Below are 72,089 nucleotides of genomic sequence, written 5' to 3'. Positions count from 1 at the left end.
AAGTGTCTTTGAGAAATATGTGAACCGTAACCCTAACTAGCAAAACCCGAAGCTAGGGTTAGGGTTTTATTCCCATACAATGTAGACAGTTTTTGATGGCATGGCTGTGTTTTAGGGCTGAAAGGATGCTTGGGAATATAGTTTTTTCAGTGTTTTCTAAACATTTTTTTCTGACCTATATGGCTGTATACAGTGCTTTGCCCCACAAAGGAATGCTGTCTGAATTGCCCGACAAGCAACAATTCGAAAGAACCTGATTTAACTTTCAAACTCTTGCCATGGGCTTTGCAATCACAGGCAGATTAACAAATAAAGCCAAACAGCATTAGTTCTTTTGCACTTTTAGGCGATTTAAGCCTTAACGTACATTCATTTAGCACCCCATTCAACTCAAACTTTCCAATGAAAGAATACCTTTCAAAAATGAATTTGACCATTCCTGACACACTCTTTTGGTTTTGGCAGTGCTGTATTGTCTTTTCAGACTGATATCTTGATTCAGAGAAGCCAATCTTCCAGTCAAATGAGTGGAATATTGAGAAAAGTGTCTTTGAGAAATATGTGAACCGTAACCCTAACTAGCAAAACCTGAAGCTAGGGTTAGGGTTTTATTCCCATACAATGTAGACAGTTTTTGATGGCATGGCTGTGTTTTAGGGCTGAAAGGATACTTGGGAATATAGTTTTTTCAGTGTTTTCTAAACATTTTTTTCTGACCTATATGGCTGTATACAGTGCTTTGCCCCACAAAGGAATGCTGTCTGAATTGCCCGACAAGCAACAGTTCGAAAGAACCTCAATTGACTTTCAAACTCTTGCCATGGGCTTTATAATCACAGGCAGATTAACAAATAAAGCCAAACTGCATTAGTTCTTTTGCACTTTTAGGCGATTTAAGCCTTAACGTACATTCATTTAGCACCCCATTCAACTCAAACTTTCCAATGAAAGAATACCTTTCAAAAATGAATTTGACCATTCCTGACACACTCTTTTGGTTTTGGCACTGTTGTATTGTCTTTTCAGACTGATATCTTGATTCAGAGAAGCAAATCTTCCAGTCAAATGAGTGGAATATTGAGAAAATTGACTTCTAGAAATATGTGAACCGTAACCCTAACTAGCAAAACCCGAAGCTAGGGTTAGGGTTTTATTCCCATACAATGTAGACAGTTTTTGATGGCATGGCTGTGTTTTAGGGCTGAAAGGATACTTGGGAATATAGTTCTTTCAATGTTTTCTAAACATTTTTTTCTGACCTATATGGCTGTATACAGTGCTTTGCCCCACAAAGGAATGCTGTCTGAATTGCCCGACAAGCAACAGTTCGAAAGAACCTGATTTAACTTTCAAACTCTTGCCATGGGCTTTATAATCACAGGCAGATTAACAAATAAAGCCAAACTGCATTAGTTCTTTTGCACTTTTAGGCGATTTAAGCCTTAACTTACATTCATTTAGCACCCCATTCAACCTAAACTTTCCAATGAAAGAATACCTTTCAAAAATGAATTTGACCATTCCTGACACACTCTTTTGGTTTTGGCAGTGCTGTAATGTCTTTTCAGACTGATATCTTGATTCAGAGAAGCCAAACTTCCAGTCAAATGAGTGGAATATTGAGAAAAGTGTCTTTGAGAAATATGTGAACCGTAACCCTAACTAGCAAAACCCGAAGCTAGGGTTAGGGTTTTATTCCCATACAATGTAGACAGTTTTTGATGGCATGGCTGTGTTTTAGGGCTGAAAGGATACTTGGGAATATAGTTTTTTCAGTGTTTTCTAAACATTTTTTTCTGACCTATATGGCTGTATACAGTGCTTTGCCCGACAAAGGAATGGTGTCTGAATTGCCCGACAAGCAACAATTCGAAAGAACCTGATTTAACTTTCAAACTCTTGCCATGGGCTTTGCAATCACAGGCAGATTAACAAATAAAGCCAAACAGCATTAGTTCTTTTGCACTTTTAGGCGATTTAAGCCTTAACGTACATTCATTTAGCACCCCATTCAACTCAAACTTTCCAATGAAAGAATACCTTTCAAAAATGAATTAGACCATTCCTGACACACTCTTTTGGTTTTGGCAGTGCTGTATTGTCTTTTCAGACTGATATCTTGATTCAGAGAAGCCAATCTTCCAGTCAAATGAGTGGAATATTGAGAAAAGTGTCTTTGAGAAATATGTGAACCGTAACCCTAACTAGCGAAACCTGAAGCTAGGGTTAGGGTTTTATTCCCATACAATGTAGACAGTTTTTGATGGCATGGCTGTGTTTTAGGGCTGAAAGGATGCTTGGGAATATAGTTTTTTCAGTGTTTTCTAAACATTTTTTTCTGACCTATATGGCTGTATACAGTGCTTTGCCCCACAAAGGAATGCTGTCTGAATTGCCCGACAAGCAACAATTCGAAAGAACCTGATTTAACTTTCAAACTCTTGCCATGGGCTTTGCAATCACAGGCAGATTAACAAATAAAGCCAAACAGCATTAGTTCTTTTGCACTTTTAGGCGATTTAAGCCTTAACGTACATTCATTTAGCACCCCATTCAACTCAAACTTTCCAATGAAAGAATACCTTTCAAAAATGAATTTGACCATTCCTGACACACTCTTTTGGTTTTGGCAGTGCTGTATTGTCTTTTCAGACTGATATCTTGATTCAGAGAAGCCAATCTTCCAGTCAAATGAGTGGAATATTGAGAAAAGTGTCTTTGAGAAATATGTGAACCGTAACCCTAACTAGCAAAACCTGAAGCTAGGGTTAGGGTTTTATTCCCATACAATGTAGACAGTTTTTGATGGCATGGCTGTGTTTTAGGGCTGAAAGGATACTTGGGAATATAGTTTTTTCAGTGTTTTCTAAACATTTTTTTCTGACCTATATGGCTGTATACAGTGCTTTGCCCCACAAAGGAATGCTGTCTGAATTGCCCGACAAGCAACAGTTCGAAAGAACCTCAATTGACTTTCAAACTCTTGCCATGGGCTTTATAATCACAGGCAGATTAACAAATAAAGCTAAACTGCATTAGTTCTTTTGCACTTTTAGGCGATTTAAGCCTTAACGTACATTCATTTAGCACCCCATTCAACTCAAACTTTCCAATGAAAGAATACCTTTCAAAAATTAATTTGACCATTCCTGACACACTCTTTTGGTTTTGGCACTGTTGTATTGTCTTTTCAGACTGATATCTTGATTCAGAGAAGCAAATCTTCCAGTCAAATGAGTGGAATATTGAGAAAATTGACTTCTAGAAATATGTGAACCGTAACCCTAACTAGCAAAACCCGAAGCTAGGGTTAGGGTTTTATTCCCATACAATGTAGACAGTTTTTGATGGCATGGCTGTGTTTTAGGGCTGAAAGGATACTTGGGAATATAGTTCTTTCAATGTTTTCTAAACATTTTTTTCTGACCTATATGGCTGTATACAGTGCTTTGCCCCACAAAGGAATGCTGTCTGAATTGCCCGACAAGCAACAGTTCGAAAGAACCTGATTTAACTTTCAAACTCTTGCCATGGGCTTTGCAATCACAGGCAGATTAACAAATAAAGCCAAACAGCATTAGTTCTTTTGCACTTTTAGGCGATTTAAGCCTTAACGTACATTCATATAGCACCCCATTCAACCTAAACTTTCCAATGAAAGAATACCTTTCAAAAATGAATTTGACCATTCCTGACACACTCTTTTGGTTTTGGCAGTGCTGTATTGTCTTTTCAGACTGATATCTTGATTCAGAGAAGCCAATCTTCCAGTCAAATGAGTGGAATATTGAGAAAAGTGTCTTTGAGAAATATGTGAACCGTAACCCTAACTAGCAAAACCCGAAGCTAGGGTTAGGGTTTTATTCCCATACAATGTAGACAGTTTTTGATGGCATGGCTGTGTTTTAGGGCTGAAAGGATACTTGGGAATATAGTTCTTTCAATGTTTTCTAAACATTTTTTTCTAACCTATATGGCTGTATACAGTGCTTTGCCCCACAAAGGAATGCTGTCTGAATTGCCCGACAAGCAACAGTTCGAAAGAACCTGATTTAACTTTCAAACTCTTGCCATGGGCTTTATAATCACAGGCAGATTAACAAATAAAGCCAAACTGCATTAGTTCTTTTGCACTTTTAGGCGATTTAAGCCTTAACGTACATTCATTTAGCACCCCATTCAACCTAAACTTTCCAATGAAAGAATACCTTTAAAAAATGAATTTGACCATTCCTGACACACTCTTTTGGTTTTGGCAGTGCTGTATTGTCTTTTCAGACTGATATCTTGATTCAGAGAAGCCAATCTTCCAGTCAAATGAGTGGAATATTGAGAAAAGTGTCTTTGAGAAATATGTGAGCCGTAACCCTAACTAGCAAAACCTGAAGCTAGGGTTAGGGTTTTATTCCCTTACAATGTAGACAGTTTTTGATGGCATGGCTGTGTTTTAGGGCTGAAAGGATACTTGGGAATATAGTTTTTTCAGTGTTTTCTAAACATTTTTTTCTGACCTATATGGCTGTATACAGTGCTTTGCCCCACAAAGGAATGGTGTCTGAATTGCCCGACAAGCAACAATTCGAAAGAACCTGATTTAACTTTCAAACTCTTGCCATGGGCTTTGCAATCACAGGCAGATTAACAAATAAAGCCAAACAGCATTAGTTCTTTTGCACTTTTAGGCGATTTAAGCCTTAACGTACATTCATTTAGCACCCCATTCAACTCAAACTTTCCAATGAAAGAATACCTTTCAAAAATGAATTTGACCATTCCTGACACACTCTTTTGGTTTTGGCAGTGCTGTATTGTCTTTTCAGACTGATATCTTGATTCAGAGAAGCCAATCTTCCAGTCAAATGAGTGGAATATTGAGAAAATTGACTTCTAGAAATATGTGAACCGTAACCCTAAGTAGCAAAACCCGAAGCTAGGGTTAGGGTTTTATTCCCATACAATGTAGACAGTTTTTGATGGCATGGCTGTGTTTTAGGGCTGAAAGGATACTTGGGAATATAGTTTTTTCAGTGTTTTCTAAACATTTTTTTCTGACCTATATGGCTGTATACAGTGCTTTGCCCCACAAAGGAATGCTGTCTGAATTGCCCGACAAGCAACAGTTCGAAAGAACCTCAATTGACTTTCAAACTCTTGCCATGGGCTTTACAAACACAGGCAGATTAACAAATAAAGCCAAACAGCATTAGTTCTTTTGCACTTTTAGGCGATTTAAGCCTTAACGTACATTCATTTAGCACCCCATTCAACTCAAACTTTCCAATGAAAGAATACCTTTCAAAAATGAATTTGACCATTCCTGACACACTCTTTTGGTTTTGGCAGTGTTGTATTGTCTTTTCAGACTGATATCTTGATTCAGAGCAGCCAATCTTCCAGTCAAATGAGTGGAATATTGAGAAAAGTGTCTTTGAGAAATATGTGAACCGTAACCCTAACTAGCGAAACCTGAAGCTAGGGTTAGGGTTTTATTCCCATACAATGTAGACAGTTTTTGATGGCATGGCTGTGTTTTAGGGCTGAAAGGATACTTGGGAATATAGTTCTTTCAATGTTTTCTAAACATTTTTTTCTAACCTATATGGCTGTATACAGTGCTTTGCCCCACAAAGGAATGCTGTCTGAATTGCCCGACAAGCAACAGTTCGAAAGAACCTCAATTGACTTTCAAACTCTTGCCATGGGCTTTACAAACACAGGCAGATTAACAAATAAAGCCAAACAGCATTAGTTCTTTTGCACTTTTAGGCGATTTAAGCCTTAACGTACATTCATTTAGCACCCCATTCAACTCAAACTTTCCAATGAAAGAATACCTTTCAAAAATGAATTAGACCATTCCTGACACACTCTTTTGGTTTTGGCAGTGCTGTATTGTCTTTTCAGACTGATATCTTGATTCAGAGAAGCCAATCTTCCAGTCAAATGAGTGGAATATTGAGAAAAGTCACTTTGAGAAATATGTGAACCGTAACCCTAACTAGCGAAACCTGAAGCTAGGGTTAGGGTTTTATTCCCATACAATGTAGACAGTTTTTGATGGCATGGCTGTGTTTTAGGGCTGAAAGGATACTTGGGAATATAGTTTTTTCAGTGTTTTCTAAACATTTTTTTCTGACCTATATGGCTGTATACAGTGCTTTGCCCCACAAAGGAATGCTGTCTGAATTGCCCGACAAGCAACAATTCGAAAGAACCTGATTTAACTTTCAAACTCTTGCCATGGGCTTTGCAATCACAGGCAGATTAACAAATAAAGCCAAACAGCATTAGTTCTTTTGCACTTTTAGGCGATTTAAGCCTTAACGTACATTCATTTAGCACCCCATTCAACTCAAACTTTCCAATGAAAGAATACCTTTCAAAAATTAATTTGACCATTCCTGACACACTCTTTTGGTTTTGGCAGTGCTGTATTGTCTTTTCAGACTGATATCTTGATTCAGAGAAGCCAATCTTCCAGTCAAATGAGTGGAATATTGAGAAAATTGACTTCTAGAAATATGTGAACCGTAACCCTAAGTAGCAAAACCCGAAGCTAGGGTTAGGGTTTTATTCCCATACAATGTAGACAGTTTTTGATGGCATGGCTGTGTTTTAGGGCTGAAAGGATACTTGGGAATATAGTTCTTTCAATGTTTTCTAAACATTTTTTTCTGACCTATATGGCTGTATACAGTGCTTTGCCCCACAAAGGAATGCTGTCTGAATTGCCCGACAAGCAACAGTTCGAAAGAACCTGATTTAACTTTCAAACTCTTGCCATGGGCTTTATAATCACAGACAGATTAACAAATAAAGCCAAACTGCATTAGTTCTTTTGCACTTTTAGGCGATTTAAGCCTTAACGTACATTCATTTAGCACCCCATTCAACTCAAACTTTCCAATGAAAGAATACCTTTCAAAAATGAATTTGACCATTCCTGACACACTCTTTAGGTTTTGGCACTGTTGTATTGTCTTTTCAGACTGATATCTTGATTCAGAGAAGCAAATCTTCCAGTCAAATGAGTGGAATATTGAGAAAATTGACTTCTAGAAATATGTGAAACGTAACCCTAACTAGCAAAACCCGAAGCTAGGGTTAGGGTTTTATTACCATACAATGTAGACAGTTTTTGATGGCATGGCTTTGTTTTAGGGCTGAAAGGATACTTGGGAATATAGTTCTTTCAATGTTTTCTAAACATTTTTTTCTAACCTATATGGCTGTATACAGTGCTTTGCCCCACAAAGGAATGCTGTCTGAATTGCCCGACAAGCAACAGTTCGAAAGAACCTGATTTAACTTTCAAACTCTTGCCATAGGCTTTACAAACACAGGCAGATTAACAAATAAAGCCAAACAGCATTAGTTCTTTTGCACTTTTAGGCGATTTAAGCCTTAACGTACATTCATTTAGCACCCCATTCAACTCAATCTTTCCAATGAAAGAATACCTTTCAAAAATGAATTAGACCATTCCTGACACACTCTTTTGGTTTTGGCAGTGCTGTATTGTCTTTTCAGACTGATATCTTGATTCAGAGAAGCCAATCTTCCAGTCAAATGAGTGGAATATTGAGAAAAGTCACTTTGAGAAATATGTGAACCGTAACCCTAACTAGCGAAACCTGAAGCTAGGGTTAGGGTTTTATTCCCATACAATGTAGACAGTTTTTGATGGCATGGCTGTGTTTTAGGGCTGAAAGGATATTTGGGAATATAGTTTTTTCAGTGTTTTCTAAACATTTTTTTCTGACCTATATGGCTGTATACAGTGCTTTGCCCCTCAAAGGAATGCTGTCTGAATTGCCCGACAAGCAACAATTCGAAAGAACCTGATTTAACTTTCAAACTCTTACCATGGGCTTTGCAATCACAGGCAGATTAACAAATAAAGCCAAACAGCATTAGTTCTTTTGCACTTTTAGGCGATTTAAGCCTTAACGTACATTCATTTAGCACCCCATTCAACTCAAACTTTCCAATGAAAGAATACCTTTCAAAAATTAATTTGACCATTCCTGACACACTCTTTTGGTTTTGGCAGTGCTGTATTGTCTTTTCAGACTGATATCTTGATTCAGAGAAGCCAATCTTCCAGTCAAATGAGTGGAATATTGAGAAAATTGACTTCTAGAAATATGTGAACCGTAACCCTAAGTAGCAAAACCCGAAGCTAGGGTTAGGGTTTTATTCCCATACAATGTAGACAGTTTTTGATGGCATGGCTGTGTTTTAGGGCTGAAAGGATACTTGGGAATATAGTTTTTTCAGTGTTTTCTAAACATTTTTTTCTGACCTATATGGCTGTATACAGTGCTTTGCCCCACAAAGGAATGCTGTCTGAATTGCCCGACAAGCAACAGTTCGAAAGAACCTCAATTGACTTTCAAACTCTTGCCATGGGCTTTACAAACACAGGCAGATTAACAAATAAAGCCAAACAGCATTAGTTCTTTTGCACTTTTAGGAGATTTAAGCCTTAACGTACATTCATTTAGCACCCCATTCAACTCAAACTTTCCAATGAAAGAATACCTTTCAAAAATGAATTTGACCATTCCTGACACACTCTTTTGGTTTTGGCAGTGCTGTATTGTCTTTTCAGACTGATATCTTGATTCAGAGAAGCCAATCTTCCAGTCAAATGAGTGGAATATTGAGAAAATTGACTTCTAGAAATATGTGAACCGTAACCCTAAGTAGCAAAACCCGAAGCTAGGGTTAGGGTTTTATTCCCATACAATGTAGACAGTTTTTGATGGCATGGCTGTGTTTTAGGGCTGAAAGGATACTTGGGAATATAGTTCTTTCAATGTTTTCTAAACATTTTTTTCTGACCTATATGGCTGTATACAGTGCTTTGCCCCACAAAGGAATGCTGTCTGAATTGCCCGACAAGCAACAGTTCGAAAGAACCTGATTTAACTTTCAAACTCTTGCCATGGGCTTTATAATCACAGACAGATTAACAAATAAAGCCAAACTGCATTAGTTCTTTTGCACTTTTAGGCGATTTAAGCCTTAACGTACATTCATTTAGCACCCCATTCAACTCAAACTTTCCAATGAAAGAATACCTTTCAAAAATGAATTTGACCATTCCTGACACACTCTTTAGGTTTTGGCACTGTTGTATTGTCTTTTCAGACTGATATCTTGATTCAGAGAAGCAAATCTTCCAGTCAAATGAGTGGAATATTGAGAAAATTGACTTCTAGAAATATGTGAAACGTAACCCTAACTAGCAAAACCCGAAGCTAGGGTTAGGGTTTTATTACCATACAATGTAGACAGTTTTTGATGGCATGGCTTTGTTTTAGGGCTGAAAGGATACTTGGGAATATAGTTCTTTCAATGTTTTCTAAACATTTTTTTCTAACCTATATGGCTGTATACAGTGCTTTGCCCCACAAAGGAATGCTGTCTGAATTGCCCGACAAGCAACAGTTCGAAAGAACCTGATTTAACTTTCAAACTCTTGCCATAGGCTTTACAAACACAGGCAGATTAACAAATAAAGCCAAACAGCATTAGTTCTTTTGCACTTTTAGGCGATTTAAGCCTTAACGTACATTCATTTAGCACCCCATTCAACTCAATCTTTCCAATGAAAGAATACCTTTCAAAAATGAATTAGACCATTCCTGACACACTCTTTTGGTTTTGGCAGTGCTGTATTGTCTTTTCAGACTGATATCTTGATTCAGAGAAGCCAATCTTCCAGTCAAATGAGTGGAATATTGAGAAAAGTCACTTTGAGAAATATGTGAACCGTAACCCTAACTAGCGAAACCTGAAGCTAGGGTTAGGGTTTTATTCCCATACAATGTAGACAGTTTTTGATGGCATGGCTGTGTTTTAGGGCTGAAAGGATATTTGGGAATATAGTTTTTTCAGTGTTTTCTAAACATTTTTTTCTGACCTATATGGCTGTATACAGTGCTTTGCCCCTCAAAGGAATGCTGTCTGAATTGCCCGACAAGCAACAATTCGAAAGAACCTGATTTAACTTTCAAACTCTTACCATGGGCTTTGCAATCACAGGCAGATTAACAAATAAAGCCAAACAGCATTAGTTCTTTTGCACTTTTAGGCGATTTAAGCCTTAACGTACATTCATTTAGCACCCCATTCAACTCCAACTTTCCAATGAAAGAATACCTTTCAAAAATTAATTTGACCATTCCTGACACACTCTTTTGGTTTTGGCAGTGCTGTATTGTCTTTTCAGACTGATATCTTGATTCAGAGAAGCCAATCTTCCAGTCAAATGAGTGGAATATTGAGAAAATTGACTTCTAGAAATATGTGAACCGTAACCCTAAGTAGCAAAACCCGAAGCTAGGGTTAGGGTTTTATTCCCATACAATGTAGACAGTTTTTGATGGCATGGCTGTGTTTTAGGGCTGAAAGGATACTTGGGAATATAGTTTTTTCAGTGTTTTCTAAACATTTTTTTCTGACCTATATGGCTGTATACAGTGCTTTGCCCCACAAAGGAATGCTGTCTGAATTGCCCGACAAGCAACAGTTCGAAAGAACCTCAATTGACTTTCAAACTCTTGCCATGGGCTTTACAAACACAGGCAGATTAACAAATAAAGCCAAACAGCATTAGTTCTTTTGCACTTTTAGGAGATTTAAGCCTTAACGTACATTCATTTAGCACCCCATTCAACTCAAACTTTCCAATGAAAGAATACCTTTCAAAAATGAATTTGACCATTCCTGACACACTCTTTTGGTTTTGGCAGTGTTGTATTGTCTTTTCAGACTGATATCTTGATTCAGAGAAGCCAATCTTCCAGTCAAATGAGTGGAATATTGAGAAAAGTGTCTTTGAGAAATATGTGAACCGTAACCCTAACTAGCGAAACCTGAAGCTAGGGTTAGGGTTTTATTCCCATACAATGTAGACAGTTTTTGATGGCATGGCTGTGTTTTAGGGCTGAAAGGATACTTGGGAATATAGTTCTTTCAATGTTTTCTAAACATTTTTTTCTAACCTATATGGCTGTATACAGTGCTTTGCCCCACAAAGGAATGCTGTCTGAATTGCCCGACAAGCAACAGTTCGAAAGAACCTGATTTAACTTTCAAACTCTTGCCATGGGCTTTATAATCACAGACAGATTAACAAATAAAGCCAAACTGCATTAGTTCTTTTGCACTTTTAGGCGATTTAAGCCTTAACGTACATTCATTTAGCACCCCATTCAACTCAAACTTTCCAATGAAAGAATACCTTTCAAAAATGAATTTGACCATTCCTGACACACTCTTTTGGTTTTGGCACTGTTGTATTGTCTTTTCAGACTGATATCTTGATTCAGAGAAGCAAATCTTCCAGTCAAATGAGTGGAATATTGAGAAAATTGACTTCTAGAAATATGTGAACCGTAACCCTAACTAGCAAAACCCGAAGCTAGGGTTAGGGTTTTATTCCTATACAATGTAGACAGTTTTTGATGGCATGGCTGTGTTTTAGGGCTGAAAGGATACTTGGGAATATAGTTCTTTCAATGTTGTCTAAACATTTTTTTCTGACCTATATGGCTGTATACAGTGCTTTGCCCCACAAAGGAATGGTGTCTGAATTGCCCGACAAGCAACAATTCGAAAGAACCTGATTTAACTTTCAAACTCTTGCCATGGGTTTTGCAATCACAGGCAGATTAACAAATAAAGCCAAACAGCATTAGTTCTTTTGCACTTTTAGGCGATTTAAGCCTTAACGTACATTCATTTAGCACCCCATTCAACTCAAACTTTCCAATGAAAGAATACCTTTCAAAAATGAATTTGACCATTCCTGACACACTCTTTTGGTTTTGGCAGTGCTGTATTGTCTTTTCAGACTGATATCTTGATTCAGAGAAGCCAAACTTCCAGTCAAATGAGTGGAATATTGAGAAAAGTGTCTTTGAGAAATATGTGAACCGTAACCCTAACTAGCAAAACCCGAAGCTAGGGTTAGGGTTTTATTCCCATACAATGTAGACAGTTTTTGATGGCATGGCTGTGTTTTAGGGCTGAAAGGATACTTGGGAATATAGTTCTTTCAATGTTTTCTAAACATTTTTTTCTGACCTATATGGCTGTATACAGTGCTTTGCCCCACAAAGGAATGCTGTCTGAATTGCCCGACAAGCAACAGTTCGAAAGAACCTGATTTAACTTTCAAACTCTTGCCATGGGCTTTATAATCACAGGCAGATTAACAAATAAAGCCAAACTGCAGTAGTTCTTTTGCACTTGTAGGCGATTTAAGCCTTAACGTACATTCATTTAGCACCCCATTCAACTCAAACTTTCCAATGAAAGAATACCTTTCAAAAATGAATTAGACCATTCCTGACACACTCTTTTGGTTTTGGCAGTGCTGTATTGTCTTCTCAGACTGATATCTTGATTCAGAGAAGCCAATCTTCCAGTCAAATGAGTGGAATATTGAGAAAAGTGTCTTTGAGAAATATGTGAACCGTAACCCTAACTAGCAAAACCTGAAGCTAGGGTTAGGGTTTTATTCCCATACAATGTAGACAGTTTTTGATGGCATGGCTGTGTTTTAGGGCTGAAAGGATACTTGGGAATATAGTTTTTTCAGTGTTTTCTAAACATTTTTTTCTGACCTATATGGCTGTATACAGTGCTTTGCCCCACAAAGGAATGCTGTCTGAATTGCCCGACAAGCAACAATTCGAAAGAACCTGATTTAACTTTCAAACTCTTGCCATGGGCTTTGCAATCACAGGCAGATTAACAAATAAAGCCAAACAGCATTAGTTCTTTTGCACTTTTAGGCGATTTAAGCCTTAACGTACATTCATTTAGCACCCCATTCAACTCAAACTTTCCAATGAAAGAATACCTTTCAAAAATGAATTTGACCATTCCTGACACACTCTTTTGGTTTTGGCACTGTTGTATTGTCTTTTCAGACTGATATCTTGATTCAGAGAAGCAAATCTTCCAGTCAAATGAGTGGAATATTGAGAAAATTGACTTCTAGAAATATGTGAACCGTAACCCTAACTAGCAAAACCCGAAGCTAGGGTTAGGGTTTTATTCCTATACAATGTAGACAGTTTTTGATGGCATGGCTGTGTTTTAGGGCTGAAAGGATACTTGGGAATATAGTTTTTTCAGTGTTTTCTAAACATTTTTTTCTGACCTATATGGCTGTATACAGTGCTTTGCCCCACAAAGGAATGCTGTCTGAATTGCCCGACAAGCAACAATTCGAAAGAACCTGATTTAACTTTCAAACTCTTGCCATGGGCTTTGCAATCACAGGCAGATTAACAAATAAAGCCAAACAGCATTAGTTCTTTTGCACTCTTAGGCGATTTAAGCCTTAACGTACATTCATTTAGCACCCCATTCAACTCAAACTTTCCAATGAAAGAATACCTTTCAAAAATGAATTTGACCATTCCTGACACACTCTTTTGGTTTTGGCAGTGTTGTATTGTCTTTTCAGACTGATATCTTGATTCAGAGAAGCAAATCTTCCAGTCAAATGAGTGGAATATTGAGAAAATTGACTTCTAGAAATATGTGAACTGTAACCCTAACTAGCAAAACCCGAAGCTAGGGTTAGGGTTTTATTCCTATACAATGTAGACAGTTTTTGATGGCATGGCTGTGTTTTAGGGCTGAAAGGATACTTGGGAATATAGTTCTTTCAATGTTGTCTAAACATTTTTTTCTGACCTATATGGCTGTATACAGTGCTTTGCCCCACAAAGGAATGGTGTCTGAATTGCCCGACAAGCAACAATTCGAAAGAACCTGATTTAACTTTCAAACTCTTGCCATGGGTTTTGCAATCACAGGCAGATTAACAAATAAAGCCAAACAGCATTAGTTCTTTTGCACTTTTAGGCGATTTAAGCCTTAACGTACATTCATTTAGCACCCCATTCAACTCAAACTTTCCAATGAAAGAATACCTTTCAAAAATGAATTTGACCATTCCTGACACACTCTTTTGGTTTTGGCAGTGCTGTATTGTCTTTTCAGACTGATATCTTGATTCAGAGAAGCCAAACTTCCAGTCAAATGAGTGGAATATTGAGAAAAGTGTCTTTGAGAAATATGTGAACCGTAACCCTAACTAGCAAAACCCGAAGCTAGGGTTAGGGTTTTATTCCCATACAATGTAGACAGTTTTTGATGGCATGGCTGTGTTTTAGGGCTGAAAGGATACTTGGGAATATAGTTCTTTCAATGTTTTCTAAACATTTTTTTCTGACCTATATGGCTGTATACAGTGCTTTGCCCCACAAAGGAATGCTGTCTGAATTGCCCGACAAGCAACAGTTCGAAAGAACCTGATTTAACTTTCAAACTCTTGCCATGGGCTTTATAATCACAGGCAGATTAACAAATAAAGCCAAACTGCATTAGTTCTTTTGCACTTTTAGGCGATTTAAGCCTTAACGTACATTCATTTAGCACCCCATTCAACTCAAACTTTCCAATGAAAGAATACCTTTCAAAAATGAATTTGACCATTCCTGACACACTCTTTTGGTTTTGGCAGTGTTGTATTGTCTTTTCAGACTGATATCTTGATTCAGAGAAGCAAATCTTCCAGTCAAATGAGTGGAATATTGAGAAAATTGACTTCTAGAAATATGTGAACCGTAACCCTAACTAGCAAAACCCGAAGCTAGGGTTAGGGTTTTATTCCTATACAATGTAGACAGTTTTTGATGGCATGGCTGTGTTTTAGGGCTGAAAGGATACTTGGGAATATAGTTCTTTCAATGTTTTCTAAACATTTTTTTCTGACCTATATGGCTGTATACAGTGCTTTGCCCCACAAAGGAATGCTGTCTGAATTGCCCGACAAGCAACAGTTCGAAAGAACCTGATTTAACTTTCAAACTCTTGCCATGGGCTTTGCAATCACAGGCAGATTAACAAATAAAGCCAAACAGCATTAGTTCTTTTGCACTTTTAGGCGATTTAAGCCTTAACGTACATTCATTTAGCACCCCATTCATCTCAAACTTTCCAATGAAAGAATACCTTTCAAAAATGAATTTGACCATTCCTGACACACTCTTTTGGTTTTGGCAGTGCTGTATTGTCTTTTCAGACTGATATCTTGATTCAGAGAAGCCAATCTTCCAGTCAAATGAGTGGAATATTGAGAAAAGTGTCTTTGAGAAATATGTGAACCGTAACCCTAACTAGCAAAACCTGAAGCTAGGGTTAGGGTTTTATTCCCATACAATGTAGACAGTTTTTGATGGCATGGCTGTGTTTTAGGGCTGAAAGGATACTTGGGAATATAGTTTTTTCAGTGTTTTCTAAACATTTTTTTCTGACCTATATGGCTGTATACAGTGCTTTGCCCCACAAAGGAATGCTGTCTGAATTGCCCGACAAGCAACAGTTCGAAAGAACCTCAATTGACTTTCAAACTCTTGCCATGGGCTTTATAATCACAGGCAGATTAACAAATAAAGCCAAACTGCATTAGTTCTTTTGCACTTTTAGGCGATTTAAGCCTTAACGTACATTCATTTAGCACCCCATTCAACTCAAACTTTCCAATGAAAGAATACCTTTCAAAAATGAATTTGACCATTCCTGACACACTCTTTTGGTTTTGGCAGTGCTGTATTGTCTTTTCAGACTGATATCTTGATTCAGAGAAGCAAATCTTCCAGTCAAATGAGTGGAATATTGAGAAAATTGACTTCTAGAAATATGTGAACCGTAACCCTAACTAGCAAAACCCGAAGCTAGGGTTAGGGTTTTATTCCCATACAATGTAGACAGTTTTTGATGGCATGGCTGTGTTTTAGGGCTGAAAGGATACTTGGGAATATAGTTCTTTCAATGTTTTCTAAACATTTTTTTCTAACCTATATGGCTGTATACAGTGCTTTGCCCCACAAAGGAATGCTGTCTGAATTGCCCGACAAGCAACAGTTCGAAAGAACCTGATTTAACTTTCAAACTCTTGCCATGGGCTTTATAATCACAGGCAGATTAACAAATAAAGCCAAACTGCATTAGTTCTTTTGCACTTTTAGGCGATTTAAGCCTTAACGTACATTCATTTAGCACCCCATTCAACTCAAACTTTCCAATGAAAGAATACCTTTCAAAAATGAATTTGACCATTCCTGACACACTCTTTTGGTTTTGGCAGTGTTGTATTGTCTTTTCAGACTGATATCTTGATTCAGAGAAGCAAATCTTCCAGTCAAATGAGTGGAATATTGAGAAAATTGACTTCTAGAAATATGTGAACCGTAACCCTAACTAGCAAAACCCGAAGCTAGGGTTAGGGTTTTATTCCTATACAATGTAGACAGTTTTTGATGGCATGGCTGTGTTTCAGGGCTGAAAGGATACTTGGGAATATAGTTCTTTCAATGTTTTCTAAACATTTTTTTCTGACCTATATGGCTGTATACAGTGCTTTGCCCCACAAAGGAATGCTGTCTGAATTGCCCGACAAGCAACAGTTCGAAAGAACCTGATTTAACTTTCAAACTCTTGCCATGGGCTTTATAATCACAGGCAGATTAACAAATAAAGCCAAACTGCATTAGTTCTTTTGCACTTTTAGGCGATTTAAGCCTTAACGTACATTCATTTAGCACCCCATTCAACCTAAACTTTCCAATGAAAGAATACCTTTAAAAAATGAATTTGACCATTCCTGACACACTCTTTTGGTTTTGGCAGTGCTGTATTGTCTTTTCAGACTGATATCTTGATTCAGAGAAGCCAATCTTCCAGTCAAATGAGTGGAATATTGAGAAAAGTGTCTTTGAGAAATATGTGAGCCGTAACCCTAACTAGCAAAACCTGAAGCTAGGGTTAGGGTTTTATTCCCATACAATGTAGACAGTTTTTGATGGCATGGCTGTGTTTTAGGGCTGAAAGGATACTTGGGAATATAGTTTTTTCAGTGTTTTCTAAACATTTTTTTCTGACCTATATGGCTGTATACAGTGCTTTGCCCCACAAAGGAATGGTGTCTGAATTGCCCGACAAGCAACAATTCGAAAGAACCTGATTTAACTTTCAAACTCTTGCCATGGGTTTTGCAATCACAGGCAGATTAACAAATAAAGCCAAACTGCATTAGTTCTTTTGCACTTTTAGGCGATTTAAGCCTTAACGTACATTCATTTAGCACCCCATTCAACTCAAACTTTCCAATGAAAGAATACCTTTCAAAAATGAATTTGACCATTCCTGACACACTCTTTTGGTTTTGGCAGTGCTGTATTGTCTTTTCAGACTGATATCTTGATTCAGAGAAGCCAAACTTCCAGTCAAATGAGTGGAATATTGAGAAAAGTGTCTTTGAGAAATATGTGAACCGTAACCCTAACTAGCAAAACCCGAAGCTAGGGTTAGGGTTTTATTCCCATACAATGTAGACAGTTTTTGATGGCATGGCTGTGTTTTAGGGCTGAAAGGATACTTGGGAATATAGTTTTTTCAATGTTTTCTAAACATTTTTTTCTGACCTATATGGCTGTATACAGTGCTTTGCCCCACAAAGGAATGCTGTCTGAATTGCCCGACAAGCAACAATTCGAAAGAACCTGATTTAACTTTCAAACTCTTGCCATGGGCTTTGCAATCACAGGCAGATTAACAAATAAAGCCAAACAGCATTAGTTCTTTTGCACTTTTAGGCGATTTAAGCCTTAACGTACATTCATTTAGCACCCCATTCAACTCAAACTTTCCAATGAAAGAATACCTTTCAAAAATGAATTTGACCATTCCTGACACACTCTTTTGGTTTTGGCAGTGCTGTATTGTCTTTTCAGACTGATATCTTGATTCAGAGAAGCCAATCTTCCAGTCAAATGAGTGGAATATTGAGAAAAGTGTCTTTGAGAAATATGTGAACCGTAACCCTAACTAGCAAAACCCGAAGCTAGGGTTAGGGTTTTATTCCCATACAATGTAGACAGTTTTTGATGGCATGGCTTTGTTTTAGGGCTGAAAGGATACTTGGGAATATAGTTCTTTCAATGTTTTCTAAACATTTTTTTCTGACCTATATGGCTGTATACAGTGCTTTGCCCCACAAAGGAATGCTGTCTGAATTGCCCGACAAGCAACAGTTCGAAAGAACCTGATTTAACTTTCAAACTCTTGCCATGGGCTTTATAATCACAGGCAGATTAACAAATAAAGCCAAACTGCATTAGTTGTTTTGCACTTTTAGGCGATTTAAGCCTTAACGTACATTCATTTAGCACCCCATTCAACTCAAACTTTCCAATGAAAGAATACCTTTCAAAAATGAATTTGACCATTCCTGACACACTCTTTTGGTTTTGGCAGTGCTGTATTGTCTTTTCAGACTGATATCTTGATTCAGAGAAGCAAATCTTCCAGTCAAATGAGTGGAATATTGAGAAAATTGACTTCTAGAAATATGTGAACCGTAACCCTAAGTAGCAAAACCCGAAGCTAGGGTTAGGGTTTTATTCCCATACAATGTAGACAGTTTTTGATGGCATGGCTGTCTTTTAGGGCTGAAAGGATACTTGGGAATATAGTTTTTTCAGTGTTTTCTAAACATTTTTTTCTGACCTATATGGCTGTATACAGTGCTTTGCCCCACAAAGGAATGCTGTCTGAATTGCCCGACAAGCAACAATTCGAAAGAACCTGATTTAACTTTCAAACTCTTGCCATGGGCTTTGCAATCACAGGCAGATTAACAAATAAAGCCAAACAGCATTAGTTCTTTTGCACTTTTAGGCGATTTAAGCCTTAACGTACATTCATTTAGCACCCCATTCAACTCAAACTTTCCAATGACAGAATACCTTTCAAAAATGAATTTGACCATTCCTGACACACTCTTTTGGTTTTGGCAGTGCTGTATTGTCTTTTCAGACTGATATCTTGATTCAGAGAAGCCAAACTTCCAGTCAAATGAGTGGAATATTGAGAAAAGTGTCTTTGAGAAATATGTGAACCGTAACCCTAACTAGCAAAACCCGAAGCTAGGGTTAGGGTTTTATTCCCATATAATGTAGACAGTTTTTGATGGCATGGCTGTGTTTTAGGGCTGAAAGGATACTTGGGAATATAGTTCTTTCAATGTTTTCTAAACATTTTTTTCTAACCTATATGGCTGTATACAGTGCTTTGCCCCACAAAGGAATGCTGTCTGAATTGCCCGACAAGCAACAATTCGAAAGAACCTGATTTAACTTTCAAACTCTTGCCATGGGCTTTATAATCACAGGCAGGTTAACAAATAAAGCCAAACTGCATTAGTTCATTTGCACTTTTAGGCGATTTAAGCCTTAACGTACATTCATTTAGCACCCCATTCAACTCAAACTTTCCAATGAAAGAATACCTTTCAAAAATTAATTTGACCATTCCTGACACACTCTTTTGGTTTTGGCACTGTTGTATTGTCTTTTCAGACTGATATCTTGATTCAGAGAAGCAAATCTTCCAGTCAAATGAGTGGAATATTGAGAAAATTGACTTCTAGAAATATGTGAAACGTAACCCTAACTAGCAAAACCCGAAGCTAGGGTTAGGGTTTTATTCCCATACAATGTAGACAGTTTTTGATGGCATGGCTTTGTTTTAGGGCTGAAAGGATACTTGGGAATATAGTTCTTTCAATGTTTTCTAAACATTTTTTTCTAACCTATATGGCTGTATACAGTGCTTTGCCCCACAAAGGAATGCTGTCTGAATTGCCCGACAAGCAACAGTTCGAAAGAACCTGATTTAACTTTCAAACTCTTGCCATGGGCTTTATAATCACAGGCAGATTAACAAATAAAGCCAAACTGCATTAGTTCTTTTGCACTTTTAGGCGATTTAAGCCTTAACGTACATTCATTTAGCACCCCATTCAACTCAAACTTTCCAATGAAAGAATACCTTTCAAAAATGAATTTGACCATTCCTGACACACTCTTTTGGTTTTGGCAGTGCTGTATTGTCTTTTCAGACTGATATCTTGATTCAGAGAAGCCAATCTTCCAGTCAAATGAGTGGAATATTGAGAAAAGTGTCTTTGAGAAATATGTGAGCCGTAACCCTAACTAGCAAAACCTGAAGCTAGGGTTAGGGTTTTATTCCCATACAATGTAGACAGTTTTTGATGGCATGGCTGTGTTTTAGGGCTGAAAGGATACTTGGGAATATAGTTTTTTCAATGTTTTCTAAACATTTTTTTCTGACCTATATGGCTGTATACAGTGCTTTGCCCCACAAAGGAATGCTGTCTGAATTGCCCGACAAGCAACAATTCGAAAGAACCTGATTTAACTTTCAAACTCTTGCCATGGGCTTTGCAATCACAGGCAGATTAACAAATAAAGCCAAAGAGCATTAGTTCTTTTGCACTTTTAGGCGATTTAAGCCTTAACGTACATTCATTTAGCACCCCATTCAACTCAAACTTTCCAATGAAAGAATACCTTTCAAAAATGAATTTGACCATTCCTGACACACTCTTTTGGTTTTGGCAGTGCTGTATTGTCTTTTCAGACTGATATCTTGATTCAGAGAAGCCAATCTTCCAGTCAAATGAGTGGAATATTGAGAAAAGTGTCTTTGAGAAATATGTGAACCGTAACCCTAACTAGCAAAACCCGAAGCTAGGGTTAGGGTTTTATTCCCATACAATGTAGACAGTTTTTGATGGCATGGCTTTGTTTTAGGGCTGAAAGGATACTTGGGAATATAGTTCTTTCAATGTTTTCTAAACATTTTTTTCTGACCTATATGGCTGTATACAGTGCTTTGCCCCACAAAGGAATGCTGTCTGAGTTGCCCGACAAGCAACAGTTCGAAAGAACCTGATTTAACTTTCAAACTCTTGCCATGGGCTTTATAATCACAGGCAGATTAACAAATAAAGCCAAACTGCATTAGTTGTTTTGCACTTTTAGGCGATTTAAGCCTTAACGTACATTCATTTAGCACCCCATTCAACTCAAACTTTCCAATGAAAGAATACCTTTCAAAAATGAATTTGACCATTCCTGACACACTCTTTTGGTTTTGGCAGTGCTGTATTGTCTTTTCAGACTGATATCTTGATTCAGAGAAGCCAATCTTCCAGTCAAATGAGTGGAATATTGAGAAAATTGACTTCTAGAAATATGTGAACCGTAACCCTAAGTAGCAAAACCCGAAGCTAGGGTTAGGGTTTTATTCCCATACAATGTAGACAGTTTTTGATGGCATGGCTGTCTTTTAGGGCTGAAAGGATACTTGGGAATATAGTTTTTTCAGTGTTTTCTAAACATTTTTTTCTGACCTATATGGCTGTATACAGTGCTTTGCCCCACAAAGGAATGCTGTCTGAATTGCCCGACAAGCAACAATTCGAAAGAACCTGATTTAACTTTCAAACTCTTGCCATGGGCTTTGCAATCACAGGCAGATTAACAAATAAAGCCAAACAGCATTAGTTCTTTTGCACTTTTAGGCGATTTAAGCCTTAACGTACATTCATTTAGCACCCCATTCAACTCAAACTTTCCAATGAAAGAATACCTTTCAAAAATGAATTTGACCATTCCTGACACACTCTTTTGGTTTTGGCAGTGCTGTATTGTCTTTTCAGACTGATATCTTGATTCAGAGAAGCCAAACTTCCAGTCAAATGAGTGGAATATTGAGAAAAGTGTCTTTGAGAAATATGTGAACCGTAACCCTAACTAGCAAAACCCGAAGCTAGGGTTAGGGTTTTATTCCCATACACTGTAGACAGTTTTTGATGGCATGGCTGTGTTTTAGGTTTGAAAGGATACTTGGGAATATAGTTCTTTCAATGTTTTCTTAACATTTTTTTCTAACCTATATGGCTGTATACAGTGCTTTGCCCCACAAAGGAATGCTGTCTGAATTGCCTGACAAGCAACAGTTCGAAAGAACCTGATTTAACTTTCAAACTCTTGCCATGGGCTTTATAATCACAGGCAGATTAACAAATAAAGCCAAACTGCATTAGTTGTTTTGCACTTTTAGGCGATTTAAGCCTTAACGTACATTCATTTAGCACCCCATTCAACTCAAACTTTCCAATGAAAGAATACCTTTCAAAAATGAATTTGACCATTCCTGACACACTCTTTTGGTTTTGGCAGTGTTGTATTGTCTTTTCAGACTGATATCTTGATTCAGAGAAGCCAATCTTCCAGTCAAATGAGTGGAATATTGAGAAAAGTGTCTTTGAGAAATATGTGAACCGTAACCCTATCTAGCAAAACCTGAAACTAGGGTTAGGGTTTTATTCCCATACAATGTAGACAGTTTTTGATGGCATGGCTGTGTTTTAGGGCTGAAAGGATACTTGGGAATATAGTTTTTTCAGTGTTTTCTAAACATTTTTTTCTGACCTATATGGCTGTATACAGTGCTTTGCCCCACAAAGGAATGCTGTCTGAATTGCCCGACAAGCAACAGTTCGAAAGAACCTCAATTGACTTTCAAACTCTTGCCATGGGCTTTATAATCACAGGCAGATTAACAAATAAAGCCAAACTGCATTAGTTCTTTTGCACTTTTAGGCGATTTAAGCCTTAACGTACATTCATTTAGCACCCCATTCAACTCAAACTTTCCAATGAAAGAATACCTTTCAAAAATTAATTTGACCATTCCTGACACACTCTTTTGGTTTTGGCACTGTTGTATTGTCTTTTCAGACTGATATCTTGATTCAGAGAAGCAAATCTTCCAGTCAAATGAGTGGAATATTGAGAAAATTGACTTCTAGAAATATGTGAACCGTAACCCTAACTAGCAAAACCCGAAGCTAGGGTTAAGGTTTTATTCCCATACAATGTAGACAGTTTTTGATGGCATGGCTGTGTTTTAGGGCTGAAAGGATACTTGGGAATATAGTTCTTTCAATGTTTTCTAAACATTTTTTTCTGACCTATATGGCTGTATACCGTGCTTTGCCCCACAAAGGAATGCTGTCTGAATTGCCTGACAAGCAACAGTTCGAAAGAACCTGATTTAACTTTCAAACTCTTGCCATGGGCTTTGCAATCACAGGCAGATTAACAAATAAAGCCAAACAGCATTAGTTCTTTTGCACTTTTAGGCGATTTAAGCCTTAACGTACATTCATTTAGCACCCCATTCAACCTAAACTTTCCAATGAAAGAATACCTTTCAAAAATGAATTTGACCATTCCTGACACACTCTTTTGGTTTTGGCAGTGCTGTATTGTCTTTTCAGACTGATATCTTGATTCAGAGAAGCCAATCTTCCAGTCAAATGAGTGGAATATTGAGAAAAGTGTCTTTGAGAAATATGTGAACCGTAACCCTAACTAGCAAAACCCGAAGCTAGGGTTAGGGTTTTATTCCCATATAATGTAGACAGTTTTTGATGGCATGGCTGTGTTTTAGGGCTGAAAGGATACTTGGGAATATAGTTCTTTCAATGTTTTCTAAACATTTTTTTCTAACCTATATGGCTGTATACAGTGCTTTGCCCCACAAAGGAATGCTGTCTGAATTGCCCGACAAGCAACAATTCGAAAGAACCTGATTTAACTTTCAAACTCTTGCCATGGGCTTTATAATCACAGGCAGATTAACAAATAAAGCCAAACTGCATTAGTTCTTTTGCACTTTTAGGCGATTTAAGCCTTAACGTACATTCATTTAGCACCCCATTCAACTCAAACTTTCCAATGAAAGAATACCTTTCAAAAATTAATTTGACCATTCCTGACACACTCTTTTGGTTTTGGCACTGTTGTATTGTCTTTTCAGACTGATATCTTGATTCAGAGAAGCAAATCTTCCAGTCAAATGAGTGGAATATTGAGAAAATTGACTTCTAGAAATATGTGAAACGTAACCCTAACTAGCAAAACCCGAAGCTAGGGTTAGGGTTTTATTCCCATACAATGTAGACAGTTTTTGATGGCATGGCTTTGTTTTAGGGCTGAAAGGATACTTGGGAATATAGTTCTTTCAATGTTTTCTAAACATTTTTTTCTAACCTATATGGCTGTATACAGTGCTTTGCCCCACAAAGGAATGCTGTCTGAATTGCCCGACAAGCAACAGTTCGAAAGAACCTGATTTAACTTTCAAACTCTTGCCATGGGCTTTATAATCACAGGCAGATTAACAAATGAAGCCAAACTGCATTAGTTCTATTGCACTTTTAGGCGATTTAAGCCTTAACGTACATTCATTTAGCACCCCATTCAACTCAAACTTTCCAATGAAAGAATACCTTTCAAAAATGAATTTGACCATTCCTGACACACTCTTTTGGTTTTGGCAGTGTTGTATTGTCTTTTCAGACTGATATCTTGATTCAGAGAAGCAAATCTTCCAGTCAAATGAGTGGAATATTGAGAAAATTGACTTATAGAAATATGTGAACCGTAACCCTAACTAGCAAAACCCGAAGCTAGGGTTAGGGTTTTATTCCTATACAATGTAGACAGTTTTTGATGGCATGGCTGTGTTTTAGGGCTGAAAGGATACTTGGGAATATAGTTCTTTCAATGTTTTCTAAACATTTTTTTCTGACCTATATGGCTGTATACAGTGCTTTGCCCCACAAAGGAATGCTGTCTGAATTGCCCGACAAGCAACAGTTCGAAAGAACCTGATTTAACTTTCAAACTCTTGCCATGGGCTTTATAATCACAGGCAGATTAACAAATAAAGCCAAACTGCATTAGTTCTTTTGCACTTTTAGACGATTTAAGCCTTAACGTACATTCATTTAGCACCCCATTCAACCTAAACTTTCCAATGAAAGAATACCTTTAAAAAATGAATTTGACCATTCCTGACACACTCTTTTGGTTTTGGCAGTGCTGTATTGTCTTTTCAGACTGATATCTTGATTCAGAGAAGCCAATCTTCCAGTCAAATGAGTGGAATATTGAGAAAAGTGTCTTTGAGAAATATGTGAGCCGTAACCCTAACTAGCAAAACCTGAAGCTAGGGTTAGGGTTTTATTCCCATACAATGTAGACAGTTTTTGATGGCATGGCTGTGTTTTAGGGCTGAAAGGATACTTGGGAATATAGTTTTTTCAGTGTTTTCTAAACATTTTTTTCTGACCTATATGGCTGTATACAGTGCTTTGCCCCACAAAGGAATGCTGTCTGAATTGCCCGACAAGCAACAATTCGAAAGAACCTGATTTAACTTTCAAACTCTTGCCATGGGCTTTGCAATCACAGGCAGATTAACAAATAAAGCCAAACAGCATTAGTTCTTTTGCACTTTTAGGCGATTTAAGCCTTAACGTACATTCATTTAGCACCCCATTCAACTCAAACTTTCCAATGAAAGAATACCTTTCAAAAATGAATTTGACCATTCCTGACACACTCTTTTGGTTTTGGCAGTGCTGTATTGTCTTTTCAGACTGATATCTTGATTCAGAGAAGCCAATCTTCCAGTCAAATGAGTGGAATATTGAGAAAAGTGTCTTTGAGAAATATGTGAACCGTAACCCTAACTAGCAAAACCCGAAGCTAGGGTTAGGGTTTTATTCCCATACAATGTAGACAGTTTTTGATGGCATGGCTTTGTTTTAGGGCTGAAAGGATACTTGGGAATATAGTTCTTTCAATGTTTTCTAAACATTTTTTTCTGACCTATATGGCTGTATACAGTGCTTTGCCCCACAAAGGAATGCTGTCTGAATTGCCCGACAAGCAACAGTTCGAAAGAACCTGATTTAACTTTCAAACTCTTGCCATGGGCTTTATAATCACAGGCAGATTAACAAATAAAGCCAAACTGCATTAGTTGTTTTGCACTTTTAGGCGATTTAAGCCTTAACGTACATTCATTTAGCACCCCATTCAACTCAAACTTTCCAATGAAAGAATACCTTTCAAAAATTAATTTCACCATTCCTGACACACTCTTTTGGTTTTGGCAGTGCTGTATTGTCTTTTCAGACTGATATCTTGATTCAGAGAAGCCAATCTTCCAGTCAAATGAGTGGAATATTGAGAAAATTGACTTCTAGAAATATGTGAACCGTAACCCTAAGTAGCAAAACCCGAAGCTAGGGTTAGGGTTTTATTCCCATACAATGTAGACAGTTTTTGATGGCATGGCTGTCTTTTAGGGCTGAAAGGATACTTGGGAATATAGTTTTTTCAGTGTTTTCTAAACATTTTTTTCTGACCTATATGGCTGTATACAGTGCTTTGCCCCACAAAGGAATGCTGTCTGAATTGCCCGACAAGCAACAATTCGAAAGAACCTGATTTAACTTTCAAACTCTTGCCATGGGCTTTGCAATCACAGGCAGATTAACAAATAAAGCCAAACAGCATTAGTTCTTTTGCACATTTAGGCGATTTAAGCCTTAACGTACATTCATTTAGCACCCTATTCAACTCAAACTTTCCAATGAAAGAATACCTTTCAAAAATGAATTTGACCATTCCTGACACACTCTTTTGGTTTTGGCAGTGCTGTATTGTCTTTTCAGACTGATATCTTGATTCAGAGAAGCCAAACTTCCAGTCAAATGAGTGGAATATTGAGAAAAGTGTCTTTGAGAAATATGTGAACCGTAACCCTAACTAGCAAAACCCGAAGCTAGGGTTAGGGTTTTATTCCCATACACTGTAGACAGTTTTTGATGGCATGGCTGTGTTTTAGGTTTGAAAGGATACTTGGGAATATAGTTCTTTCAATGTTTTCTTAACATTTTTTTCTAACCTATATGGCTGTATACAGTGCTTTGCCCCACAAAGGAATGCTGTCTGAATTGCCTGACAAGCAACAGTTCGAAAGAACCTGATTTAACTTTCAAACTCTTGCCATGGGCTTTATAATCACAGGCAGATTAACAAATAAAGCCAAACTGCATTAGTTCTTTTGCACTTTTAGGCGATTTAAGCCTTAACGTACATTCATTTAGCACCCCATTCAACTCAAACTTTCCAATGAAAGAATACCTTTCAAAAATGAATTTGACCATTCCTGACACACTCTTTTGGTTTTGGCAGTGCTGTATTGTCTTTTTAGACTGATATCTTGATTCAGAGAAGCCAATCTTCCAGTCAAATGAGTGGAATATTGAGAAAAGTGTCTTTGAGAAATATGTGAACCGTAACCCTAACTAGCAAAACCTGAAGCTAGGGTTAAGGTTTTATTCCCATACAATGTAGACAGTTTTTGATGGCATGGCTGTGTTTTAGGGCTGAAAGGATACTTGGGAATATAGTTCTTTCAATGTTTTCTAAACATTTTTTTCTGACCTATATGGCTGTATACAGTGCTTTGCCCCACAAAGGAATGCTGTCTGAATTGCCCGACAAGCAACAATTCGAAAGAACCTGATTTAACTTTCAAACTCTTACCATGGGCTTTGCAATCACAGGCAGATTAACAAATAAAGCCAAACAGCATTAGTTCTTTTGCACTTTTAGGCGATTTAAGCCTTAACGTACATTCATTTAGCACCCCATTCAACTCAAACTTTCCAATGAAAGAATACCTTTCAAAAATGAATTTGACCATTCCTGACACACTCTTTTGGTTTTGGCAGTGCTGTATTGTCTTTTCAGACTGATATCTTGATTCAGAGAAGCCAATCTTCCAGTCAAATGAGTGGAATATTGAGAAAAGTGTCTTTGAGAAATATGTGAACCGTAACCCTAACTAGCAAAACCCGAAGCTAGGGTTAGGGTTTTATTCCCATACAATGTAGACAGTTTTTGATGGCATGGCTGTGTTTTAGGGCTGAAAGGATACTTGGGAATATAGTTCTTTCAATGTTTTCTAAACATTTTTTTCTGACCTATATGGCTGTATACAGTGCTTTGCCCCACAAAGGAATGCTGTCTGAATTGCCCGACAAGCAACAGTTCGAAAGAACCTGATTTAACTTTCAAACTCTTGCCATGGGCTTTATAATCACAGTCAGATTAACAAATAAAGCCAAACTGCATTAGTTGTTTTGCACTTTTAGGCGATTTAAGCCTTAACGTACATTCATTTAGCACCCCATTCAACTCAAACTTTCCAATGAAAGAATACCTTTCAAAAATGAATTTGACCATTCCTGACACACTCTTTTGGTTTTGGCAGTGCTGTATTGTCTTTTCAGACTGATATCTTGATTCAGAGAAGCCAATCTTCCAGTCAAATGAGTGGAATATTGAGAAAATTGACTTCTAGAAATATGTGAACCGTAACCCTAAGTAGCAAAACCCGAAGCTAGGGTTAGGGTTTTATTCCCATACAATGTAGACAGTTTTTGATGGCATGGCTGTCTTTTAGGGCTGAAAGGATACTTGGGAATATAGTTTTTTCAGTGTTTTCTAAACATTTTTTTCTGACCCATATGGCTGTATACAGTGCTTTGCCCCACAAAGGAATGGTGTCTGAATTGCCCGACAAGCAACAATTCGAAAGAACCTGATTTAACTTTCAAACTCTTGCCATGGGCTTTGCAATCACAGGCAGATTAACAAATAAAGCCAAACAGCATTAGTTCTTTTGCACTTTTAGGCGATTTAAGCCTTAACGTACATTCATTTAGCACCCCATTCAACTCAAACTTTCCAATGAAAGAATACCTTTCAAAAATGAATTTGACCATTCCTGACACACTCTTTTGGTTTTGGCAGTGCTGTATTGTCTTTTCAGACTGATATCTTGATTCAGAGAAGCCAAACTTCCAGTCAAATGAGTGGAATATTGAGAAAAGTGTCTTTGAGAAATATGTGAACCGTAACCCTAACTAGCAAAACCCGAAGCTAGGGTTAGGGTTTTATTCCCATACACTGTAGACAGTTTTTGATGGCATGGCTGTGTTTTAGGGCTGAAAGGATACTTGGGAATATAGTTCTTTCAATGTTTTCTTAAGATTTTTTTCTAACCTATATGGCTGTATACAGTGCTTTGCCCCACAAAGGAATGCTGTCTGAATTGCCTGACAAGCAATAGTTCGAAAGAACCTGATTTAACTTTCAAACTCTTGCCATGGGCTTTATAATCACAGGCAGATTAACAAATAAAGCCAAACTGCATTAGTTCTTTTGCACTTTTAGGCGATTTAAGCCTTAACGTACATTCATTTAGCACCCCATTCAACTCAAACTTTCCAATGAAAGAATACCTTTCAAAAATGAATTTGACCATTCCTGACACACTCTTTTGGTTTTGGCAGTGCTGTATTGTCTTTTTAGACTGATATCTTGATTCAGAGAAGCCAATCTTCCAGTCAAATGAGTGGAATATTGAGAAAAGTGTCTTTGAGAAATATGTGAACCGTAACCCTAACTAGCAAAACCTGAAGCTAGGGTTAAGGTTTTATTCCCATACAATGTAGACAGTTTTTGATGGCATGGCTGTGTTTTAGGGCTGAAAGGATACTTGGGAATATAGTTCTTTCAATGTTTTCTAAACATTTTTTTCTGACCTATATGGCTGTATACAGTGCTTTGCCCCACAAAGGAATGCTGTCTGAATTGCCCGACAAGCAACAGTTCGAAAGAACCTGATTTAACTTTCAAACTCTTGCCATGGGCTTTATAATCACAGGCAGATTAACAAATAAAGCCAAACTGCATTAGTTCTTTTGCACTTTTAGGCGATTTAAGCCTTAACGTACATTCATTTAGCACCCCATTCAACTCAAACTTTCCAATGAAAGAATACCTTTCAAAAATTAATTTGACCATTCCTGACACACTCTTTTGGTTTTGGCACTGTTGTATTGTCTTTTCAGACTGATATCTTGATTCAGAGAAGCCAATCTTCCAGTCAAATGAGTGGAATATTGAGAAAAGTGTCTTTGAGAAATATGTGAACCGTAACACTAACTAGCAAAACCCGAAGCTAGGGTTAGGGTTTTATTCCCATACAATGTAGACAGTTTTTGATGGAATGGCTGTGTTTTAGGGCTGAAAGGATACTTGGGAATATAGTTCTTTCAATGTTTTCTAAACATTTTTTTCTGACCTATATGGCTGTATACAGTGCTTTGCCCCACAAAGGAATGCTGTCTGAATTGCCCGACAAGCAACAGTTCGAAAGAACCTGATTTAACTTTCAAACTCTTGCCATGGGCTTTGCAATCACAGGCAGATTAACAAATAAAGCCAAACAGCATTAGTTCTTTTGCACTTTTAGGCGATTTAAGCCTTAACGTACATTCATTTAGCACCCCATTCAACCTAAACTTTCCAATGAAAGAATACCTTTCAAAAATGAATTTGACCATTCCTGACACACTCTTTTGGTTTTGGCAGTGCTGTATTGTCTTTTCAGACTGATATCTTGATTCAGAGAAGCCAATCTTCCAGTCAAATGAGTGGAATATTGAGAAAAGTGTCTTTGAGAAATATGTGAACCGTAACACTAACTAGCAAAACCCGAAGCTAGGGTTAGGGTTTTATTCCCATACAATGTAGACAGTTTTTGATGGCATGGCTGTGTTTTAGGGCTGAAAGGATACTTGGGAATATAGTTCTTTCAATGTTTTCTAAACATTTTTTTCTGGCCTATATGGCTGTATACAGTGCTTTGCCCCACAAAGGAATGCTGTCTGAATTGCCCGACAAGCAACAGTTCGAAAGAACCTGATTTAACTTTCAAACTCTTGCCATGGGCTTTATAATCACAGGCAGATTAACAAATAAAGCCAAACTGCATTATTTCTTTTGCACTTTTAGGCGATTTAAGCCTTAACGTACATTCATTTAGCACCCCATTCAACTCAAACTTTCCAATGAAAGAATACCTTTCAAAAATGAATTTGACCATTCCTGACACACTCTTTTGGTTTTGGCAGTGTTGTATTGTCTTTTCAGACTGATATCTTGATTCAGAGAAGCAAATCTTCCAGTCAAATGAGTGGAATATTGAGAAAATTGACTTCTAGAAATATGTGAACCGTAACCCGAAATAGCAAAACCCGAAGCTAGGGTTAGGGTTTTATTCCTATACAATGTAGACAGTTTTTGATGGCATGGCTGTGTTTTAGGGCTGAAAGGATACTTGGGAATATAGTTCTTTCAATGTTTTCTAAACATTTTTTTCTGACCTATATGGCTGTATACAGTGCTTTGCCCCACAAAGGAATGCTGTCTGAATTGCCCGACAAGCAACAGTTCGAAAGAACCTGATTTAACTTTCAAACTCTTGCCATGGGCTTTATAATCACAGGCAGATTAACAAATAAAGCCAAACTGCATTAGTTCTTTTGCACTTTTAGGCGATTTAAGCCTTAACGTACATTCATTTAGCACCCCATTCAACCTAAACTTTCCAATGAAAGAATACCTTTAAAAAATGAATTTGACCATTCCTGACACACTCTTTTGGTTTTGGCAGTGCTGTATTGTCTTTTCAGACTGATATCTTGATTCAGAGAAACCAATCTTCCAGTCAAATGAGTGGAATATTGAGAAAATTGACTTCTAGAAATATGTGAACCGTAACCCTAACTAGCAAAACCCGAAGCTAGGGTTAGGGTTTTATTCCCATACAATGTAGACAGTTCTTGATGCCATGGCTGTGTTTTAGGGCTGAAAGGATACTTGGGAATATAGTTCTTTCAATGTTTTCTAAACATTTTTTTCTGACCTATATGGCTGTATACAGTGCTTTGCCCCACAAAGGAATGCTGTCTGAATTGCCCGACAAGCAACAGGTCGAAAGAACCTGATTTAACTTTCAAACTCTTGCCATGGGCTTTGCAATCACAGGCAGATTAACAAATAAAGCCAAACAGCATTAGTTCTTTTGCACTTTTAGGCGATTTAAGCCTTAATGTACATTCATTTAGCACCCCATTCAACCTAAACTTTCCAATGAAAGAATACCTTTCAAAAATGAATTTGACCATTCCTGACACACTCTTTTGGTTTTGGCAGTGCTGTATTGTCTTTTCAGACTGATATCTGGATTCAGAGAAGCCAATCTTCCAGTCAAATGAGTGGAATATTGAGAAAAGTGTCTTTGAGAAATATGTGAACCGTAACCCTAACTAGCAAAACCCGAAGCTAGGGTTAGGGTTTTATTCCCATACAATGTAGACAGTTTTTGATGGCATGGCTGTGTTTTAGGGCTGAAAGGATACTTGGGAATATAGTTTTTTCAGTGTTTTCTAAACATTTTTTTCTAACCTATATGGCTGTATACAGTGCTTTGCCCCACAAAGGAATGCTGTCTGAATTGCCCGACAAGCAACAGTTCGAAAGAACCTGATTTAACTTTCAAACTCTTGCCATGGGCTTTATAATCACAGGCAGATTAACAAATAAAGCCAAACTGCATTAGTTCTTTTGCACTTTTAGGCGATTTAAGCCTTAACGTACATTCATTTAGCACCCCATTCAACTCAAACTTTCCAATGAAAGAATACCTTTCAAAAATTAATTTGACCATTCCTGACACACTCTTTTGGTTTTGGCACTGTTGTATTGTCTTTTCAGACTGATATCTTGATTCAGAGAAGCAAATCTTCCAGTCAAATGAGTGGAATATTGAGAAAATTGACTTCTAGAAATATGTGAAACGTAACCCTAACTAGCAAAACCCGAAGCTAGGGTTAGGGTTTTATTCCTATACAATGTAGACAGTTTTTGATGGCATGGCTGTGTTTTAGGGCTGAAAGGATACTTGGGAATATAGTTCTTTCAATGTTTTCTAAACATTTTTTTCTGACCTATATGGCTGTATACAGTGCTTTGCCCCACAAAGGAATGCTGTCTGAATTGCCCGACAAGCAACAGTTCGAAAGAACCTGATTTAACTTTCAAACTCTTGCCATGGGCTTTGCAATCACAGGCAGATTAACAAATAAAGCCAAACAGCATTAGTTCTTTTGCACTTTTAGGCGATTTAAGCCTTAACGTACATTCATTTAGCACCCCATTCAACTCAAACTTTCCAATGAAAGAATACCTTTCAAAAATTAATTTGACCATTCCTGACACACTCTTTTGGTTTTGGCACTGTTGTATTGTCTTTTCAGACTGATATCTTGATTCAGAGAAGCAAATCTTCCAGTCAAATGAGTGGAATATTGAGAAAATTGACTTCTAGAAATATGTGAACCGTAACCCTAACTAGCAAAACCCGAAGCTAGGGTTAGGGTTTTATTCCCATACAATGTAGACAGTTCTTGATGGCATGGCTGTGTTTTAGGGCTGAAAGGATACTTGGGAATATAGTTCTTTCAATGTTTTCTAAACATTTTTTTCTGACCTATATGGCTGTATACAGTGCTTTGCCCCACAAAGGAATGCTGTCTGAATTGCCCGACAAGCAACAGGTCGAAAGAACCTGATTTAACTTTCAAACTCTTGCCATGGGCTTTGCAATCACAGGCAGATTAACAAATAAAGCCAAACAGCATTAGTTCTTTTGCACTTTTAGGCGATTTAAGCCTTAACATACATTCATTTAGCACCCCATTCAACCTAAACTTTCCAATGAAAGAATACCTTTCAAAAATGAATTTGACCATTCCTGACACACTCTTTTGGTTTTGGCAGTGCTGTATTGTCTTTTCAGACTGATATCTGGATTCAGAGAAGCCAATCTTCCAGTCAAATGAGTGGAATATTGAGAAAAGTGTCTTTGAGAAATATGTGAACCGTAACCCTAACTAGCAAAACCCGAAGCTAGGGTTAGGGTTTTATTCCCATACAATGTAGACAGTTTTTGATGGCATGGCTGTGTTTTAGGGCTGAAAGGATACTTGGGAATATAGTTTTTTCAGTGTTTTCTAAACATTTTTTTCTAACCTATATGGCTGTATACAGTGCTTTGCCCCACAAAGGAATGCTGTCTGAATTGCCCGACAAGCAACAGTTCGAAAGAACCTGATTTAACTTTCAAACTCTTGCCATGGGCTTTATAATCACAGGCAGATTAACAAATAAAGCCAAACTGCATTAGTTCTTTTGCACTTTTAGGCGATTTAAGCCTTAACGTACATTCATTTAGCACCCCATTCAACTCAAACTTTCCAATGAAAGAATACCTTTCAAAAATTAATTTGACCATTCCTGACACACTCTTTTGGTTTTGGCACTGTTGTATTGTCTTTTCAGACTGATATCTTGATTCAGAGAAGCAAATCTTCCAGTCAAATGAGTGGAATATTGAGAAAATTGACTTCTAGAAATATGTGAAACGTAACCCTAACTAGCAAAACCCGAAGCTAGGGTTAGGGTTTTATTCCTATACAATGTAGACAGTTTTTGATGGCATGGCTGTGTTTTAGGGCTGAAAGGATACTTGGGAATATAGTTCTTTCAATGTTTTCTAAACATTTTTTTCTGACCTATATGGCTGTATACAGTGCTTTGCCCCACAAAGGAATGCTGTCTGAATTGCCCGACAAGCAACAGTTCGAAAGAACCTGATTTAACTTTCAAACTCTTGCCATGGGCTTTGCAATCACAGGCAGATTAACAAATAAAGCCAAACAGCATTAGTTCTTTTGCACTTTTAGGCGATTTAAGCCTTAACGTACATTCATTTAGCACCCCATTCAACTCAAACTTTCCAATGAAAGAATACCTTTCAAAAATTAATTTGACCATTCCTGACACACTCTTTTGGTTTTGGCACTGTTGTATTGTCTTTTCAGACTGATATCTTGATTCAGAGAAGCAAATCTTCCAGTCAAATGAGTGGAATATTGAGAAAATTGACTTCTAGAAATATGTGAACCGTAACCCTAACTAGCAAAACCCGAAGCTAGGGTTAGGGTTTTATTCCCATACAATGTAGACAGTTCTTGATGGCATGGCTGTGTTTTAGGGCTGAAAGGATACTTGGGAATATAGTTCTTTCAATGTTTTCTAAACATTTTTTTCTGACCTATATGGCTGTATACAGTGCTTTGCCCCACAAAGGAATGCTGTCTGAATTGCCCGACAAGCAACAGGTCGAAAGAACCTGATTTAACTTTCAAACTCTTGCCATGGGCTTTGCAATCACAGGCAGATTAACAAATAAAGCCAAACAGCATTAGTTCTTTTGCACTTTTAGGCGATTTAAGCCTTAACGTACATTCATTTAGCACCCCATTCAACCTAAACTTTCCAATGAAAGAATACCTTTCAAAAATGAATTTGACCATTCCTGACACACTCTTTTGGTTTTGGCAGTGCTGTATTGTCTTTTCAGACTGATATCTGGATTCAGAGAAGCCAATCTTCCAGTCAAATGAGTGGAATATTGAGAAAAGTGTCTTTGAGAAATATGTGAACCGTAACCCTAACTAGCAAAACCCGAAGCTAGGGTTAGGGTTTTATTCCCATACAATGTAGACAGTTTTTGATGGCATGGCTGTGTTTTAGGGCTGAAAGGATACTTGGGAATATAGTTTTTTCAGTGTTTTCTAAACATTTTTTTCTAACCTATATGGCTGTATACAGTGCTTTGCCCCACAAAGGAATGCTGTCTGAATTGCCCGACAAGCAACAGTTCGAAAGAACCTGATTTAACTTTCAAACTCTTGCCATGGGCTTTATAATCACAGGCAGATTAACAAATAAAGCCAAACTGCATTAGTTCTTTTGCACTTTTAGGCGATTTAAGCCTTAACGTACATTCATTTAGCACCCCATTCAACTCAAACTTTCCAATGAAAGAATACCTTTCAAAAATTAATTTGACCATTCCTGACACACTCTTTTGGTTTTGGCACTGTTGTATTGTCTTTTCAGACTGATATCTTGATTCAGAGAAGCAAATCTTCCAGTCAAATGAGTGGAATATTGAGAAAATTGACTTCTAGAAATATGTGAAACGTAACCCTAACTAGCAAAACCCGAAGCTAGGGTTAGGGTTTTATTCCTATACAATGTAGACAGTTTTTGATGGCATGGCTGTGTTTTAGGGCTGAAAGGATACTTGGGAATATAGTTCTTTCAATGTTTTCTAAACATTTTTTTCTGACCTATATGGCTGTATACAGTGCTTTGCCCCACAAAGGAATGCTGTCTGAATTGCCCGACAAGCAACAGTTCGAAAGAACCTGATTTAACTTTCAAACTCTTGCCATGGGCTTTATAATCACAGGCAGATTAACAAATAAAGCCAAACTGCATTATTTCTTTTGCACTTTTAGGCGATTTAAGCCTTAACGTACATTCATTTAGCACCCCATTCAACTCAAACTTTCCAATGAAAGAATACCTTTCAAAAATGAATTTGACCATTCCTGACACACTCTTTTGGTTTTGGCAGTGTTGTATTGTCTTTTCAGACTGATATCTTGATTCAGAGAAGCAAATCTTCCAGTCAAATGAGTGGAATATTGAGAAAATTGACTTCTAGAAATATGTGAACCGTAACCCTAAATAGCAAAACCCGAAGCTAGGGTTAGGGTTTTATTCCTATACAATGTAGACAGTTTTTGATGGCATGGCTGTGTTTTAGGGCTGAAAGGATACTTGGGAATATAGTTCTTTCAATGTTTTCTAAACATTTTTTTCTGACCTATATGGCTGTATACAGTGCTTTGCCCCACAAAGGAATGCTGTCTGAATTGCCCGACAAGCAACAGTTCGAAAGAACCTGATTTAACTTTCAAACTCTTGCCATGGGCTTTATAATCACAGGCAGATTAACAAATAAAGCCAAACTGCATTAGTTCTTTTGCACTTTTAGGCGATTTAAGCCTTAACGTACATTCATTTAGCACCCCATTCAACCTAAACTTTCCAATGAAAGAATACCTTTAAAAAATGAATTTGACCATTCCTGACACACTCTTTTGGTTTTGGCAGTGCTGTATTGTCTTTTCAGACTGATATCTTGATTCAGAGAAACCAATCTTCCAGTCAAATGAGTGGAATATTGAGAAAAGTGTCTTTGAGAAATATGTGAACCGTAACCCTAACTAGCAAAACCCGAAGCTAGGGTTAGGGTTTTATTCCCATACAATGTAGACAGTTTTTGATGGCATGGCTGTGTTTTAGGGCTGAAAGGATACTTGGGAATATAGTTCTTTCAATGTTTTATAAACATTTTTTTCTAACCTATATGGCTGTATACAGTGCTTTGCCCCACAAAGGAATGCTGTCTGAATTGCCCGACAAGCAACAGTTCGAAAGAACCTGATTTAACTTTCAAACTCTTGCCATGGGCTTTGCAATCACAGGCAGATTAACAAATAAAGCCAAACAGCATTAGTTCTTTTGCACTTTTAGGCGATTTAAGCCTTAACGTACATTCATTTAGCACCCCATTCAACTCAAACTTTCCAATGAAAGAATACCTTTCAAAAATTAATTTGACCATTCCTGACACACTCTTTTGGTTTTGGCACTGTTGTATTGTCTTTTCAGACTGATATCTTGATTCAGAGAAGCAAATCTTCCAGTCAAATGAGTGGAATATTGAGAAAATTGACTTCTAGAAATATGTGAACCGTAACCCTAACTAGCAAAACCCGAAGCTAGGGTTAGGGTTTTATTCCCATACAATGTAGACAGTTCTTGATGGCATGGCTGTGTTTTAGGGCTGAAAGGATACTTGGGAATATAGTTCTTTCAATGTTTTCTAAACATTTTTTTCTGACCTATATGGCTGTATACAGTGCTTTGCCCCACAAAGGAATGCTGTCTGAATTGCCCGACAAGCAACAGGTCGAAAGAACCTGATTTAACTTTCAAACTCTTGCCATGGGCTTTGCAATCACAGGCAGATTAACAAATAAAGCCAAACAGCATTAGTTCTTTTGCACTTTTAGGCGATTTAAGCCTTAACGTACATTCATTTAGCACCCCATTCAACCTAAACTTTCCAATGAAAGAATACCTTTCAAAAATGAATTTGACCATTCCTGACACACTCTTTTGGTTTTGGCAGTGCTGTATTGTCTTTTCAGACTGATATCTGGATTCAGAGAAGCCAATCTTCCAGTCAAATGAGTGGAATATTGAGAAAAGTGTCTTTGAGAAATATGTGAACCGTAACCCTAACTAGCAAAACCCGAAGCTAGGGTTAGGGTTTTATTCCCATACAATGTAGACAGTTTTTGATGGCATGGCTGTGTTTTAGGGCTGAAAGGATACTTGGGAATATAGTTCTTTCAATGTTTTCTAAACATTTTTTTCTAACCTATATGGCTGTATACAGTGCTTTGCCCCACAAAGGAATGCTGTCTGAATTGCCCGACAAGCAACAGTTCGAAAGAACCTGATTTAACTTTCAAACTCTTGCCATGGGCTTTATAATCACAGGCAGATTAACAAATAAAGCCAAACTGCATTAGTTCTTTTGCACTTTTAGGCGATTTAAGCCTTAACGTACATTCATTTAGCACCCCATTCAACTCAAACTTTCCAATGAAAGAATACCTTTCAAAAATTAATTTGACCATTCCTGACACACTCTTTTGGTTTTGGCACTGTTGTATTGTCTTTTCAGACTGATATCTTGATTCAGAGAAGCAAATCTTCCAGTCAAATGAGTGGAATATTGAGAAAATTGACTTCTAGAAATATGTGAAACGTAACCCTAACTAGCAAAACCCGAAGCTAGGGTTAGGGTTTTATTCCTATACAATGTAGACAATTTTTGATGGCATGGCTGTGTTTTAGGGCTGAAAGGATACTTGGGAATATAGTTCTTTCAATGTTTTCTAAACATTTTTTTCTGACCTATATGGCTGTATACAGTGCTTTGCCCCACAAAGGAATGCTGTCTGAATTGCCCGACAAGCAACAGTTCGAAAGAACCTGATTTAACTTTCAAACTCTTGCCATGGGCTTTGCAATCACAGGCAGATTAACAAATAAAGCCAAACAGCATTAGTTCTTTTGCACTTTTAGGCGATTTAAGCCTTAACGTACATTCATTTAGCACCCCATTCAACCTAAACTTTCCAATGAAAGAATACCTTTCAAAAATGAATTTGACCATTCCTGACACACTCTTTTGGTTTTGGCAGTGCTGTATTGTCTTTTCAGACTGATATCTTGATTCAGAGAAGCCAATCTTCCAGTCAAATGAGTGGAATATTGAGAAAAGTGTCTTTGAGAAATATGTGAACCGTAACACTAACTAGCAAAACCCGAAGCTAGGGTTAGGGTTTTATTCCCATACAATGTAGACAGTTTTTGATGGTATGGCTGTGTTTTAGGGCTGAAAGGATACTTGGGAATATAGTTTTTTCAGTGTTTTCTAAACATTTTTTTCTGACCTATATGGCTGTATACAGTGCTTTGCCCCACAAAGGAATGCTGTCTGAATTGCCCGACAAGCAACAGTTCGAAAGAACCTGATTTAACTTTCAAACTCTTGCCATGGGCTTTATAATCACAGGCAGATTAACAAATAAAGCCAAACTGCATTAGTTCTTTTGCACTTTTAGGCGATTTAAGCCTTAACGTACATTCATTTAGCACCCCATTCAACCTAAACTTTCCAATGAAAGAATACCTTTAAAAAATGAATTTGACCATTCCTGACACACTCTTTTGGTTTTGGCAGTGCTGTATTGTCTTTTCAGACTGATATCTTGATGCAGAGAAGCCAATCTTCCAGTCAAATGAGTGGAATATTGAGAAAAGTGTCTTTGAGAAATATGTGAACCGTAACCCTAACTAGCAAAACCTGAAGCTAGGGTGGTTAGGGTTTTATTCCCATACAATGTAGACAGTTTTTGATGGCATGGCTGTGTTTTAGGGCTGAAAGTATACTTGGGAATATAGTTTTTTCAGTGTTTTCTAAAGATTTTTTTCTGACCTATATGGCTGTATACAGTGCTTTGCCCCACAAAGGAATGCTGTCTGAATTGCCCGACAAGCAACAGTTCGAAAGAACCTCAATTGACTTTCAAACTCTTGCCATGGGCTTTATAATCACAGGCAGATTAACAAATAAAGCCAAACTGCATTAGTTCTTTTGCACTTTTAGGCGATTTAAGCCTTAACGTACATTCATTTAGCACCCCATTCAACTCAAACTTTCCAATGAAAGAATACCTTTCAAAAATTAATTTGACCATTCCTGACACACTCTTTTGGTTTTGGCACTGTTGTATTGTCTTTTCAGACTGATATCTTGATTCAGAGAAGCAAATCTTCCAGTCAAATGAGTGGAATATTGAGAAAATTGACTTCTAGAAATATGTGAACCGTAACCCTAACTAGCAAAACCCGAAGCTAGGGTTAGGGTTTTATTCCCATACAATGTAGACAGTTTTTGATGGCATGGCTGTGTTTTAGGGCTGAAAGGATACTTGGGAATATAGTTCTTTCAATGTTTTCTAAACATTTTTTTCTGACCTATATGGCTGTATACAGTGCTTTGCCCCACAAAGGAATGCTGTCTGAATTGCCCGACAAGCAACAGTTCGAAAGAACCTGATTTAACTTTCAAACTCTTGCCATGGGCTTTGCAATCACAGGCAGATTAACAAATAAAGCCAAACAGCATTAGTTCTTTTGCACTTTTAGGCGATTTAAGCCTTAACGTACATTCATTTAGCACCCCATTCAACCTAAACTTTCCAATGAAAGAATACCTTTCAAAAATGAATTTGACCATTCCTGACACACTCTTTTGGTTTTGGCAGTGCTGTATTGTCTTTTCAGACTGATATCTTGATTCAGAGAAGCCAATATTCCAGTCAAATGAGTGGAATATTGAGAAAAGTGTCTTTGAGAAATATGTGAACCGTAACCCTAACTAGCAAAACCCGAAGCTAGGGTTATGGTTTTATTCCCATACAATGTAGACAGTTTCTGATGGCATGGCTGTGTTTTAGGGCTGAAAGGATACTTGGGAATATAGTTCTTTCAATGTTTTCTAAACATTTTTTTCTAACCTATATGGCTGTATACAGTGCTTTGCCCCACAAAGGAATGCTGTCTGAATTGCCCGACAAGCAACAGTTCGAAAGAACCTGATTTAACTTTCAAACTCTTGCCATGGGCTTTATAATCACAGGCAGATTAACAAATAAAGCCAAACTGCATTAGTTCTTTTGCACTTTTAGGCGATTTAAGCCTTAACGTACATTCATTTAGCACCCCATTCAACTCAAACTTTCCAATGAAAGAATACCTTTCAAAAATTAATTTGACCATTCCTGACACACTCTTTTGGTTTTGGCAGTGTTGTATTGTCTTTTCAGACTGATATCTTGATTCAGAGAAGCAAATCTTCCAGTCAAATGAGTGGAATATTGAGAAAATTGACTTCTAGAAATATGTGAACCGTAACCCTAAATAGCAAAACCCGAAGCTAGGGTTAGGGTTTTATTCCTATACAATGTAGACAGTTTTTGATGGCATGGCTGTGTTTTAGGGCTGAAAGGATACTTGGGAATATAGTTCTTTCAATGTTTTCTAAACATTTTTTTCTGACCTATATGGCTGTATACAGTGCTTTGCCCCACAAAGGAATGCTGTCTGAATTGCCCGACAAGCAACAGTTCGAAAGAACCTGATTTAACTTTCAAACTCTTGCCATGGGCTTTATAATCACAGGCAGATTAACAAATAAAGCCAAACTGCATTAGTTCTTTTGCACTTTTAGGCGATTTAAGCCTTAACGTACATTCATTTAGCACCCCATTCAACCTAAACTTTCCAATGAAAGAATACCTTTAAAAAATGAATTTGACCATTCCTGACACACTCTTTTGGTTTTGGCAGTGCTGTATTGTCTTTTCAGACTGATATCTTGATGCAGAGAAGCCAATCTTCCAGTCAAATGAGTGGAATATTGAGAAAAGTGTCTTTGAGAAATATGTGAACCGTAACCCTAACTAGCAAAACCTGAAGCTAGGGTGGTTAGGGTTTTATTCCCATACAATGTAGACAGTTTTTGATGGCATGGCTGTGTTTTAGGGCTGAAAGTATACTTGGGAATATAGTTTTTTCAGTGTTTTCTAAAGATTTTTTTCTGACCTATATGGCTGTATACAGTGCTTTGCCCCACAAAGGAATGCTGTCTGAATTGCCCGACAAGCAACAGTTCGAAAGAACCTCAATTGACTTTCAAACTCTTGCCATGGGCTTTATAATCACAGGCAGATTAACAAATAAAGCCAAACTGCATTAGTTCTTTTGCACTTTTAGGCGATTTAAGCCTTAACGTACATTCATTTAGCACCCCATTCAACTCAAACTTTCCAATGAAAGAATACCTTTCAAAAATTAATTTGACCATTCCTGACACACTCTTTTGGTTTTGGCACTGTTGTATTGTCTTTTCAGACTGATATCTTGATTCAGAGAAGCAAATCTTCCAGTCAAATGAGTGGAATATTGAGAAAATTGACTTCTAGAAATATGTGAACCGTAACCCTAACTAGCAAAACCCGAAGCTAGGGTTAGGGTTTTATTCCCATACAATGTAGACAGTTTTTGATGGCATGGCTGTGTTTTAGGGCTGAAAGGATACTTGGGAATATAGTTCTTTCAATGTTTTCTAAACATTTTTTTCTGACCTATATGGCTGTATACAGTGCTTTGCCCCACAAAGGAATGCTGTCTGAATTGCCCGACAAGCAACAGTTCGAAAGAACCTGATTTAACTTTCAAACTCTTGCCATGGGCTTTGCAATCACAGGCAGATTAACAAATAAAGCCAAACAGCATTAGTTCTTTTGCACTTTTAGGCGATTTAAGCCTTGACGTACATTCATTTAGCACCCCATTCAACCTAAACTTTCCAATGAAAGAATACCTTTCAAAAATGAATTTGACCATTCCTGACACACTCTTTTGGTTTTGGCAGTGCTGTATTGTCTTTTCAGACTGATATCTTGATTCAGAGAAGCCAATCTTCCAGTCAAATGAGTGGAATATTGAGAAAAGTGTCTTTGAGAAATATGTGAACCGTAACCCTAACTAGCAAAACCCGAAGCTAGGGTTAGGGTTTTATTCCCATACAATGTAGACAGTTTTTGATGGCATGGCTGTGTTTTAGGGCTGAAAGGATACTTGGGAATATAGTTCTTTCAATGTTTTCTAAACATTTTTTTCTAACCTATATGGCTGTATACAGTGCTTTGCCCCACAAAGGAATGCTGTCTGAATTGCCTGACAAGCAACAGTTCGAAAGAACCTGATTTAACTTTCAAACTCTTGCCATGGGCTTTATAATCACAGGCAGATTAACAAATAAAGCCAAACTGCATTAGTTCTTTTGCACTTTTAGGCGATTTAAGCCTTAACGTACATTCATTTAGCACCCCATTCAACTCAAACTTTCCAATGAAAGAATACCTTTCAAAAATTAATTTGACCATTCCTGACACACTCTTTTGGTTTTGGCACTGTTGTATTGTCTTTTCAGACTGATATCTTGATTCAGAGAAGCAAATCTTCCAGTCAAATGAGTGGAATATTGAGAAAATTGACTTCTAGAAATATGTGAACCGTAACCCTAAATAGCAAAACCCGAAGCTAGGGTTAGGGTTTTATTCCTATACAATGTAGACAGTTTTTGATGGCATGGCTGTGTTTTAGGGCTGAAAGGATACTTGGGAATATAGTTCTTTCAATGTTTTCTAAACATTTTTTTCTGACCTATATGGCTGTATACAGTGCTTTGCCCCACAAAGGAATGCTGTCTGAATTGCCCGACAAGCAACAGTTCGAAAGAACCTGATTTAACTTTCAAACTCTTGCCATGGGCTTTATAATCACAGGCAGATTAACAAATAAAGCCAAACTGCATTAGTTCTTTTGCACTTTTAGGCGATTTAAGCCTTAACGTACATTCATTTAGCACCCCATTCAACCTAAACTTTCCAATGAAAGAATACCTTTAAAAAATGAATTTGACCATTCCTGACACACTCTTTTGGTTTTGGCAGTGCTGTATTGTCTTTTCAGACTGATATCTTGATGCAGAGAAGCCAATCTTCCAGTCAAATGAGTGGAATATTGAGAAAAGTGTCTTTGAGAAATATGTGAACCGTAACCCTAACTAGCAAAACCTGAAGCTAGGGTGGTTAGGGTTTTATTCCCATACAATGTAGACAGTTTTTGATGGCATGGCTGTGTTTTAGGGCTGAAAGTATACTTGGGAATATAGTTTTTTCAGTGTTTTCTAAAGATTTTTTTCTGACCTATATGGCTGTATACAGTGCTTTGCCCCACAAAGGAATGCTGTCTGAATTGCCCGACAAGCAACAGTTCGAAAGAACCTCAATTGACTTTCAAACTCTTGCCATGGGCTTTATAATCACAGGCAGATTAACAAATAAAGCCAAACTGCATTAGTTCTTTTGCACTTTTAGGCGATTTAAGCCTTAACGTACATTCATTTAGCACCCCATTCAACTCAAACTTTCCAATGAAAGAATACCTTTCAAAAATTAATTTGACCATTCCTGACACACTCTTTTGGTTTTGGCACTGTTGTATTGTCTTTTCAGACTGATATCTTGATTCAGAGAAGCAAATCTTCCAGTCAAATGAGTGGAATATTGAGAAAATTGACTTCTAGAAATATGTGAACCGTAACCCTAACTAGCAAAACCCGAAGCTAGGGTTAGGGTTTTATTCCCATACAATGTAGACAGTTTTTGATGGCATGGCTGTGTTTTAGGGCTGAAAGGATACTTGGGAATATAGTTCTTTCAATGTTTTCTAAACATTTTTTTCTGACCTATATGGCTGTATACAGTGCTTTGCCCCACAAAGGAATGCTGTCTGAATTGCCCGACAAGCAACAGTTCGAAAGAACCTGATTTAACTTTCAAACTCTTGCCATGGGCTTTGCAATCACAGGCAGATTAACAAATAAAGCCAAACAGCATTAGTTCTTTTGCACTTTTAGGCGATTTAAGCCTTAACGTACATTCATTTAGCACCCCATTCAACCTAAACTTTCCAATGAAAGAATACCTTTCAAAAATGAATTTGACCATTCCTGACACACTCTTTTGGTTTTGGCAGTGCTGTATTGTCTTTTCAGACTGATATCTTGATTCAGAGAAGCCAATCTTCCAGTCAAATGAGTGGAATATTGAGAAAAGTGTCTTTGAGAAATATGTGAACCGTAACCCTAACTAGCAAAACCCGAAGCTAGGGTTAGGGTTTTATTCCCATACAATGTAGACAGTTTTTGATGGCATGGCTGTGTTTTAGGGCTGAAAGGATACTTGGGAATATAGTTCTTTCAATGTTTTCTAAACATTTTTTTCTGACCTATATGGCTGTATACAGTGCTTTGCCCCACAAAGGAATGCTGTCTGAATTGCCCGACAAGCAACAGTTTGAAAGAACCTGATTTAACTTTCAAACTCTTGCCATGGGCTTTGCAATCACAGGCAGATTAACAAATAAAGCCAAACAGCATTAGTTCTTTTGCACTTTTAGGCGATTTAAGCCTTAACGTACATTCATTTAGCACCCCATTCAACCTAAACTTTCCAATGAAAGAATACCTTTCAAAAATGAATTTGACCATTCCTGACACACTCTTTTGGTTTTGGCAGTGCTGTATTGTCTTTTCAGACTGATATCTTGATTCAGAGAAGCCAATCTTCCAGTCAAATGAGTGGAATATTGAGAAAAGTGTCTTTGAGAAATATGTGAACCGTAACCCTAACTAGCAAAACCCGAAGCTAGGGTTAGGGTTTTATTCCCATACAATGTAGACAGTTTTTGATGGCATGGCTGTGTTTTAGGGCTGAAAGGATACTTGGGAATATAGTTCTTTCAATGTTTTCTAAACATTTTTTTCTAACCTATATGGCTGTATACAGTGCTTTGCCCCACAAAGGAATGCTGTCTGAATTGCCCGACAAGCAACAGTTCGAAAGAACCTGATTTAACTTTCAAACTCTTGCCATGGGCTTTATAATCACAGGCAGATTAACAAATAAAGCCAAACTGCATTAGTTCTTTTGCACTTTTAGGCGATTTAAGCCTTAACGTACATTCATTTAGCACCCCATTCAACTCAAACTTTCCAATGAAAGAATACCTTTCAAAAATTAATTTGACCATTCCTGACACACTCTTTTGGTTTTGGCACTGTTGTATTGTCTTTTCAGACTGATATCTTGATTCAGAGAAGCAAATCTTCCAGTCAAATGAGTGGAATATTGAGAAAATTGACTTCTAGAAATATGTGAAACGTAACCCTAACTAGCAAAACCCAAAGCTAGGGTTAGGGTTTTATTCCCATACAATGTAGACAGTTTTTGGTGGCATGGCTTTGTTTTAGGGCTGAAAGGATACATGGGAATATAGTTCTTTCAATGTTTTCTAAACATTTCTTTCTGACCTATATGGCTGTATACAGTGCTTTGCCCCACAAAGGAATGCTGTCTGAATTGCCCGACAAGCAACAGTTCGAAAGAACCTGATTTAACTTTCAAACTCTTGCCATGGGCTTTATAATCACAGGCAGATTAACAAATAAAGCCAAACTGCATTATTTCTTTTGCACTTTTAGGCGATTTAAGCCTTAACGTACATTCATTTAGCACCCCATTCAACTCAAACTTTCCAATGAAAGAATACCTTTCAAAAATGAGTTTGACCATTCCTGACACACTCTTTTGGTTTTGGCAGTGTTGTATTGTCTTTTCAGACTGATATCTAGATTCAGAGAAGCAAATCTTCCAGTCAAATGAGTGGAATATTGAGAAAATTGACTTCTAGAAATATGTGAACCGTAACCCTAACTAGCAAAACCCGAAGCTAGGGTTAGGGTTTTATTCCTATACAATGTAGACAGTTTTTGATGGCATGGCTGTGTTTTAGGGCTGAAAGGATACTTGGGAATATAGTTCTTTCAATGTTTTCTAAACATTTTTTTCTGACCTATATGGCTGTATACAGTGCTTTGCCCCACAAAGGAATGCTGTCTGAATTGCCCGACAAGCAACAGTTCGAAAGAACCTGATTTAACTTTCAAACTCTTGCCATGGGCTTTGCAATCACAGGCAGATTAACAAATAAAGCCAAACAGCATTAGTTCTTTTGCACTTTTAGGCGATTTAAGCCTTAACGTACATTCATTTAGCACCCCATTCAACCTAAACTTTCCAATGAAAGAATACCTTTCAAAAATGAATTTGACCATTCCTGACACACTCTTTTGGTTTTGGCAGTGCTGTATTGTCTTTTCAGACTGATATCTTGATTCAGAGAAGCCAATCTTCCAGTCAAATGAGTGGAATATTGAGAAAAGTGTCTTTGAGAAATATGTGAACCGTAACACTAACTAGCAAAACCCGAAGCTAGGGTTAGGGTTTTATTCCCATACAATGTAGACAGTTTTTGATGGTATGGCTGTGTTTTAGGGCTGAAAGGATACTTGGGAATATAGTTTTTTCAGTGTTTTCTAAACATTTTTTTCTGACCTATATGGCTGTATACAGTGCTTTGCCCCACAAAGGAATGCTGTCTGAATTGCCCGACAAGCAACAGTTCGAAAGAACCTGATTTAACTTTCAAACTCTTGCCATGGGCTTTATAATCACAGGCAGATTAACAAATGAAGCCAAACTGCATTATTTCTTTTGCACTTTTAGGCGATTTAAGCCTTAACGTACATTCATTTAGCACCCCATTCAACTCAAACTTTCCAATGAAAGAATACCTTTCAAAAATGAATTTGACCATTCCTGACACACTCTTTTGGTTTTGGCAGTGTTGTATTGTCTTTTCAGACTGATATCTTGATTCAGAGAAGCAAATCTTCCAGTCAAATGAGTGGAATATTGAGAAAATTGACTTCTAGAAATATGTGAACCGTAACCCTAAATAGCAAAACCCGAAGCTAGGGTTAGGGTTTTATTCCTATACAATGTAGACAGTTTTTGATGGCATGGCTGTGTTTTAGGGCTGAAAGGATACTTGGGAATATAGTTCTTTCAATGTTTTCTAAACATTTTTTTCTGACCTATATGGCTGTATACAGTGCTTTGCCCCACAAAGGAATGCTGTCTGAATTGCCCGACAAGCAACAGTTCGAAAGAACCTGATTTAACTTTCAAACTCTTGCCATGGGCTTTATAATCACAGGCAGATTAACAAATAAAGCCAAACTGCATTAGTTCTTTTGCACTTTTAGGCGATTTAAGCCTTAACGTACATTCATTTAGCACCCCATTCAACCTAAACTTTCCAATGAAAGAATACCTTTAAAAAATGAATTTGACCATTCCTGACACACTCTTTTGGTTTTGGCAGTGCTGTATTGTCTTTTCAGACTGATATCTTGATGCAGAGAAGCCAATCTTCCAGTCAAATGAGTGGAATATTGAGAAAAGTGTCTTTGAGAAATATGTGAACCGTAACCCTAACTAGCAAAACCTGAAGCTAGGGTGGTTAGGGTTTTATTCCCATACAATGTAGACAGTTTTTGATGGCATGGCTGTGTTTTAGGGCTGAAAGTATACTTGGGAATATAGTTTTTTCAGTGTTTTCTAAAGATTTTTTTCTGACCTATATGGCTGTATACAGTGCTTTGCCCCACAAAGGAATGCTGTCTGAATTGCCCGACAAGCAACAGTTCGAAAGAACCTCAATTGACTTTCAAACTCTTGCCATGGGCTTTATAATCACAGGCAGATTAACAAATAAAGCCAAACTGCATTAGTTCTTTTGCACTTTTAGGCGATTTAAGCCTTAACGTACATTCATTTAGCACCCCATTCAACTCAAACTTTCCAATGAAAGAATACCTTTCAAAAATTAATTTGACCATTCCTGACACACTCTTTTGGTTTTGGCACTGTTGTATTGTCTTTTCAGACTGATATCTTGATGCAGAGAAGCCAATCTTCCAGTCAAATGAGTGGAATATTGAGAAAAGTGTCTTTGAGAAATATGTGAGCCGTAACCCTAACTAGCAAAACCTGAAGCTAGGGTTAGGGTTTTAATCCCTTACAATGTAGACAGTTTTTGATGGTATGGCTGTGTTTTAGGGCTGAAAGGATACTTGGGAATATAGTTTTTTCAGTGTTTTCTAAACATTTTTTTCTGACCTATATGGCTGTATACAGTGCTTTGCCCCACAAAGGAATGCTGTCTGAATTGCCCGACAAGCAACAGTTCGAAAGAACCTGATTTAACTTTCAAACTCTTGCCATGGGCTTTATAATCACAGGCAGATTAACAAATGAAGCCAAACTGCATTATTTCTTTTGCACTTTTAGGCGATTTAAGCCTTAACGTACATTCATTTAGCACCCCATTCAACTCAAACTTTCCAATGAAAGAATACCTTTCAAAAATGAATTTGACCATTCCTGACACACTCTTTTGGTTTTGGCAGTGTTGTATTGTCTTTTCAGACTGATATCTTGATTCAGAGAAGCAAATCTTCCAGTCAAATGAGTGGAATATTGAGAAAATTGACTTCTAGAAATATGTGAACCGTAACCCTAAATAGCAAAACCCGAAGCTAGGGTTAGGGTTTTATTCCTATACAATGTAGACAGTTTTTGATGGCATGGCTGTGTTTTAGGGCTGAAAGGATACTTGGGAATATAGTTCTTTCAATGTTTTCTAAACATTTTTTTCTGACCTATATGGCTGTATACAGTGCTTTGCCCCACAAAGGAATGCTGTCTGAATTGCCCGACAAGCAACAGTTCGAAAGAACCTGATTTAACTTTCAAACTCTTGCCATGGGCTTTATAATCACAGGCAGATTAACAAATAAAGCCAAACTGCATTAGTTCTTTTGCACTTTTAGGCGATTTAAGCCTTAACGTACATTCATTTAGCACCCCATTCAACCTAAACTTTCCAATGAAAGAATACTTTTAAAAAATGAATTTGACCATTCCTGACACACTCTTTTGGTTTTGGCAGTGCTGTATTGTCTTTTCAGACTGATATCTTGATGCAGAGAAGCCAATCTTCCAGTCAAATGAGTGGAATATTGAGAAAAGTGTCTTTGAGAAATATGTGAACCGTAACCCTAACTAGCAAAACCTGAAGCTAGGGTGGTTAGGGTTTTATTCCCATACAATGTAGACAGTTTTTGATGGCATGGCTGTGTTTTAGGGCTGAAAGTATACTTGGGAATATAGTTTTTTCAGTGTTTTCTAAAGATTTTTTTCTGACCTATATGGCTGTATACAGTGCTTTGCCCCACAAAGGAATGCTGTCTGAATTGCCCGACAAGCAACAGTTCGAAAGAACCTCAATTGACTTTCAAACTCTTGCCATGGGCTTTATAATCACAGGCAGATTAACAAATAAAGCCAAACTGCATTAGTTCTTTTGCACTTTTAGGCGATTTAAGCCTTAACGTACATTCATTTAGCACCCCATTCAACTCAAACTTTCCAATGAAAGAATACCTTTCAAAAATTAATTTGACCATTCCTGACACACTCTTTTGGTTTTGGCACTGTTGTATTGTCTTTTCAGACTGATATCTTGATTCAGAGAAGCAAATCTTCCAGTCAAATGAGTGGAATATTGAGAAAATTGACTTCTAGAAATATGTGAACCGTAACCCTAACTAGCAAAACCCGAAGCTAGGTTTAGGGTTTTATTCCCATACAATGTAGACAGTTTTTGATGGCATGGCTGTGTTTTAGGGCTGAAAGGATACTTGGGAATATAGTTCTTTCAATGTTTTCTAAACATTTTTTTCTGACCTATATGGCTGTATACAGTGCTTTGCCCCACAAAGGAATGCTGTCTGAATTGCCCGACAAGCAACAGTTCGAAAGAACCTGATTTAACTTTCAAACTCTTGCCATGGGCTTTGCAATCACAGGCAGATTAACAAATAAAGCCAAACAGCATTAGTTCTTTTGCACTTTTAGGCGATTTAAGCCTTAACGTACATTCATTTAGCACCCCATTCAACCTAAACTTTCCAATGAAAGAATACCTTTAAAAAATGAATTTGACCATTCCTGACACACTCTTTTGGTTTTGGCAGTGCTGTATTGTCTTTTCAGACTGATATCTTGATTCAGAGAAGCCAATCTTCCAGTCAAATGAGTGGAATATTGAGAAAAGTGTCTTTGAGAAATATGTGAGCCGTAACCCTAACTAGCAAAACCTGAAGCTAGGGTTAGGGTTTTATTCCCTTACAATGTAGACAGTTTTTGATGGCATGGCTGTGTTTTAGGGCTGAAAGGATACTTGGGAATATAGTTTTTTCAGTGTTTTCTAAACATTTTTTTCTGACCTATATGGCTGTATACAGTGCTTTGCCCCACAAAGGAATGGTGTCTGAATTGCCCGACAAGCAGCAATTCGAAAGAACCTGATTTAACTTTCAAACTCTTGCCATGGGCTTTGCAATCACAGGCAGATTAACAAATAAAGCCAAACAGCATTAGTTCTTTTGCACTTTTAGGCGATTTAAGCCTTAACGTACATTCATTTAGCACCCCATTCAACTCAAACTTTCCAATGAAAGAATACCTTTCAAAAATGAATTTGACCATTCCTGACACACTCTTTTGGTTTTGGCAGTGCTGTATTGTCTTTTCAGACTGATATCTTGATTCAGAGAAGCCAAACTTCCAGTCAAATGAGTGGAATATTGAGAAAAGTGTCTTTGAGAAATATGTGAACCGTAACCCTAACTAGCAAAACCCGAAGCTAGGGTTAGGGTTTTATTCCGATACAATGTAGACAGTTTTTGATGGCATGGCTGTTTTTTAGGGCTGAAAGGATACTTGGGAATATAGTTCTTTCAATGTTTTCTTAACATTTTTTTCTGACCTATATGGCTGTATACAGTGCTTTGCCCCACAAAGGAATGCTGTCTGAATTGCCCGACAAGCAACAGTTCGAAAGAACCTGATTTAACTTTCAAACTCTTGCCATGGGCTTTATAATCACAGGCAGATTAACAAATAAAGCCAAACTGCATTAGTTCTTTTGCACTTTTAGGCGATTTAAGCCTTAACGTACATTCATTTAGCACGCCATTCAACTCAAACTTTCCAATGAAAGAATACCTTTCAAAAATTAATTTGACCATTCCTGACACACTCTTTTGGTTTTGGCAGTGCTGTATTGTCTTTTCAGACTGATATCTTGATTCAGAGAAGCCAATCTTCCAGTCAAATGAGTGGAATATTGAGAAAAGTGTCTTTGAGAAATATGTGAACCGTAACCCTAACTAGCAAAACCCGAAGCTAGGGTTAGGGTTTTATTCCCATACAATGTAGACAGTTTTTGATGGCATGGCTGTGTTTTAGGGCTGAAAGGATACTTGGGAATATAGTTCTTTCAATGTTTTCTAAACATTTTTTTCTAACCTATATGGCTGTATACAGTGCTTTGCCCCACAAAGGAATGCTGTCTGAATTGCCCGACAAGCAACAGTTCGAAAGAACCTGATTTAACTTTCAAACTCTTGCCATGGGCTTTATAATCACAGGCAGATTAACAAATAAAGCCAAACAGCATTAGTTCTTTTGCACTTTTAGGCGATTTAAGCCTTAACGTACATTCATTTAGCACCCCATTCAACTCAAACTTTCCAATGAAAAAATACCTTTCAAAAATTAATTTGACCATTCCTAACACACTCTTTTGGTTTTGGCACTGTTGTATTGTCTTTTCAGACTGATATCTTGATTCAGAGAAGCAAATCTTCCAGTCAAATGAGTGGAATATTGAGAAAATTGACTTCTAGAAATATGTGAAACGTAACCCTAACTAGCAAAACCCAAAGCTAGGGTTAGGGTTTTATTCCCATACAATGTAGACAGTTTTTGGTGGCATGGCTTTGTTTTAGGGCTGAAAGGATACATGGGAATATAGTTCTTTCAATGTTTTCTAAACATTTCTTTCTGACCTATATGGCTGTATACAGTGCTTTGCCCCACAAAGGAATGCTGTCTGAATTGCCCGACAAGCAACAATTCGAAAGAACCTGATTTAACTTTCAAACTCTTGCCATGGGCTTTATAATCACAGGCAGATTAACAAATAAAGCCAAACTGCATTATTTCTTTTGCACTTTTAGGCGATTTAAGCCTTAACGTACATTCATTTAGCACCCCATTCAACTCAAACTTTCCAATGAAAGAATACCTTTCAAAAATGAGTTTGACCATTCCTGACACACTCTTTTGGTTTTGGCAGTGTTGTATTGTCTTTTCAGACTGATATCTTGATTCAGAGAAGCAAATCTTCCAGTCAAATGAGTGGAATATTGAGAAAATTGACTTCTAGAAATATGTGAACCGTAACCCTAAATAGCAAAACCCGAAGCTAGGGTTAGGGTTTTATTCCTATACAATGTAGACAGTTTTTGATGGCATGGCTGTGTTTTAGGGCTGAAAGGATACTTGGGAATATAGTTCTTTCAATGTTTTCTAAACATTTTTTTCTGACCTATATGGCTGTATACAGTGCTTTGCCCCACAAAGGAATGCTGTCTGAATTGCCCGACAAGCAACAGTTCGAAAGAACCTGATTTAACTTTCAAACTCTTGCCATGGGCTTTATAATCACAGGCAGATTAACAAATAAAGCCAAACTGCATTAGTTCTTTTGCACTTTTAGGCGATTTAAGCCTTAACGTACATTCATTTAGCACCCCATTCAACCTAAACTTTCCAATGAAAGAATACTTTTAAAAAATGAATTTGACCATTCCTGACACACTCTTTTGGTTTTGGCAGTGCTGTATTGTCTTTTCAGACTGATATCTTGATGCAGAGAAGCCAATCTTCCAGTCAAATGAGTGGAATATTGAGAAAAGTGTCTTTGAGAAATATGTGAACCGTAACCCTAACTAGCAAAACCTGAAGCTAGGGTGGTTAGGGTTTTATTCCCATACAATGTAGACAGTTTTTGATGGCATGGCTGTGTTTTAGGGCTGAAAGTATACTTGGGAATATAGTTTTTTCAGTGTTTTCTAAAGATTTTTTTCTGACCTATATGGCTGTATACAGTGCTTTGCCCCACAAAGGAATGCTGTCTGAATTGCCCGACAAGCAACAGTTCGAAAGAACCTCAATTGACTTTCAAACTCTTGCCATGGGCTTTATAATCACAGGCAGATTAACAAATAAAGCCAAACTGCATTAGTTCTTTTGCACTTTTAGGCGATTTAAGCCTTAACGTACATTCATTTAGCACCCCATTCAACTCAAACTTTCCAATGAAAGAATACCTTTCAAAAATTAATTTGACCATTCCTGACACACTCTTTTGGTTTTGGCACTGTTGTATTGTCTTTTCAGACTGATATCTTGATTCAGAGAAGCAAATCTTCCAGTCAAATGAGTGGAATATTGAGAAAATTGACTTCTAGAAATATGTGAACCGTAACCCTAACTAGCAAAACCCGAAGCTAGGTTTAGGGTTTTATTCCCATACAATGTAGACAGTTTTTGATGGCATGGCTGTGTTTTAGGGCTGAAAGGATACTTGGGAATATAGTTCTTTCAATGTTTTCTAAACATTTTTTTCTGACCTATATGGCTGTATACAGTGCTTTGCCCCACAAAGGAATGCTGTCTGAATTGCCCGACAAGCAACAGTTCGAAAGAACCTGATTTAACTTTCAAACTCTTGCCATGGGCTTTGCAATCACAGGCAGATTAACAAATAAAGCCAAACAGCATTAGTTCTTTTGCACTTTTAGGCGATTTAAGCCTTAACGTACATTCATTTAGCACCCCATTCAACCTAAACTTTCCAATGAAAGAATACCTTTAAAAAATGAATTTGACCATTCCTGACACACTCTTTTGGTTTTGGCAGTGCTGTATTGTCTTTTCAGACTGATATCTTGATTCAGAGAAGCCAATCTTCCAGTCAAATGAGTGGAATATTGAGAAAAGTGTCTTTGAGAAATATGTGAGCCGTAACCCTAACTAGCAAAACCTGAAGCTAGGGTTAGGGTTTTATTCCCTTACAATGTAGACAGTTTTTGATGGCATGGCTGTGTTTTAGGGCTGAAAGGATACTTGGGAATATAGTTTTTTCAGTGTTTTCTAAACATTTTTTTCTGACCTATATGGCTGTATACAGTGCTTTGCCCCACAAAGGAATGGTGTCTGAATTGCCCGACAAGCAGCAATTCGAAAGAACCTGATTTAACTTTCAAACTCTTGCCATGGGCTTTGCAATCACAGGCAGATTAACAAATAAAGCCAAACAGCATTAGTTCTTTTGCACTTTTAGGCGATTTAAGCCTTAACGTACATTCATTTAGCACCCCATTCAACTCAAACTTTCCAATGAAAGAATACCTTTCAAAAATGAATTTGACCATTCCTGACACACTCTTTTGGTTTTGGCAGTGCTGTATTGTCTTTTCAGACTGATATCTTGATTCAGAGAAGCCAAACTTCCAGTCAAATGAGTGGAATATTGAGAAAAGTGTCTTTGAGAAATATGTGAACCGTAACCCTAACTAGCAAAACCCGAAGCTAGGGTTAGGGTTTTATTCCGATACAATGTAGACAGTTTTTGATGGCATGGCTGTTTTTTAGGGCTGAAAGGATACTTGGGAATATAGTTCTTTCAATGTTTTCTTAACATTTTTTTCTGACCTATATGGCTGTATACAGTGCTTTGCCCCACAAAGGAATGCTGTCTGAATTGCCCGACAAGCAACAGTTCGAAAGAACCTGATTTAACTTTCAAACTCTTGCCATGGGCTTTATAATCACAGGCAGATTAACAAATAAAGCCAAACTGCATTAGTTCTTTTGCACTTTTAGGCGATTTAAGCCTTAACGTACATTCATTTAGCACGCCATTCAACTCAAACTTTCCAATGAAAGAATACCTTTCAAAAATTAATTTGACCATTCCTGACACACTCTTTTGGTTTTGGCAGTGCTGTATTGTCTTTTCAGACTGATATCTTGATTCAGAGAAGCCAATCTTCCAGTCAAATGAGTGGAATATTGAGAAAAGTGTCTTTGAGAAATATGTGAACCGTAACCCTAACTAGCAAAACCCGAAGCTAGGGTTAGGGTTTTATTCCCATACAATGTAGACAGTTTTTGATGGCATGGCTGTGTTTTAGGGCTGAAAGGATACTTGGGAATATAGTTCTTTCAATGTTTTCTAAACATTTTTTTCTAACCTATATGGCTGTATACAGTGCTTTGCCCCACAAAGGAATGCTGTCTGAATTGCCCGACAAGCAACAGTTCGAAAGAACCTGATTTAACTTTCAAACTCTTGCCATGGGCTTTATAATCACAGGCAGATTAACAAATAAAGCCAAACAGCATTAGTTCTTTTGCACTTTTAGGCGATTTAAGCCTTAACGTACATTCATTTAGCACCCCATTCAACTCAAACTTTCCAATGAAAAAATACCTTTCAAAAATTAATTTGACCATTCCTAACACACTCTTTTGGTTTTGGCACTGTTGTATTGTCTTTTCAGACTGATATCTTGATTCAGAGAAGCAAATCTTCCAGTCAAATGAGTGGAATATTGAGAAAATTGACTTCTAGAAATATGTGAAACGTAACCCTAACTAGCAAAACCCAAAGCTAGGGTTAGGGTTTTATTCCCATACAATGTAGACAGTTTTTGGTGGCATGGCTTTGTTTTAGGGCTGAAAGGATACATGGGAATATAGTTCTTTCAATGTTTTCTAAACATTTCTTTCTGACCTATATGGCTGTATACAGTGCTTTGCCCCACAAAGGAATGCTGTCTGAATTGCCCGACAAGCAACAATTCGAAAGAACCTGATTTAACTTTCAAACTCTTGCCATGGGCTTTATAATCACAGGCAGATTAACAAATAAAGCCAAACTGCATTATTTCTTTTGCACTTTTAGGCGATTTAAGCCTTAACGTACATTCATTTAGCACCCCATTCAACTCAAACTTTCCAATGAAAGAATACCTTTCAAAAATGAGTTTGACCATTCCTGACACACTCTTTTGGTTTTGGCAGTGTTGTATTGTCTTTTCAGACTGATATCTAGATTCAGAGAAGCAAATCTTCCAGTCAAATGAGTGGAATATTGAGAAAATTGACTTCTAGAAATATGTGAACCGTAACCCTAACTAGCAAAACCCGAAGCTAGGGTTAGGGTTTTATTCCTATACAATGTAGACAGTTTTTGATGGCATGGCTGTGTTTTAGGGCTGAAAGGATACTTGGGAATATAGTTCTTTCAATGTTTTCTAAACATTTTTTTCTGACCTATATGGCTGTATACAGTGCTTTGCCCCACAAAGGAATGCTGTCTGAATTGCCCGACAAGCAACAGTTCGAAAGAACCTGATTTAACTTTCAAACTCTTGCCATGGGCTTTATAATCACAGGCAGATTAACAAATAAAGCCAAACTGCATTAGTTCTTTTGCACTTTTAGGCGATTTAAGCCTTAACGTACATTCATTTAGCACCCCATTCAACCTAAACTTTCCAATGAAAGAATACCTTTAAAAAATGAATTTGACCATTCCTGACACACTCTTTTGGTTTTGGCAGTGCTGTATTGTCTTTTCAGACTGATATCTTGATTCAGAGAAGCCAATCTTCCAGTCAAATGAGTGGAATATTGAGAAAAGTGTCTTTGAGAAATATGTGAGCCGTAACCCTAACTAGCAAAACCTGAAGCTAGGGTTAGGGTTTTATTTCCTTACAATGTAGACAGTTTTTGATGGCATGGCTGTGTTTTAGGGCTGAAAGGATACTTGGGAATATAGTTTTTTCAGTGTTTTCTAAACATTTTTTTCTGACCTATATGGCTGTATACAGTGCTTTGCCCCACAAAGGAATGGTGTCTGAATTGCCCGACAAGCAGCAATTCGAAAGAACCTGATTTAACTTTCAAACTCTTGCCATGGGCTTTGCAATCACAGGCAGATTAACAAATAAAGCCAAACAGCATTAGTTCTTTTGCACTTTTAGGCGATTTAAGCCTTAACGTACATTCATTTAGCACCCCATTCAACTCAAACTTTCCAATGAAAGAATACCTTTCAAAAATGAATTTGACCATTCCTGACACACTCTTTTGGTTTTGGCAGTGCTGTATTGTCTTTTCAGACTGATATCTTGATTCAGAGAAGCCAAACTTCCAGTCAAATGAGTGGAATATTGAGAAAAGTGTCTTTGAGAAATATGTGAACCGTAACCCTAACTAGCAAAACCCGAAGCTAGGGTTAGGGTTTTATTCCGATACAATGTAGACAGTTTTTGATGGCATGGCTGTTTTTTAGGGCTGAAAGGATACTTGGGAATATAGTTCTTTCAATGTTTTCTTAACATTTTTTTCTGACCTATATGGCTGTATACAGTGCTTTGCCCCACAAAGGAATGCTGTCTGAATTGCCCGACAAGCAACAGTTCGAAAGAACCTGATTTAACTTTCAAACTCTTGCCATGGGCTTTACAAACACAGGCAGATTAACAAATAAAGCCAAACAGCATTAGTTCTTTTGCACTTTTAGGCGATTTAAGCCTTAACGTACATTCATTTAGCACCCCATTCAACTCAAACTTTCCAATGAAAGAATACCTTTCAAAAATGAATTAGACCATTCCTGACACACTCTTTTGGTTTTGGCAGTGCTGTATTGTCTTTTCAGACTGATATCTTGATTCAGAGAAGCCAATCTTCCAGTCAAATCAGTGGAATATTGAGAAAAGTCTCTTTGAGAAATATGTGAACCGTAACCCTAACTAGCGAAACCTGAAGCTAGGGTTAGGGTTTTATTCCCATACAATGTAGACAGTTTTTGATGGCATGGCTGTGTTTTAGGGCTGAAAGGATACTTGGGAATATAGTTTTTTCAGTGTTTTCTAAACATTTTTTTCTGACCTATATGGCTGTATACAGTGCTTTGCCCCACAAAGGAATGCTGTCTGAATTGCCCGACAAGCAACAGTTCGAAAGAACCTGATTTAACTTTCAAACTCTTGCCATGGGCTTTACAAACACAGGCAGATTAACAAATAAAGCCAAACAGCATTAGTTCTTTTGCACTTTTAGGCGATTTAAGCCTTAACGTACATTCATTTAGCACCCCATTCAACTCAAACTTTCCAATGAAAGAATACCTTTCAAAAATGAATTAGACCATTCCTGACACACTCTTTTGGTTTTGGCAGTGTTGTATTGTCTTTTCAGACTGATATCTTGATTCAGAGAAGCCAATCTTCCAGTCAAATGAGTGGAATATTGAGAAAAGTCTCTTTGAGAAATATGTGAACCGTAACCCTAACTAGCGAAACCTGAAGCTAGGGTTAGGGTTTTATTCCCATACAATGTAGACAGTTTTTGATGGCATGGCTGTGTTTTAGGGCTGAAAGGATACTTGGGAACATAGTTTTTTCAGTGTTTTCTAAACATTTTTTTCTGACCTATATGGCTGTATACAGTGCTTTGCCCCACAAAGGAATGCTGTCTGAATTGCCCGACAAGCAACAATTCGAAAGAACCTGATTTAACTTTCAAACTCTTGCCATGGGCTTTGCAATCACAGGCAGATTAACAAATAAAGCCAAACAGCATTAGTTCTTTTGCACTTTTAGGCGATTTAAGCCTTATCGTACATTCATTTAGCACCCCATTCAACTCAAACTTTCCAATGAAAGAATACCTTTCAAAAATGAATTTGACCATTCCTGACACACTCTTTTGGTTTTGGCAGTGCTGTATTGTCTTTTCAGACTGATATCTTGATTCAGAGAAGCCAATCTTCCAGTCAAATGAGTGGAATATTGAGAAAAGTGTCTTTGAGAAATATGTGAACCGTAACCCTAACTAGCAAAACCTGAAGCTAGGGTTAGGGTTTTATTCCCATACAATGTAGACAGTTTTTGATGGCATGGCTGTGTTTTAGGGCTGAAAGGATACTTGGGAATATAGTTTTTTCAGTGTTTTCTAAACATTTTTTTCTGACCTATATGGCTGTATACAGTGCTTTGCCCCACAAAGGAATGCTGTCTGAATTGCCCGACAAGCAACAGTTCGAAAGAACCTCAATTGACTTTCAAACTCTTGCCATGGGCTTTATAATCACAGGCAGATTAACAAATAAAGCCAAACTGCATTAGTTCTTTTGCACTTTTAGGCGATTTAAGCCTTAACGTACATTCATTTAGCACGCCATTCAACTCAAACTTTCCAATGAAAGAATACCTTTCAAAAATTAATTTGACCATTCCTGACACACTCTTTTGGTTTTGGCAGTGCTGTATTGTCTTTTCAGACTGATATCTTGATTCAGAGAAGCCAATCTTCCAGTCAAATGAGTGGAATATTGAGAAAAGTGTCTTTGAGAAATATGTGAACCGTAACCCTAACTAGCAAAACCCGAAGCTAGGGTTAGGGTTTTATTCCCATACAATGTAGACAGTTTTTGATGGCATGGCTGTGTTTTAGGGCTGAAAGGATACTTGGGAATATAGTTCTTTCAATGTTTTCTAAACATTTTTTTCTGACCTATATGGCTGTATACAGTGCTTTGCCCCACAAAGGAATGCTGTCTGAATTGCCCGACAAGCAACAGTTCGAAAGAACCTGATTTAACTTTCAAACTCTTGCCATGGGCTTTATAATCACAGGCAGATTAACAAATAAAGCCAAACTGCATTAGTTCTTTTGCACTTTTAGGCGATTTAAGCCTTAACGTACATTCATTTAGCACCCCATTCAACCTAAACTTTCCAATGAAAGAATACCTTTAAAAAATGAATTTGACCATTCCTGACACACTCTTTTGGTTTTGGCAGTGCTGTATTGTCTTTTCAGACTGATATCTTGATTCAGAGAAGCTAATCTTCCAGTCAAATGAGTGGAATATTGAGAAAAGTGTCTTTGAGAAATATGTGAGCCGTAACCCTAACTAGCAAAACCTGAAGCTAGGGTTAGGGTTTTATTCCCTTACAATGTAGACAGTTTTTGATGGCATGGCTGTGTTTTAGGGCTGAAAGGATACTTGGGAACATAGTTCTTTCAATGTTTTCTTAACATTTTTTTCTGACCTATATGGCTGTATACAGTGCTTTGCCCCACAAAGGAATGCTGTCTGAATTGCCCGACAAGCAACAGTTCGAAAGAACCTGATTTAACTTTCAAACTCTTGCCATGGGCTTTACAAACACAGGCAGATTAACAAATAAAGCCAAACAGCATTAGTTCTTTTGCACTTTTAGGCGATTTAAGCCTTAACGTACATTCATTTAGCACCCCATTCAACTCAAACTTTCCAATGAAAGAATACCTTTCAAAAATGAATTAGACCATTCCTGACACACTCTTTTGGTTTTGGCAGTGCTGTATTGTCTTTTCAGACTGATATCTTGATTCAGAGAAGCCAATCTTCCAGTCAAATCAGTGGAATATTGAGAAAAGTCTCTTTGAGAAATATGTGAACCGTAACCCTAACTAGCGAAACCTGAAGCTAGGGTTAGGGTTTTATTCCCATACAATGTAGACAGTTTTTGATGGCATGGCTGTGTTTTAGGGCTGAAAGGATACTTGGGAATATAGTTTTTTCAGTGTTTTCTAAACATTTTTTTCTGACCTATATGGCTGTATACAGTGCTTTGCCCCACAAAGGAATGCTGTCTGAATTGCCCGACAAGCAACAGTTCGAAAGAACCTGATTTAACTTTCAAACTCTTGCCATGGGCTTTACAAACACAGGCAGATTAACAAATAAAGCCAAACAGCATTAGTTCTTTTGCACTTTTAGGCGATTTAAGCCTTAACGTACATTCATTTAGCACCCCATTCAACTCAAACTTTCCAATGAAAGAATACCTTTCAAAAATGAATTAGACCATTCCTGACACACTCTTTTGGTTTTGGCAGTGTTGTATTGTCTTTTCAGACTGATATCTTGATTCAGAGAAGCCAATCTTCCAGTCAAATGAGTGGAATATTGAGAAAAGTGTCTTTGAGAAATATGTGAACCGTAACCCTAACTAGCGAAACCTGAAGCTAGGGTTAGGGTTTTATTCCCATACAATGTAGACAGTTTTTGATGGCATGGCTGTGTTTTAGGGCTGAAAGGATACTTGGGAACATAGTTTTTTCAGTGTTTTCTAAACATTTTTTTCTGACCTATATGGCTGTATACAGTGCTTTGCCCCACAAAGGAATGCTGTCTGAATTGCCCGACAAGCAACAATTCGAAAGAACCTGATTTAACTTTCAAACTCTTGCCATGGGCTTTGCAATCACAGGCAGATTAACAAATAAAGCCAAACTGCATTAGTTCTTTTGCACTTTTAGGCGATTTAAGCCTTAACGTACATTCATTTAGCACCCCATTCAACTCAAACTTTCCAATGAAAGAATACCTTTCAAAAATGAATTTGACCATTCCTGACACACTCTTTTGGTTTTGGCAGTGCTGTATTGTCTTTTCAGACTGATATCTTGATTCAGAGAAGCCAATCTTCCAGTCAAATGAGTGGAATATTGAGAAAAGTGTCTTTGAGAAATATGTGAACCGTAACCCTAACTAGCAAAACCTGAAGCTAGGGTTAGGGTTTTATTCCCATACAATGTAGACAGTTTTTGATGGCATGGCTGTGTTTTAGGGCTGAAAGGATACTTGGGAATATAGTTTTTTCAGTGTTTTCTAAACATTTTTTTCTGACCTATATGGCTGTATACAGTGCTTTGCCCCACAAAGGAATGCTGTCTGAATTGCCCGACAAGCAACAGTTCGAAAGAACCTCAATTGACTTTCAAACTCTTGCCATGGGCTTTATAATCACAGGCAGATTAACAAATAAAGCCAAACTGCATTAGTTCTTTTGCACTTTTAGGCGATTTAAGCCTTAACGTACATTCATTTAGCACCCCATTCAACTCAAACTTTCCAATGAAAGAATACCTTTCAAAAATTAATTTGACCATTCCTGACACACTCTTTTGGTTTTGGCAGTGCTGTATTGTCTTTTCAGACTGATATCTTGATTCAGAGAAGCCAATCTTCCAGTCAAATGAGTGGAATATTGAGAAAAGTGTCTTTGAGAAATATGTGAACCGTAACCCTAACTAGCAAAACCCGAAGCTAGGGTTAGGGTTTTATTCCCATACAATGTAGACAGTTTTTGATGGCATGGCTGTGTTTTAGGGCTGAAAGGATACTTGGGAATATAGTTCTTTCAATGTTTTCTAAACATTTTTTTCTGACCTATATGGCTGTATACAGTGCTTTGCCCCACAAAGGAATGCTGTCTGAATTGCCCGACAAGCAACAGTTCGAAAGAACCTGATTTAACTTTCAAACTCTTGCCATGGGCTTTATAATCACAGGCAGATTAACAAATAAAGCCAAACTGCATTAGTTCTTTTGCACTTTTAGGCGATTTAAGCCTTAACGTACATTCATTTAGCACCCCATTCAACCTAAACTTTCCAATGAAAGAATACCTTTCAAAAATGAATTTGACCATTCCTGACACACTCTTTTGGTTTTGGCAGTGCTGTATTGTCTTTTCAGACTGATATCTTGATTCAGAGAAGCTAATCTTCCAGTCAAATGAGTGGAATATTGAGAAAAGTGTCTTTGAGAAATATGTGAGCCGTAACCCTAACTAGCAAAACCTGAAGCTAGGGTTAGGGTTTTATTCCCTTACAATGTAGACAGTTTTTGATGGCATGGCTGTGTTTTAGGGCTGAAAGGATACTTGGGAATATAGTTTTTTCAGTGTTTTCTAAACATTTTTTTCTGACCTATATGGCTGTATACAGTGCTTTGCCCCACAAAGGAGTGGTGTCTGAATTGCCCGACAAGCAACAATTCGAAAGAACCTGATTTAACTTTCAAACTCTTGCCATGGGCTTTGCAATCACAGGCAGATTAACAAATAAAGCCAAACTGCATTAGTTCTTTTGCACTTTTAGGCGATTTAAGCCTTAACGTACATTCATTTAGCACCCCATTCAACTCAAACTTTCCAATGAAAGAATACCTTTCAAAAATTAATTTGACCATTCCTGACACACTCTTTTGGTTTTGGCAGTGCTGTATTGTCTTTTCAGACTGATATCTTGATTCAGAGAAGCCAATCTTCCAGTCAAATGAGTGGAATATTGAGAAAAGTGTCTTTGAGAAATATGTGAACCGTAACCCTAACTAGCAAAACCCGAAGCTAGGGTTAGGGTTTTATTCCCATACAATGTAGACAGTTTTTGATGGCATGGCTGTGTTTTAGGGCTGAAAGGATACTTGGGAATATAGTTCTTTCAATGTTTTCTAAACATTTTTTTCTAACCTATATGGCTGTATACAGTGCTTTGCCCCACAAAGGAATGCTGTCTGAATTGCCCGACAAGCAACAGTTCGAAAGAACCTGATTTAACTTTCAAACTCTTGCCATGGGCTTTATAATCACAGACAGATTAACAAATAAAGCCAAACTGCATTAGTTCTTTTGCACTTTTAGGCGATTTAAGCCTTAACGTACATTCATTTAGCACCCCATTCAACTCAAACTTTCCAATGAAAGAATACCTTTCAAAAATGAATTTGACCATTCCTGACACACTCTTTTGGTTTTGGCACTGTTGTATTGTCTTTTCAGACTGATATCTTGATTCAGAGAAGCAAATCTTCCAGTCAAATGAGTGGAATATTGAGAAAATTGACTTCTAGAAATATGTGAAACGTAACCCTAACTAGCAAAACCCGAAGCTAGGGTTAGGGTTTTATTCCCATACAATGTAGACAGTTTTTGATGGCATGGCTGTGTTTTAGGGCTGAAAGGATACTTGGGAATATAGTTCTTTCAATGTTTTCTAAACATTTTTTTCTAACCTATATGGCTGTATACAGTGCTTTGCCCCACAAAGGAATGCTGTCTGAATTGCCCGACAAGCAACAGTTCGAAAGAACCTGATTTAACTTTCAAACTCTTGCCATGGGCTTTATAATCACAGGCAGATTAACAAATAAAGCCAAACTGCATTAGTTCTTTTGCACTTTTAGGCGATTTAAGCCTTAACGTACATTCATTTAGCACCCCATTCAACTTAAAACTTTCCAATGAAAGAATACCTTTCAAAAATGAATTTGACCATTCCTGACACACTCTTTTGGTTTTGGCAGTGTTGTATTGTCTTTTCAGACTGATATCTTGATTCAGAGAAGCAAATCTTCCAGTCAAATGAGTGGAATATTGAGAAAATTGACTTCTAGAAATATGTGAACCGTAACCCTAACTAGCAAAACCCGAAGCTAGGATTAGGGTTTTATTCCTATACAATGTAGACAGTTTTTGATGGCATGGCTGTGTTTTAGGGCTGAAAGGATACTTGGGAATATAGTTCTTTCAATGTTTTCTAAACATTTTTTTCTGACCTATATGGCTGTATACAGTGCTTTGCCCCACAAAGGAATGCTGTCTGAATTGCCCGACAAGCAACAGTTCGAAAGAACCTGATTTAACTTTCAAACTCTTGCCATGGGCTTTATAATCACAGGCAGATTAACAAATAAAGCCAAACTGCATTAGTTCTTTTGCACTTTTAGGCGATTTAAGCCTTAACGTACATTCATTTAGCACCCCATTCAACCTAAACTTTCCAATGAAAGAATACCTTTAAAAAATGAATTTGACCATTCCTGACACACTCTTTTGGTTTTGGCAGTGCTGTATTGTCTTTTCACACTGATATCTTGATTCAGAGAAGCCAATCTTCCAGTCAAATGAGTGGAATATTGAGAAAAGTGTCTTTGAGAAATATGTGAACCGTAACCCTAACTAGCGAAACCTGAAGCTAGGGTTAGGGTTTTATTCCCATACAATGTAGACAGTTTTTGATGGCATGGCTGTGTTTTAGGGCTGAAAGGATACTTGGGAATATAGTTCTTTCAATGTTTTCTAAACATTTTTTTCTAACCTATATGGCTGTATACAGTGCTTTGCCCCACAAAGGAATGCTGTCTGAATTGCCCGACAAGCAACAGTTCGAAAGAACCTGATTTAACTTTCAAACTCTTGCCATGGGCTTTACAAACACAGGCAGATTAACAAATAAAGCCAAACAGCATTAGTTCTTTTGCACTTTTAGGCGATTTAAGCCTTAACGTACATTCATTTAGCACCCCATTCAACTCAAACTTTCCAATGAAAGAATACCTTTCAAAAATGAATTTGACCATTCCTGACACACTCTTTTGGTTTTGGCAGTGTTGTATTGTCTTTTCAGACTGATATCTTGATTCAGAGAAGCCAATCTTCCAGTCAAATGAGTGGAATATTGAGAAAAGTGTCTTTGAGAAATATGTGAACCGTAACCCTAACTAGCGAAACCTGAAGCTAGGGTTAGGGTTTTATTCCCATACAATGTAGACAGTTTTTGATGGCATGGCTGTGTTTTAGGGCTGAAAGGATACTTGGGAATATAGTTCTTTCAATGTTTTCTAAACATTTTTTTCTAACCTATATGGCTGTATACAGTGCTTTACCCCACAAAGGAATGCTGTCTGAATTGCCCGACAAGCAACAGTTCGAAAGAACCTGATTTAACTTTCAAACTCTTGCCATGGGCTTTATAATCACAGACAGATTAACAAATAAAGCCAAACTGCATTAGTTCTTTTGCACTTTTAGGCGATTTAAGCCTTAACGTTCATTCATTTAGCACCCCATTCAACTCAAACTTTCCAATGAAAGAATACCTTTCAAAAATTAATTTGACCATTCCTGACACACTCTTTTGGTTTTGGCACTGTTGTATTGTCTTTTCAGACTGATATCTTGATTCAGAGAAGCAAATCTTCCAGTCAAATGAGTGGAATATTGAGAAAATTGACTTCTAGAAATATGTGAAACGTAACCCTAACTAGCAAAACCCGAAGCTAGGGTTAGGATTTTATTCCCATACAATGTAGACAGTTTTTGATGGCATGGCTTTGTTTTAGGGCTGAAAGGATACTTGGGAATATAGTTCTTTCAATGTTTTCTAAACATTTTTTTCTGACCTATATGGCTGTATACAGTGCTTTGCCCCACAAAGGAATGCTGTCTGAATTGCCCGACAAGCAACAGTTCGAAAGAACCTGATTTAACTTTCAAACTCTTGCCATGGGCTTTATAATCACAGGCAGATTAACAAATAAAGCCAAACTGCATTAGTTCTTTTGCACTTTTAGGCGATTTAAGCCTTAACGTACATTCATTTAGCACCCCATTCAACTCAAACTTTCCAATGAAAGAATACCTTTCAAAAATGAATTTGACCATTCCTGACACACTCTTTTGGTTTTGGCAGTGTTGTATTGTCTTTTCAGACTGATATCTTGATTCAGAGAAGCAAATCTTCCAGTCAAATGAGTGGAATATTGAGAAAATTGACTTCTAGAAATATGTGAACCGTAACCCTAACTAGCAAAACCCGAAGCTAGGGTTAGGGTTTTATTCCCATACAATGTAGACAGTTTTTGATGGCATGGCTGTGTTTTAGGGCTGAAAGAATACTTGGGAATATAGTTTTTTCAGTGTTTTCTAAACATTTTTTTCTGACCTATATGGCTGTATACAGTGCTTTGCCCCACAAAGGAATGCTGTCTGAATTGCCCGACAAGCAACAGTTCGAAAGAACCTGATTTAACTTTCAAACTCTTGCCATGGGCTTTACAAACACAGGCAGATTAACAAATAAAGCCAAACAGCATTAGTTCTTTTGCACTTTTAGGCGATTTAAGCCTTAACGTACATTCACTTAGCACCCCATTCAACTCAAACTTTCCAATGAAAGAATACCTTTCAAAAATGAATTTGACCATTCCTGACACACTCTTTTGGTTTTGGCAGTGCTGTATTGTCTTTTCAGACTGATATCTTGATTCAGAGAAGCCAATCTTCCAGTCAAATGAGTGGAATATTGAGAAAAGTGTCTATGAGAAATATGTGAACCATAACCCTAACTAGCAAAACCCGAAGCTAGGGTTAGGGTTTTATTCCCATACAATGTAGACAGTTTTTGATGGCATGGCTGTGTTTTAGGGCTGAAAGGATACTTGGGAATATAGTTCTTTCAATGTTTTCTAAACATTTTTTTCTAACCTATATGGCTGTATACAGTGCTTTGCCCCACAAAGGAATGCTGTCTGAATTGCCCGACAAGCAACAGTTCGAAAGAACCTGATTTAACTTTCAAACTCTTGCCATGGGCTTTATAATCACAGACAGATTAACAAATAAAGCCAAACTGCATTAGTTCTTTTGCACTTTTAGGCGATTTAAGCCTTAACGTACATTCATTTAGCACCCCATTCAACTCAAACTTTCCAATGAAAGAATACCTTTCAAAAATGAATTTGACCATTCCTGACACACTCTTTTGGTTTTGGCACTGTTGTATTGTCTTTTCAGACTGATATCTTGATTCAGAGAAGCAAATCTTCCAGTCAAATGAGTGGAATATTGAGAAAATTGACTTCTAGAAATATGTGAAACGTAACCCTAACTAGCAAAACCCGAAGCTAGGGTTAGGGTTTTATTCCCATACAATGTTGACAGTTTTTGATGGCATGGCTTTGTTTTAGGGCTGAAAGGATACTTGGGAATATAGTTCTTTCAATGTTTTCTAAACATTTTTTTCTGACCTATATGGCTGTATACAGTGCTTTGCCCCACAAAGGAATGCTGTCTGAATTGCCCGACAAGCAACAGTTCGAAAGAACCTCAATTGACTTTCAAACTCTTGCCATGGGCTTTATAATCACAGGCAGATTAACAAATAAAGCCAAACTGCATTAGTTCTTTTGCACTTTTAGGCGATTTAAGCCTTAACGTACATTCATTTAGCACCCCATTCAACTCAAACTTTCCAATGAAAGAATACCTTTCAAAAATTAATTTGACCATTCCTGACACACTCTTTTGGTTTTGGCACTGTTGTATTGTCTTTTCAGACTGATATCTTGATTCAGAGAAGCAAATCTTCCAGTCAAATGAGTGGAATATTGAGAAAATTGACTTCTAGAAATATGTGAACCGTAACCCTAACTAGCAAAACTCGAAGCTAGGGTTAGGGTTTTATTCCCATACAATGTAGACAGTTTTTGATGGCATGGCTGTGTTTTAGGGCTGAAAGGATACTTGGGAATATAGTTCTTTCAATGTTTTCTAAACATTTTTTTCTGACCTATATGGCTGTATACAGTGCTTTGCCCCACAAAGGAATGCTGTCTGAATTGCCCGACAAGCAACAGTTCGAAAGAACCTGATTTAACTTTCAAACTCTTGCCATGGGCTTTGCAATCACAGGCAGATTAACAAATAAAGCCAAACAGCATTAGTTCTTTTGCAATTTTAGGCGATTTAAGCCTTAACGTACATTCATTTAGCACCCCATTCAACTCAAACTTTCCAATGAAAGAATACCTTTCAAAAATGAATTTGACCATTCCTGACACACTCTTTTGGTTTTGGCACTGTTGTATTGTCTTTTCAGACTGATATCTTGATTCAGAGAAGCAAATCTTCCAGTCAAATGAGTGGAATATTGAGAAAATTGACTTCTAGAAATATGTGAAACGTAACCCTAACTAGCAAAACCCGAAGCTAGGGTTAGGGTTTTATTCCCATACAATGTAGACAGTTTTTGATGGCATGGCTTTGTTTTAGGGCTGAAAGGATACTTGGGAATATAGTTCTTTCAATGTTTTCTAAACATTTTTTTCTGACCTATATGGCTGTATACAGTGTTTGCCCCACAAAGGAATGCTGTCTGAATTGCCCGACAAGCAACAGTTCGAAAGAACCTGATTTAACTTTCAAACTCTTGCCATGGGCTTTATAATCACAGGCAGATTAACAAATAAAGCCAAACTGCATTAGTTCTTTTGCACTTTTAGGCGATTTAAGCCTTAACGTACATTCATTTAGCACCCCATTCAACTCAAACTTTCCAATGAAAGAATACCTTTCAAAAATGAATTTGACCATTCCTGACACACTCTTTTGGTTTTGGCAGTGTTGTATTGTCTTTTCAGACTGATATCTTGATTCAGAGAAGCAAATCTTCCAGTCAAATGAGTGGAATATTGAGAAAATTGACTTCTAGAAATATGTGAACCGTAACCCTAACTAGCAAAACCCGAAGCTAGGATTAGGGTTTTATTCCTATACAATGTAGACAGTTTTTGATGGCATGGCTGTGTTTTAGGGCTGAAAGGATACTTGGGAATATAGTTCTTTCAATGTTTTCTAAACATTTTTTTCTGACCTATATGGCTGTATACAGTGCTTTGCCCCACAAAGGAATGCTGTCTGAATTGCCCGACAAGCAACAGTTCGAAAGAACCTGATTTAACTTTCAAACTCTTGCCATGGGCTTTATAATCACAGGCAGATTAACAAATAAAGCCAAACTGCATTAGTTCTTTTGCACTTTTAGGCGATTTAAGCCTTAACGTACATTCATTTAGCACCCCATTCAACCTAAACTTTCCAATGAAAGAATACCTTTAAAAAATGAATTTGACCATTCCTGACACACTCTTTTGGTTTTGGCAGTGCTGTATTGTCTTTTCAGACTGATATCTTGATTCAGAGAAGCCAATCTTCCAGTCAAATGAGTGGAATATTGAGAAAAGTGTCTTTGAGAAATATGTGAGCCGTAACCCTAACTAGCAAAACCTGAAGCTAGGGTTAGGGTTTTATTCCCTTACAATGTAGACAGTTTTTGATGGCATGGCTGTGTTTTAGGGCTGAAAGGATACTTGGGAATATAGTTTTTTCAGTGTTTTCTAAACATTTTTTTCTGACCTATATGGCTGTATACAGTGCTTTGCCCCACAAAGGAATGGTGTCTGAATTGCCCGACAAGCAACAATTCGAAAGAACCTGATTTAACTTTCAAACTCTTGCCATGGGCTTTATAATCACAGACAGATTAACAAATAAAGCCAAACTGCATTAGTTCTTTTGCACTTTTAGGCGATTTAAGCCTTAACGTACATTCATTTAGCACCCCATTCAACTCAAACTTTCCAATGAAAGAATACCTTTCAAAAATGAATTTGACCATTCCTGACACACTCTTTTGGTTTTGGCACTGTTGTATTGTCTTTTCAGACTGATATCTTGATTCAGAGAAGCAAATCTTCCAGTCAAATGAGTGGAATATTGAGAAAATTGACTTCTAGAAATATGTGAACCGTAACCCTAACTAGCAAAACCCGAAGCTAGGGTTAGGGTTTTATTCCCATACAATGTAGACAGTTTTTGATGGCATGGCTTTGTTTTAGGGCTGAAAGGATACTTGGGAATATAGTTCTTTCAATGTTTTCTAAACATTTTTTTCTGACCTATATGGCTGTATACAGTGCTTTGCCCCACAAAGGAATGCTGTCTGAATTGCCCGACAAGCAACAGTTCGAAAGAACCTGATTTAACTTTCAAACTCTTGCCATGGGCTTTGCAATCACAGGCAGATTAACAAATAAAGCCAAACAGCATTAGTTCTTTTGCACTTTTAGGCGATTTGAGCCTTAACGTACATTCATTTAGCACCCCATTCAACTCAAACTTTCCAATGAAAGAATACCTTTCAAAAATGAATTTGACCATTCCTGACACACTCTTTTGGTTTTGGCACTGTTGTATTGTCTTCTCAGACTGATATCTTGATTCAGAGAAGCAAATCTTCCAGTCAAATGAGTGGAATATTGAGAAAATTGACTTCTAGAAATATGTGAAACGTAACCCTAACTAGCAAAACCCGAAGCTAGGGTTAGGGTTTTATTCCCATACAATGTAGACAGTTTTTGATGGCATGGCTTTGTTTTAGGGCTGAAAGGATACTTGGGAATATAGTTCTTTCAATGTTTTCTAAACATTTTTTTCTGACCTATATGGCTGTATACAGTGTTTGACCCACAAAGGAATGCTGTCTGAATTGCCCGACAAGCAACAGTTCGAAAGAACCTGATTTAACTTTCAAACTCTTGCCATGGGCTTTATAATCACAGGCAGATTAACAAATAAAGCCAAACTGCATTAGTTCTTTTGCACTTTTAGGCGATTTAAGCCTTAACGTACATTCATTTAGCACCCCATTCAACCTAAACTTTCCAATGAAAGAATACCTTTCAAAAATGAATTTGACCATTCCTGACACACTCTTTTGGTTTTGGCAGTGTTGTATTGTCTTTTCAGACTGATATCTTGATTCAGAGAAGCCAATCTTCCAGTCAAATGAG

The sequence above is a fragment of the Atractosteus spatula genome, chromosome 3 (assembly GCF_055471065.1).
Source record: "Atractosteus spatula isolate fAtrSpa1 chromosome 3, fAtrSpa1.hap1, whole genome shotgun sequence".
Lineage (NCBI taxonomy): Eukaryota > Metazoa > Chordata > Actinopteri > Semionotiformes > Lepisosteidae > Atractosteus > Atractosteus spatula.
This window is presented reverse-complemented; position numbering follows the sequence as displayed.